At 48.5% G+C, this 72089-nt stretch overlaps 3 protein-coding genes and 1 pseudogene across 3 annotated transcripts in view; 1 reads left to right on the forward strand and 3 right to left on the reverse strand.

The window, feature by feature from the left end:
- The first annotated feature begins 33571 nt into the window (after positions 1 to 33571).
- LOC123040843 (embryogenesis-like protein) lies at positions 33572 to 34413 on the forward strand. Its single transcript, XM_044463590.1, has one exon. The coding sequence runs from the start codon at positions 33632 to 33634 to the stop codon at positions 34040 to 34042; it is 411 nt and encodes a 136-aa protein (XP_044319525.1). The 5' UTR covers positions 33572 to 33631; the 3' UTR covers positions 34043 to 34413.
- A 22957-nt stretch (positions 34414 to 57370) lies between these two features.
- Positions 57371 to 63408, reverse strand: LOC123040854 (cation/H(+) antiporter 2-like; annotated as a pseudogene).
- A 3374-nt stretch (positions 63409 to 66782) lies between these two features.
- Positions 66783 to 67798, reverse strand: LOC123107650 (uncharacterized). Its single transcript, XM_044529634.1, has one exon. It carries the CDS (start codon positions 67610 to 67612, stop codon positions 66974 to 66976), a length of 639 nt encoding a protein of 212 aa, XP_044385569.1. The 5' UTR covers positions 67613 to 67798; the 3' UTR covers positions 66783 to 66973.
- Positions 67799 to 70908: 3110 nt separating this feature from the next.
- The window catches only part of LOC123040866 (uncharacterized), a 2419-nt gene continuing 1238 nt past the window's right edge, over positions 70909 to 72089 (reverse strand). Inside the window, exons 2-4 of the mRNA XM_044463603.1 lie at positions 71599 to 71745; positions 71439 to 71519; positions 70909 to 71354 (exon numbers count right to left, since the gene is read on the reverse strand). Of these exons, the coding sequence (XP_044319538.1) occupies positions 71169 to 71354; positions 71439 to 71519; positions 71599 to 71745 (414 nt within the window). The 3' untranslated portion in view covers positions 70909 to 71168. The remainder of the gene's footprint in view (positions 71355 to 71438; positions 71520 to 71598; positions 71746 to 72089) is intronic.

Consider the following 72089-nt stretch of genomic DNA (forward strand, 5'->3'; position numbering starts at 1 on the left):
ATGATGTTTTCGATGTTGGAGGTTTTGCTGGTTCTTCTCGGTTGGAGGTTTCACTCCTATTTTTGTTAGGCATTCCTCCCCTGCCTCTTCTTACTATAACCAATCATCTTGTATCCAACAAGCTTGAGTTTGCTCAATTCGGAGCTCGTATGAAGAAGTTATGGCAGTTCTTGTTTCTTGAGAGTGGCTTTTGTCTGGTCCCAGGGGTAGTACCGCGAGCCCAAGCGGTAGTACCGCTTGGAGCTCTCAGCCGTAGTACCGCTGCAGTGCCGCTCTTCTACTGCCTCGATTTTGGGTCCTGCTCTTCTAGTGTCGGGTTCAGCGGCAGTAGGAGCGGTAGTACCGCTCTTGTGCGGTAGTACCGCTGGGCCAAGCGGCAGTACCGCTGCGACCAACAGTAGTACCGCTGGCTATAGCGGTAGTGCCGCTCATACTGCTCTGCCTCTCTGGCAGTTTTTCGGCTTGTGTTTTTCTCTCTCGTTGGGGTGTTTTGACCATGCTAAGCGGTAGTATCGCTCCTCCAGCGGTAGTACCGCTCGTGGAGCAGTAGTACCGCTCGTGTGCGGGCTGGGCACATAACGGTTGGATTCGGGAGCTCCTATAAAAGGGGGTCTTCTTCCCCAATGAATCTTATCCTTTGAGCTCGTGTTCTTCCACCATTGTTGACCTTCTTCGAGCTTGCTAACTCTCAATCCCTCCATGGATTCTTGCTAGTTTTTGAGGGAAAAGAGAGAGGAGATCTAGATCCACATTTCCACCAATCACTTTCTCCTCTATGTGAGGGGAACCCCTTGGATCTAGATCTTGGAGCTCTTGGTGTTCTCCTTCTTGTTCTTCCTCTCATTTTCCTCCCTAGCATTAGTTGCTTCGGTGGGATTTGAGAGAGAAGGACTTGGGCACTCCATGTGCCCTTGCCATTGCATTTGGTGCATCGGTTTGAGTTCTCCACGGTGATACGTGGAAGTTACAAGTTGAGAAGCTTATTACTCTTGGGTGCTTGGTACCCTTGAGCTTGTTCCGCTTGGGTGCTTGGGTGCCCTAGACGGTTGAGGTCACCTTGGAGCCATATTCCATTGTGGTGAAGCTTCGTGGTGTCGTTGGGGAGTTAACCCCAATCTTCGTGGTGTTCGGAGCTTAATCATTGTGGTGTAAAGCTCCGAGCAAGCATCGGGGTCTCCAATTAGGTTGTGGAGATCGCCCCGAGCAATTTGACGGGTACCGGTGATCGCCCCCAAGGGTTGCCAAAGTGTACGGGTTCGATGACCGCCCCCAAGGGTTGCCATTTGTACGGGTTCGGTGACCGCCCTCAAGGGTCCCTTAGTGGAATCACGACATCTTGCATTGTGCGAGGGCGTGAGGAGATTACGGTGGCCCTAATGGCTTCTTGGGGAGCATTGTGCCTCCACACCGCTCCAAACGGAGATTAGCATCCGCAAGGGTGTGAACTTCGGGATACATCATCGTCTCCGCGTGCCTCGGTTATCTCTTACCCGAGCCCTTTACTTATGCACTTTACTTTGTGATAGCCATATTGTTTCTTGTCATATATCTTGCTATCACATAGTTGCTTATCTTGCTTAGCTTAAGTTGTTGATGCACATAGGTGAGCCTAGTTGTTTTAGGTTTTGTGCTTGACAAATTAACCGCTAGGTTTATTCCGCATTTGTTCAAGCCTAAACCTTAATTATTTTAAAGCGCCTATTCACCCCCCCTCTAGGCGACATCCTCGATCTTTCAATCATGCCATCGTGCTAACGAAACTCTCCCTCGAAGCTCTACTGGATCGTGAGTTCGTGGGACGTCACCGCGCTGAACGTGTGCAGATCGCGGAGGTGCCGTATCTTCGGTACTAGATCGGTCGATCGTGAAGACGTATGACTACATCAACCGCGTTGTCATAACACTTACGCTTACGGTCTACGAGGGTACGTAGACAATACTCTCCCCTCTCGCTGTTATGCATCACCATGATCTTGCGTGTGCGTAGGATTTTTTTTTTGAAATTACTACGTTACCCAATAGTGGCATCAGAGCCAGGTTTATGCGTAGATGTTATATGCACGAGTAGAACACAAAGGAGTTGTGGGCGTGGGTATATACGTATTGCTTGCCGTCACTAGTTGATTCTTGATTCAGCGGCATTGTTGGATGAAGCGGCCCAGACCGACATTACGCATACGCTTACGCGAGACTGGTTCTACCGACGTGCTTCGCACACAGGTGGCTAGTGGGTGTCTGTTTCTCCAGCTTTAGTTAAATCTGATTCAATGAACATGGTTCTTTCTAAAGATCAAAAAGCAATCACTATACTGTGTTGTGGTTTTTGATGCGTAGGTAAGAACGGTTCTTGCTCAGCCCGTAGCAGCCACGTAAAACTTGCAACAACAAAGTAGAGGACGTCTAACTTGTTTTTGCAGGGCATGTTGTGATGTGATATGGTCAAGGCATGGTGCTAAAATTTTATTGTATGAGATGATCATGCTTTGTAACACAATTATCGGCAACTGGCAGGAGCCATATGATTGTCGCTTTATTGTATGAAATGCAATCGCCATGTAATTGCTTTACTTTATCACTAAGCGGTAGCGATAGTCGTAGAAGTAATAGTTGGCGAGACAACAACGATGCTTCGATGGAGATCAAGGTGTCAAGCCAGTGACGATGGTGATCATGACGGTGCTTTGGAGATGGAGATCAAAGGCACAAGATGATGATGGCCATATCATATCACTTATATTGATTGCATGTGATGTTTATCCTTTATGCATCTTATTTTGCTTAGTTCAGTGGTAGCATTATAAGATGATCTCTCACTAAATTTCAAGGTATAAGTGTTCTCCTAAGTATGCACCGTTGCTACAGTTCGTTGTGCCGAGACACCACATGATGATCGGGTGTGATAAGCTCTACGTTCACATACAACAGGTGCAAGCTAGTTTTGCACACGCGGAATACTCGTGTGACACCCAGTTAATCATGCTACAGCAGTCTCATGCCTAATGATGCCATGTCATCATATTTAAGTTGCTAATCCGCACTTTGTTTCAAACCAAACTCATATTCAAATTTAAAATGCAAGTCAAATATTTATTTCTTCGACCAGTAAAACTAAAATGTTCACCTTATCCTATAAATTCCCCTGATCTTTGTCAAGTTGAAACCAACCTCATTTGATTTCCCAAAATGCCCTTGGGAATTAATTTAGTGGTCCAACCACATTTAAATTGGCCTTTTCAATTTCTAAAATTGGTTAGACAACTACTTTTGACCCCAAACTTTTTGTTCCATCTCAAGGCATTGTGTTAGATTTAGGTGCCAAGTTTTGTTCAAAACAAAACTCTTTTTGTACAAAAGGAAAATGCAAAACACAGAGAAGAAAACAAAAGGAGAAGGGAAAAGGAAAAGGCCCCACTGTGCACTTGGGCCACAAGTGCACAGTAACAGGCCAAATCCACCCCAGCCCAACTTCCACCGGTTGCCTTCAACCTCTGTTCACAGAGGGCGCGCTGGCCGTCGTGCGCCCGTCCACGCCGCGGATCGGCCACGTGTCGGGCATCCACCATCTCCCTGGCGACCCACAAGTACCTCTCGAACCCCCTCGGCCGAACCCTAGCCGCTCCTCCCTCTCCCTCGCGCCGTAGCTCTTGCTCCCGCACACGCCCGACCCTGCGCCGCCCCACACGTCATCGATCTTGTGCTCCGGAGCCATCCCGCACCACGTCCAAGAGCCTCACTATTGACGTCTCCTTTGCCTGAGTACTCCGAATCGAGTAGGGACGCATCACACCATCGCCTTGTTCATCGTCTTCTCTGCCACGGTTGCCGCTGCCTCCGCGTCGATTCGCCCGACCACGACCTCCCCCGGCTTCCCCAAGACTGCCTCAACCGCCACTGTGAGATGGCGCCTCCCCCCTCTCTCCCCAAGCTTAAACTCGTTTCGTAGCCGCCGTTTCCATGAGTCCAAGCACTCTCGTCCGCCATGGATTTTGAGAACTCCAGCTTGCCTGGCTTCCTAGTTTCCTCTATTAATTCGTGCGTGCTCTAGGAGCCGTGTAGGTGACGCCTAGCCTACCGTCTTGCTCGGTCCCGAGCTATAGTGCTGCCGCGTTCAACCACTCGTCATCACCTCCACGGGAACTCGCCGCGTCCACCACTGCGCTCAGCTGCCCCGGTGAGCCACCCCGCACGCCCCCGCGTCCTCGGTCTATTGCTCCTTGCGCTACTCTGCTCCTACTGCCGTTGTGCCCCCCTGGCGCCCGCCTCGCCACGGCTCCCGACCGGGCACTTCCCCACCCCTCCACGCCGCGCCAACAGCCGTGACCCGCATCCCCCGCACACAGGCCGCGCTCGCTTGCGCCCGCCTGCGTCTCCCCTCATGCTCGCCCGCTGTTGCCGAGGCCCTTGTCCGCCTGCGCCCGTCCTTTCCTCTGCGGGCACCCGCTCCCGCTCTCGCGTGGCCTCGCCCCTACTCCCGCTGCTGCTTGCTACTTCTGCCGCCGCCGCTGTTGCCTAGCGCTGTCGCCGCTCACCTCCGGCTGTGCCATTGCGCTGCCGCGCTGCACCCGCTCGGCCGCGCCCGCGCCGGCCTAGGCTCCATCCCCGCTCACCACCCATCGCCGCCTCCCGCTGCTGCCCTCCGGCCTTGCCCGCGCCTAAGCTGCATCGCCACCGCCCCACCCATCGCTCTTGCGCCGCCCCCTGCCCGCCGTCGTCGGGGCCGCGTCCGCCGCCGCCCCTCCCGCTTCCGGCTACCGCGGCCCCGGGTCCGTCCCGACCGGTGCCCGCGCTCGCCTCTATCATTCCCCCCTCCCGCCTATCGTTCGGGCGGGCGGCCACGCCCAGGCGCCCGCAACCCTGGTCGCCCGCGCCCGCTATGACCTATGACCTATGGGTGCGTCTAGCATTTTAGCATTTATTTTCGTATTTAAAAGTAATTTCAGAATATTAATAAAACTTTGAAAATTAATAGAATTTAAACCGTAGCTCGGATGAAAAAGTTTTCTACATGAAAGTTGCTCAGAACGACGAGACGAATCCGGATATGCAGCATGTTTGTCCACCACGCATCCCTAGCATAGCAAACATGCAACTTTCCTCCTCCGGTTCATCTATCCGAAAACGTGAAACACCGGGAATACTTTCCCGGATGTTTTCCCCCTTCACCGGTACCACCTCGTACCGAGTTAGCGCACACCTAGCTTCACTCATTATCATGTCATGCATCGTCATGCATTTGTTTGCATTATATTTATTGTTTCCTCCCCCTCTTCTCTCGCTAGACACCGAGACCGACGCCGCTGCTACCCAGTACGACTACGGTGTTGACGACCCCTCTCTCTTGCCAGAGCAACCAGGCAAGCCCCCCCTTTTGATCACCAGATATCGCCTACTCTTCTCTCTATTTCTTGCATTAGAGTAGTGTAGCATGTTACTGCTTTCCCTTAATCCTATTCTGATGCATAGCCTGTCATTGTTGCTACAATTGTTGATACCTTACCTGCAATCCTACATGCTTAGTATATGATGCTAGTGTTCCATCAGTGGCCCTACACTCTTGTCCGTCTGCCATGTTATACTACTGGGCCGTGATCACTTCGGGAGGTGATCACGGGCATATACTATATACTTTACACGGTTACATTACCGGTGATACTGTTTGGAGATGGGGGCTGAAGGCGCAGGTGGCTCCATCCAGGTAGTGGTGGGCCTGAGTTCCCGACGGCCCCCGACTGTTACCTTGTGGCGGAGCGATAGGGCAGGTTGAGACCACCTAGGAGAGAGGTGGGCCTGGCCCTGGTCGGCGTTCGCGAATACTTAACATGTTTAATGAGATCTTGGTATTTGATCTGAGTCTGGCCACTGGCCTATACGCACTAACCATCTACGCGGGGACAGTTATGGGCACTCGACGTCGTGGTATCAGCCGAAGCCTTCGTGACGTGAGCGACTGAGCGGCGCGCGCCGGGTTGGACCGCGTCACGCAACTTCCTTTGTAATGGAGGTTGCTAGGTCTGCTCTCCGGTCGCGTACGCAACGTGCATGTGTGCAATGGGCGATGGGCCCAGACCCCTGCGCCATAGGATTTAGACGGGCGTGCTGACCTCTCTGTTGTGCCTAGGTAGGGCTGCGACGTGTTGATCTTCCGAGGCCGGGCATGACCCAGAAAAGTGTGTACGGACAAAGGGGATCGAGCGTGTTGGGAAATGTGGTGCACCCCTGCAGGGAAGTTGATCTATTCGAATAGCCGTGATCTTCGGTAACAGGACGACTTGGAGTTGTACCTTGACCTTATGACAACTAGAACCGGATACTTAATAAAACACACCCTTCCAAGTGCCAGATACAACCGGTGATCGCTCTCTCACAGGGCGACGAGGGGAGGTCATCGGTTAGGATTATGCTATGCGATGATACTTGGAGGATTTCAGTCTACTCTCTTCTACATGCTGCAAGACGGAGGCTGCCAGAAGCGTAGTCTTTGAAAGGACTAGCTATCCCCCATTATTCCGGCTTTCTGCAGTTCAGTCCACATATAATAGCCTTATTCCAGTTGATACCAATGCATACATATGTAGTGTAGCTCCTTGCTTGCGAGTACTTTGGATGAGTACTCACGGTTGCTTTCTCCCTCTTTTCCTCCCTTTTCTATACCCGATTGCTGCAACCAGACGTTGGAGCCCAAGAGCCAGACGCCACCGTCGATGACGACTACTACTACTCGGGAGGTGCCTACTACTACGTGCAGCCCGCTGACAACGACCAGGAGTAGTTTAGGAGGATCCCAGGCAGGAGGCCTGCGCCTCTTTCGGTCTGTATCCCAGTTTGTGCTAGCCTTCTTAAGGCAAACTTGTTTATCTTATGTCTATACTCAGATATTGTTGTTTTTGCTGACTCGTCTATGATCGAGCTCTTGTATTCGAGCCTTCGAGGCCCCTGGCTTGTAATATGAAGCTTGTATGACTTATTTTATTTGTAGAGTTGTGTTGTGATATCTTCCCGTGAGTCCCTGATCTTGATCGTACACATTTGCGTGTATGATTAGTGTACGATTGAATCGGGGGCGTCACAAGTTGGTATCAGAGCCGACTGCATGTAGGAATCCCCCTTCCACACTCCTTGGCCGAAGTCGAGTCTAGACTTTACAAAACTTTTACTAACATGGCTGTGCGGCCCATGGGCCCACGTCGCCATTGGGTGGTATTAGGATCTTTTATTCCTCGTCTATACTCTGGGATTCTAATCTCTCTTCTATTCGGGTTAAAAGATTTTCTAAAAAACTAACTTTAGGTTCTCGAAAACACTTTCTCCCGGAGAGCCCCTCACTTCAGATAATCGCCGCTGCACCAGAAGATTTTGAAGTTACTCTCCGATACTCTTTTGAGACTTTGTGCCCGTTGCTTTTGCAGTTCTTTGCCACCTGAATACCCATGCCAGTAATTCATTCCACTTATCGAGTATCCGCTTATTCCCAGTTGTTCAGGTGTTTCACATAAGCCTTTCAAATACTATTTGATCTTTCGAAAATCCTCAACAGCCTGTTGTTCTTGAAATTCTTGCTTGCTTGCATTATGGTTAATCCCATAAGCATAATAATCTTATTGGCATCCTTGGTCACTATCATTTTTGAGTCCATTGATTCAATAAGTTGTGAATGTTCACAATCATTAGTCGAATCCTAGGATTATCCTTTCGGCTCAGACGTCATTTGGATATGAGCTGGTTCTTCACCAATCAATGCCTTGATCGGTTGTGCTTCTAAGTCTATTGAACTTATTCATTTTCGATCAGAACGATTACTTCTGATCCCTTAATTTGGAAATCATAAAATTCTTTGCATTAAGATTTGAATTAGTCAGTTGTTTCTATAATCTGATGCCTTGGCATTCCTTCTTCCTCTGATTGAGTACCGATACTCATATCAACCCCGTTCTGGACCGCCATACCCACTGTCGGGTTATTATCCGACAGTGTCCTTCACGACCAAAATTCTTGTGAGTTCTTTACCTGATACATAATGCCTTTGGTAAATTGTATCCTCTACTTTTGTCAAACATGCTCTACTTTCGAGCTTGTGTTATTTACTCCTGAAGTTTGTGGTATAGGTTCCTAAGAGACCCTGATGGGTTGAACCTATGCCTTTTCCTAATCTATGTGAGCCCGAAAGATTTCACGGGTCATACTCATCTGGTATTTCACCAGGCAAAACTTTCAACACTAATGCCATTATCAAAACGAGAAGTGAATGTAAGGTTATGCTTTGGAGAAGTGGGAGTCGACCTTGAACTTTGTGTTCATGCCCATGGGCCCGAGGTGGAACTTATCATGGAAGCTTCTCGTAGTAATAATAATCCCCTTGTTATAACTTCTTCTCTTATCTATGCTTGGTCTTTTGCGACCGTGGTTTCAACCATATTATTCTTCTTTGATCCCATTTCTTGGGCAAGTTTAAGTACTTGCCTTCTGCAAATGATTTCACTTGTCCAACCTCTATCCCACTCTACCCTTGAGTATACCCTCTGGTACCACGAGAATATCATGGGACTACATAACTTCTTATGGGTTCTTCATCAACTGTTATTTCTCACCGATTTCAATTTTCCTGGGTTCTGGGTTGTCGTCAACCAAGAACACTGATAAGTAAATCAATTCTGCACTTCAATTCAATCACTCTAAGTAATCTTCATTGCTTATGAGTTTATTAATCCTTCAAGTCATTGCTAGCCTGATCGGCTATATCATTATCGTGCAACTTTTTAACTGTGCTACCTGGCCCCACTTTCCGGAGCACAGGTTTAGATGGTAAGCTAATCTTACGTGATCTTCCTCATCATATCATTTCTCCTTGAACAGCAAGCTTGATTCCGAGTTTGTGACGTACCCGTGGTTCCAATAACCTTTCGCTTCATCATTCCTTTGACTTGATGTCATCGCCGATCAATTACACGTTCATGTAAGCTCTCGATAAAATTTGTCGTGATCATCATCAGCATTCTGAGCTCTTCCAGGATATCAATTGAGTTCATGATGAGAAATACCATCTTTTCCCTCGATGATTTTTGATATCATCGACCACTTTATTGCCTTCCCTCCAACACAAACTTGTTCATGTTTTGTGTTGTACCTAGAGTTCCTTTCTATCCAACGTATATTACGATTATTTTTTTTATATCTTGGAGTATTACCATCTCTTATGTCAAGGATGTTGAGAGAATTGCTCCGCCTCTTAAGAATTCTTGGTATAGTGATACTTCTCACCATCACCGTTCTTTCTTGGTTTCCATGTTAATTTTAGCCGGGATACCAACAGGTGAACGGTGCTGCTTGGATTCTGTATTTCTAGCAACCTTATTGCTTTGAAGTTTATGGTCTACAGATCAGTCTTAGACCCCTGGTTATTGAAACACCATTCTACCCTCGATCATGCTGCCTAATCCCATATTTTGGGTGCACCTTTTAACCTATGTTAATTGTGTATGTTTACCTCGTGCATACATAATTATATCATTTGATCTGACAAGTGTTACCTCCTTGTTCACATAATTGTGGAAATCCAACTTTTTGGTAATCTCAATGAATTGTTGCTGAGTCAATCAACCACCTCCTCACCTCCTTGATTTAATGTTGAACCCTTGTTTCGGAACTCGCTTCCATAGTTCATTTCCCGAGAATCTTAAAATGTCTTTGCGTCAACTGCTGATGCACCTTTTTCTTCTCAGGCATCCTGAGTCTGAGGTATCCTGACCCCAATCAGATATGACTTCCGGTCAGATATGATGGTTGGAACATATTTCCAAGATTTATAACATTGGTCTTTAACCCGGTAAGGTGGTGTCATGCCTAGCACACTTGGCCGGAGGACCCATTGTTATAATTCTTCCTTTTTAGCAAGGTTATCCATTCTTCCCTGAGGAAATTGTAAGACTTATTCTACAAGTTATTCCTGATGGATCCTTCCTATATCCAAGTCTGACCTTTGCTTGAAGACCATGTCAATGCTATCTCGAAGCATGTCTGTGGTAATCCGATTTTCAATAAGAGCATTTGAAGCACAATGCTAATTTTTCTTTATCATTTATCCTAACACCATTGTATGGGTAATACCATGAGATTCCTCCCCCCTTACCTAAATGGTTTTCTACTTTCTATCCTTTCATGGATATCATGCTCCGCTTGTCCTTGGGAAGGACATACCCCTGAAATATGTGTTTAAACACATTTTCCTTTCCGTTGTTCTGATTAAAACTGACAACCATTTTTCCTTTTTGTTGGTTTGTTTAAACCCTTGTTGTGATCTATATGATCTAAGCGGCAATATTCTCCTGCTTATGTAAACACCTCGGTGTACCACTCTATCAGTAAGTCCCTGTTACTATTGTTGATGACATTCCGGTAACCGCCGATGGAGGAGGACTTTGCCTATTGGTCCGCCTCGTTTCAACGAGCAGGAAAACGGTTCTCTTCGCCCCTCGCCCTTGGTACCGATGTTGTTGCCGACATAACTAACAGTCTATTCTCTAACATGCCTTGCTATCATGATCGTGCATGATGAAAGCGCCCTCCCTACTTTGTATCCCATATGGTGGGCCCATAACCCATAGTTCCATAGGATCAAAACCTGACTCCCATGTATACCCCTGTTTCTAAAAGTTTTTCCTAACGCTTGGCTTCATATGAAAATCCCGAGCCGCCTTTCGAGAGGCGATCTATTTTGGTATCATACGCAATACTTATTCACATTGCTCTGAACCCCTTTCATCCTTTGTTTCAGGCAACAAACGATTGCCTACCCGCTTGAAACTTCTTATTGCACCTTCTTACCTTGCTCTCGATGACTTTCTTGAATCACAACTCAAGAGGTGCCTGTATGCCTCATTCACTGAGATAGTCCCCACGTACATATCTTGTGTTGAACTCCGTCCTTCCCGAGTCTTCCCCCTTTACTCCACACCTTAAATCTCGGGACGAGATTTCTTGTAGTGGAGGAGAATTGTGACGCCCGGTTAATCATGCTACAGCAGTCTCATGCCTAATGATGCCATGTCATCATAAGTTGCTAATCCGCACTTTGTTTCAAACCAAACTCAAATTCAAATTTAAAATGCAAGTCAAATATTTATTTCTTTGACCAGTAAAACTAAAATGTTCACCTTATCCTATAAATTCCCCTGATCTTTGTCAAGTTGAAACCAACCTCATTTGATTTCACAAAATGCCCTTGGGAATTAATTTAGTGGTCCAACCACATTTAAATTGGCCTTTTCAATTTCTAAAATTGGTTAGACAACTACTTTTGACCCCAAACTTTTTGTTCCATCTCAAGGCATTGTGTTAGATTTAGGTGCCAAGTTTTGTTCAAAACAAAACTCTTTTGGTACAAAAGGAAAATGCAAAATAGAGAGAAGAAAACAAAAGGAGAAGGGAAAAGGAAAAGGCCCCACTGTGCACTTGGGCCACAAGTGCACAGTAACAGGCCAAATCCACCCCAGCCCAACTTCCACCGGTTGCCTTCAACCTCTGTTCACAGAGGGCGTGATGGCCATCATGCGCCCGTCCACGCCGCGGATCGGCCACGTGCCGGGCATCCACCATCTCCCTGGCGACCTACAAGTACCTCTCGAACCCCCTCGGCCGAACCCTAGCCGCTCCTCCCTCTTCCTCGCGCCGTAGCTCTTGCTCCCGCACACGCCTGACCCTGCGCCGCCACACACGTCGTCGATCTTGTGCTCCGGAGCCGTCCCGCGCCACGTCCAAGAGCCTCACCGTCGACGTCTCCTTCGCCTGGGTACCCTGAATCGAGTAGGGACGCATCACATCATCGCCTTGTTCGTCGTCTTCTCTGCCACGGTCGCCGCTGCCTCCGCGTCGATTCGCCCAACCACGACCTCCCCCGGCTTCCCCAAGACTGCCTCGACCACCACTATGAGATGGCGCCTCCCCCCCTCTCTCCCCAAGCTTAAACTCGTTTCGTAGCCGTCGTTTCCATGAGTCCGAGCACTCTCGTCCGCCATGGATTTTGAGAACTCCAGCTTGCCTGGCTTCCTAGTTTCCTCTATTAATTCGTGCGTGCTCTAGGAGCCGTGTAGGTGACGCCTAGCCCACTGTCTTGCTCGGTCCCGAGCTATAGTGCTGCCGCATTCAACCACTCGTCACCACCTCCACTGGATCTCGCCGCGTCCACCACTGCGCTCGGCTGCCCCGGTGAGCCACCCTGCATGCCCCCGCGTCCTCGGTCTGTTGCTCCTTGCGCTACTCTACTGCTGCTGCCGTTGCGCCCCCCTGGCGCCCGCCTCGCCACGGCTCCCGCCCAGGCACTTCCCCACCCCTCCACGCCGCGCCAACAGCCGTGACGCGCAGCCCCCGCGCACAGGCCACGCTCGCTTGCGCCCGCCTGCGTCTCCCCTCATGCTCGCCCGCTGTTGCTGAGGCCCCTGTCCGCCTGCGCCCGTCCTTTCCTCTGCGGGCACCCGCTCCCGCTCTCGCGTGGCCTCGCCCCTACTCCCGCTGCTGCTTGCTACTTCTGCCGCCGCCGCTATTGCCAAGCGCTGCCGCCGCTCACCTCCGGCTGCGCCATTGCGCTGCCGTGCTGCACCCGCTCGGCCGCGCCCGCGCCGGCCTAAGCTGCGTCGCCGCCGCCCCACCCATCGCTCTTGCGCCGCCCCCTGCCCGCCGTCGTCAGGGCCGCGTCCGCCGCCGCCCCTCCCGCTTCCGACCACCGCGGCCCCGGGTCCGTCCCGACCGATGCCCGCGCTCGCCTCTGTTGTTCCCCCCTCCCGCCTGTTGTTCGGGCGCGCGGCCACGCCCAGGCGCCCGCAGCCCCGCTCGCCCGCGCCCGCTATGACCTATGGGCCACTGCCCAGTAGGCCCCACGTCCCATTTACAAATAATAATAATAATAAAAGGAAATAAATTAATTAATTAAATGGTTAATTAGCTTAATTAACTCAGGATTAATTAGCCTAATCACTAGTTTAGTTAACTAAACTGTTAGGCTAGGCAAATCAGTGCATGACAGGGGGCCCCACCCCCTGTTGACCAGTCAAATGTTGACTGGTCAAGACCCCCTAGCCCACCTGTCAGCAATTGGGTACACTTTGTTGTACACTGTGCTGGGTGCGCCTAGCATTTTAGCATTTATTTTCGTATTTAAAAGTAATTTCAGAATATTAATAAAACTTTGAAAATTAATAGAATTTAAACCGTAGCTCGGATGAAAAAGTTTTCTACATTAAAGTTGCTCAGAACGACGAGACGAATCCGGACACGCAGCCTGTTTGTCCACCACGCATCCCTAGCATAGCAAACATGCAACTTTCCCCCTCCGGTTCATTTGTCCGAAAACGCGAAACACAATGAATACTTTCCCGGATGTTTTCCCCTTCACCGGTACCACCTCGTACCGCGTTAGGGCACACCTAGCTTCACTCATTATCATGTCATGCATCGTCATGCATTTGTTTGCATTATATTTATTGTTTCCTCCCCCTCTTCTCTCGCTAGACACCGAGACCGACGCCGCTGCTACCCAGTACGACTACGGTGTTGACGACCCCTCTCTCTTGCCAGAGCAACTAGGCAAGCCCCCCCTTTTGATCACCAGATATCGCCTACTCTTCTCTCTACTTCTTGCATTAGAGTAGTGTAGCATGTTACTGCTTTCCGTTAATCCTATTCTGATGCATAGCCTGTCATTGTTGCTACAATTGTTGATACCTTACCTACAATCCTACATGCTTAGTATATGATGCTAGTGTTCCATCAGTGGCCCTACACTCTTGTCCGTCTGCCATGTTATACTACTGGGCCGTGATCACTTCAGGAGGTGATCACGGGCATATACTATATACTTTACACTGTTACATTACCGGTGATACTGTTTGGAGATGGGGGCTGAAGGGGCAGGTGGCTCCATCCAGGTAGTGGTGGGCCTGAGTTCCCGACGGCCCCTAACTGTTACCTTATGGCGGAGCGATAGGGCAGGTTGAGACCACCTAGGAGAGAGGGCGGCCTGGCCCTAGTCGGCGTTCGCGGATACTTAATATGTTTAACGAGATCTTGGTATTTGATCTGAGTCTGGCCACTGGCCTATACACACTAACCATCTATGCGGGGACAGTTATGGGCACTCGACGTCATGGTATCAGCCGAAGCCTTCATGACGTCAGTGACTGAGCGGCGCGCGCCGGGTTGGACCGCGTCACGCAACTTCCTTTGTAATGGAGGTTGCTAGGTCTGCTCTCTGGTCGCGTACGCAACGTGCATGTGTGCAATGGGCGATGGGCCCAGACCCCTGCGCCATAGGATTTAGACCGGCGTGCTGACCTCTCTGTTGTGCCTAGGTAGGGCTGCGACGTGTTGATCTTCCGAGGCCGGGCATGACCCAGAAAAGTGTGTCCGGACAAAGGGGATCGAGCGTGTTGGGAAATGTGGTGCACCCCTGCAGGGAAGTTGATCTATTCGAATAGCCGTGATCTTCGGTAACAGGACGACTTGGAGTTGTACCTTGACCTTATGACAACTAGAACCGGATACTTAATAAAACACACCCTTCCAAGTGCCAGATACAACCGGTGATCGCTCTCTCACAGGGCGACGAGGGGAGGGTCATCGGTTAGGATTATGCTATGCGATGATACTTGGAGGACTTCAGTCTACTCTCTTCTACATGCTGCAAGATGGAGGCTGCCAGAAGCGTAGTCTTTGAAAGGACTAGCTATCCCCCCCTTATTCCGGCTTTATGCAGTTCAGTCCACATATAATAGCCTTATTCCAGTTGATACCAATGCATACATATGTACTGTAGCTCCTTGCTTGCGAGTACTTTGGATGAGTACTCACGGTTGCTTTCTCCCTCTTTTCCTCCCTTTTCTATACCCGATTGCTGCGACCAGACGTTGGAGCCCAGGAGCCAGACGCCACCGTCGACGACGACTACTACTACTCGGGAGGTGCCTACTACTACGTGCAGTCCGCTAACGACGACCAGGAGTAGTTTAGGAGGATCCCAGGCAGGAGGCCTGCGCCTCTTTCGATCTATATCCCAGTTTGTGCTAGCCTTCTTAAGGCAAACTTGTTTATCTTATGTCTGTACTCAGATATTGTTGTTTCCGCTGACTCGTCTATGATCGAACTCTTGTATTCGAGCCTTCGAGGCCCCTTGGTTGTAATATGAAGCTTGTATGACTTATTTTATTTGTAGAGTTGTGTTGTGATATCTTCCCGTGAGTCCCTGATCTTGATCGTACACATTTGCGTGTATGATTAGTGTACGATTGAATCGGGGGCGTCACAACTCGGGTTAAACTTGACGAGCCTAGCATATGCAGATATGGCCTCGGAACACTGAGACCGAACGGTCGAGCGTGAATCGTATAGTAGATATGATCAACATAGTGATGTTCACCATTGAAAACTACTCCATCTCACGTGATGATCGGACATGGTTTAGTTGATATTGATCACGTGATCACTTAGATGATTAGAGAGATGTCTATCTAAGTGGGAGTTCTTAAGTAATTTGATTAATTGAACTTTAATTTATCATGAACTTAGCACCTGATAGTATTTTGCATGTCTATGTTGTTGTAGATAGATGGCCCGTGTTGTTGTGCCGTTGAATTTTAATGCGTTCCTAGAGAAAGCTAAGTTGAAAGATGATGGTAGCAACTACACGGACTGGGTCCGTAACTTGAGGATTATCCTCATTGCTGCACAAAAGAATTACATCCTAGAAGCACCGCTAGGTGTCAAACCCGCTGCAGGAGCAACACCAGATGTTATGAACACCTGGCAGAGCAAAGCTGATGACTACTCAATAGTTCAGTGTGCCATGCTTTACGGCTTAGAACCGGGACTTCAACGACGTTTTGAACGTCATGGAGCATATGAGATGTTCCAGGAGTTGAAGTTAATATTTCAAGCAAATGCCCGGATTGAGAGATATGAAGTCTCCAATAAGTTCTACAGCTGCAAGATGGATGAGAATAGTTCTGTTAGTGAACATATACTCAGAATGTATGGGTACCACAACCACTTGACTCAACTGGGAGTTAATCTTCCTGATGATAGTGTCATTGACAGAGTTCTTCAATCACTGCCACCAAGCTACAAGAGCTTCGTGATGAACTATAATATGCAAGGGATGGATAAGACGATTCCTGAGCTCTTCGCAATGCTAAAGGCTGCGAAGGTAGAAATCAAGAAGGAGCATCAAGTGTTGATGGTCAACAAGACCATCAGTTTCAAGAAAAAGGGTAAAGGGAAGAAGGGGAACTTCAAGAAGAACAACAAGCCAGTTGCTGCTCAAGTGAAGAAACCCAAGTCTGGACCTAAGCCTAAGACTGAGTGCTTCTACTGCAAAGGAACTGGACACTGGAAGCGGAACTGCCCCAAGTATTTGGCGGAGAAGAAGGATGGCAAAGTGAAAGGTATATTTGATATACATGTTATTGATGTGTACCTTACTAATGCTCGCAGTAGTGCCTGGGTATTTGATACTGGTTCAGTTGCTAACATTTGCAACTCGAAACAGGAGCTACGGATTAAGCGAAGATTGGCTAAGGACGAGGTGAAGATGCGCGTGGGAAATGGTTCCAAAGTCGATGTGATCGCCATCGACACACTACCTCTACATCTACCTTCGGGATTAGTATTAGACCTAAATAATTGTTATTTGGTGCCAGCGTTGAGCATGCACATTATATCCGGATCTTGTTTGATGCGAGACGATTGTTTATTTAAATCAGAGAATAACGATTGTTCTATTTATATGAGTAATATCTTTTCTGGTCATGCACCCCTGATGAGTGGTCTATTTTTACTAAATCTTGATAGTAGTGGTACACATGTTCATAGTATTGAAGCCAAAAGATGCAGAGTTGATAATGATAGTGCAACTTATTTGTGGCACTGCCGTTTAGGTCATATTGGTGTAAAGCGCATGAAGAAACTCCATTCTGATGGACTTCTGGAATCACATGATTATGAATCACTTGGTACTTGCGAACCATGCCTCATGGGCAAGATGACTAAAACTCCATTCTCTGGAACAATGGAGCGAGCAACAGAGTTATTGGAAATCATACATACTGATGTATGTGGTCCAATGAACATTGAAGCTCGCGGCGGATATTGTTATTTTCTCACCTTCACAGATGATTTGAGCAGATATCGGTATATCTACTTAATGAAACATAAGTCTGAAACATTTGAAAAGTTCAAGGAATTTCAAAGTGAAGTGGAAAATCATCGTAACAAGAAAATCAAGTTTCTACGATCTGATCGTGGAGGCGAATATTTGAGTTATGAGTTTGGACTTCATTTGAAACAATGCGGAATAGTTTCGCAGCTCATGCCACCTGGAACACCACAACGTAATGGTGTGTATGAACGTCGTGATCGTACTTTACTAGATATGGTGCGATCTATGATGTCTCTCACCGATTTACCGCTATCGTTTTGGGGTTACGCTTTAGAGACAACTGCATTCATGTTAAATAGGGCACCATCTAAATCTGTCGAGACGACACCTTATGAACTGTCGTTTGGCAAGAAACCCAAGTTGTCGTTTCTTAAAGTTTGGGGTTGCGATGCTTATGTGAAAAGGCTTCAATCTGATAAGCTCGAACCCAAATCGGAGAAATGTGTCTTCATAGGATACCCAAAGGGGACTATTGGGTACACCTTCTATCACAGATCTGATGGCAAGATATTCCTTGCTAAGAATGGATCCTTTCTAGAGAAGCAGTTTCTCTCGAAAGAAGTGAGTGGGAGGAAAGTAGAACTTGACGAGGTAATTGTACCTTCTCCCTTATTGGAAAGTAGTTCATCACTGAAATCAGTTCCAGTGATTCCTACACCAGTAAGTGAGGAAGCTAATGATGATGATCATGAAACTTCTGATCAAGTTACTACAGAACCTCGTAGGTCAACCAGAGTAAGATTCGCACCAGAGTGGTACGATAATCCTGTTCTGGAAGTCATGTTACTTGACCATGACGAACCTATGAACTATGAGGAAGCGATGATGAGCCCAAATTCGACAAAATGTATTGAAGCCATGAAATCTGAGATGGGATCCATGTATGAGAACAAAGTGTGGACTTTGGTTGACTTGCCCGATGATCGGCAGGCCATAGAGAATAAATGGATCTTCAAGAAGAAGACTGACGCTGACGGTAATGTTACTGTCTACAAAGCTCGACTTGTTGCGAAAGGTTTTCGACAAGTTCAAGGAGTTGACTATGATGAGACCTTCTCACCCGTAGCGATGCTTAAGTCCGTCCGAATCATGTTAGCAATTTCCGCATTTTATGATTATCAAATTTGGCAAATGGATTTCAAAACTGCATTCCTTAATGGATACCTTAAAGAAGAATTGTATATGATGCAACCAGAAGGTTTTGTCGATCCAAAAGGTGCTAACAAAGTGTGCAAGCTCCAGCGATCCATTTATGGACTGGTGCAAGCCTCTCGGAGTTGGAATATACGCTTTGATAGTGTGATCAAATCATATGGTTTTATACAGACTTTTGGAGAAGCCTATATTTACAAGAAAGTGAGTGGGAGCTCGGTAGCATTTCTGATATTATATGTAGATGACATATTGTTGATCGGAAATGATACTGAATTTCTGAATAGCATAGAATGATACTTGAATAAGAATTTTTCAATGAAAGACCTCGGTGAAGCTGCTTATATATTGGGCATCAAGATATATAGAGATAGATCAAGATGCTTGATTGTACTTTCACAAAGCACATACCTTGATAAAGTTTTGAAGAAGTTCAAAATGGATCAGGCAAAGAAAGGGTTCTTGCCTATATTACAAGCTGTGAAGTTGAGTCATACTCAATGCTCGACCACTTCAAAAGATAGAGAGAAAATGAAAGGTGTTCCCTATGCTTCAGCCATAGGCTCTATCATGTATGCAATGCTGTGTACCAGACCTGATGTGTGCCTTGCTATAAGTTTAGCAGGGAGGTACCAAAGTAATATAGGAGTGGATCACAGGACAGCGGTCAAGAACATCCTGAAATACCTGAAAAGGACTAAGGATATGTTTCTCGTATATGGAGGTGACAAAGAGCTCGTCATAAACGGTTATATCGATGCAAGCTTTGACACTGATCCAGATGACTCTAAGTCACAAACCGGATACGTGTTTTTATTAAATGGTGGAGCTGTCAGTTGGTGCAGTTCCAAGCAGAGCGTCGTGGCGGGATCTACGTGTGAAGCGGAATACATAGCTGCTTCAGAAGCAGCAAATGAAAGAGTATGGATGAAGGAGTTCATATCCGATCTAGGTGTCATACCTAGTGCATCAGGTGCAATGAAAATCTTTTGTGACAATACTGGTGCAATTGCCTTGGCAAAGGAATCCAGATTTCACAAGAGAACTAAGCACATCAAGAGACGCTTCAATTCCATCTGCGATCAAGTCAAGGAGGGAGACATATAGATTTGCAAGATACATACGGACCTGAAAGTTGCAGAGCCGTTGACTAAGCCTCTCTCACGAGCAAAACATTATCAGCACCAAGACTCCATGGGTGTTAGAATCATTACAATGTAATCTATATTATTAACTCTAGTGCAAGTGGGAGGCTGAAGGAAATATGCCCTAGAGGCAATAATAAAGTTGTTATTTATATTTCCTTTTATCATGACAAACATTTATTATTCATCCTAGAATTGTATTAACCGGAAACTTAGTACATGTGTGAATACATAGACAAACAGAATGTCACTAGTTTGCCTCTACTTGACTAGCTCGTTAATCAATGATGGTTATGTTTCCTAACCATAGACATGAGTTGTTATTTGATTAACGGGATCACATCATTAGAGAATGATGCGATTGACTTGACCCATCCCTTAGCTTAGCACGATGATCGTTTAGTCTGTTGCTATTGCTTTCTCCATAACTATACATGTTCCCATGGCTATGAGATCATGCAACTCCCGAATACCGGAGGAACGCTTTGTGTGCTACCAAACATCAAAACGTAACTGGGTGATTATAAAGGTGCTCTCCAGGTGTCTCCGATGGTGTTTGTTGAGTTGGCATGGATCAAGATTAGGATTTGTCACTCCGATTGTCGGAGAGGTATCTCTGGGCCCTCTCGGTAATGTACATCACAATAAGCCTTGCAAGAAATGTAGCTAATGAGTTAGTTACAGGATGTAGCATTACAGAATGAGTAAAGAGACTTGCTGGTAACGAGATTGAACTAGGTATTAAGATACCGACGATCAAATCTGGGGCAAGTAACATACCGATGACAAAGGGAATAACGTATACTATTATGCGGTTTGACCGATAAAGATCTTTGTAGAATATGTAGGAGCCAATATGAGCATCTAGGTTCCGCTATTGGTTATTGACCGGAGACATGTCTCGGTCATGTCTACATAGTTCTCGAACCCGTAGGGTCCACATGCTTAACGTGCGGTGACAATCAGTATTACGAGTTTATGTGTTTTTATGTACCAAAGGTAGTTCAGAGTCCCGGATTTGATCACCGACATGACGAGGAGTCTCCAAATGGTCAAGACATAAAGATCGATATATTGGAAGCTTATGTTTGGACATCGGAATGGTTCCAGATGAGTTCGGGCATTTTTCGGAGTACCAGGAGGTTACCGGAACCCCCGGGGAGTATATGGGCCTTATTGGGCCTTAGTGGAAAAGAGGAGAGGGAAGGAAAAGGTGGGAGGCGCGCCCCCTAGCCCAATCCGAATTGGGAGCCCCCCCTTTCCTTTCTCCTCTCCTCCTCTTCCTTCTCTCCTACTCCTACTACATGGAAGGGGGGAGTCCTACTCCCCGGGAGTAGGACTCCCCTAGGGCGCGCCATAGAGAGGGCCGACCCCTCCCCTCCTCCACTCATTTATATACGGGGGAGGGGGCACCCCATAGACACACAAGTTGATCATTGATCTTTTAGCCGTGTGCGGTGCCCCCCTCCACCATAATCCACCTCGATAATATCGTAGTGGTGCCTAGGTGAAGCCCTGTTCCGGTAGCAACATCATCACCATCATCACGCCGTCGTGCTGACAAAACTCTCCCTCGAAGCTCTACTGGATCGTGAGTTCGCGGGACGTCACCGAGCTGAACATGTGTAGATCATGGAGGTGCCGTATCTTCGGTACTAGATCAGTCGATCGTGAAGACGTACGACTACATCAACCGCATTGTCATAACGCTTCTGCTTACGGTCTATGAGGGTACGTAGACGATACTCTCCCCTCTCGTTGCTATGCATCACCATGATCTTGCGTGTGCATAGGTATTTTTTTGAAATTACTGCGTTACCCAACAGGTATACCTGAAGTTCAGGCAAAAACAATTGTCGAGGCTGTCAACTAGATTCGGGGATCTGCCGGTGGGCGCGTTCGTCGAGTGAATGTTGAAGATTCTCCAGACGCGTGCGCTCAGCCAAGGTGGCCAGGCGCGCAGCCTCCAAGGCCCGAGCCTCGGAGGTTCCCCCACGATGGGGGTCTGGAGTGCCTCCATGTTGCGGCGATGCAAGTCTTCTCTCTGATCTGAAGTGAGTGCTTGAGTTTCATACTCATCATGAATGTATGACGGGCCATCACCGTCGTCGTCGCCGCCGTTGTCACGGAAACCAGGCAGGCTGCGACGGGAGTCGGCCATAAGGACTTCTGCCGCGGGATCGCTGCTTCCGCACTCAGATAGAGTGTCTGCGGAACCAGTTGATAGGTCGAATGGTCCGTAGAGAGATACGTCGGGCTCAATTGCCGCGACTTGAGGGGTGGCCGACTGTCGAGCTGAAGGAAATATGCCCTAGAGGTAATAATAAAGTTATTATTTATTTCCTTATATCATGATAAATGTTTATTATTCATGCTAGAATTGTATTAACCAAAAACATAATACATGTGTGAATACATAGACAAACAAAGTGTCACTAGTATGCCTCTACTTGACTAGCTCGTTAATCAAAGATGGTTATGTTTCCTAACCATGAACAATGAGTTGTTATTTGATTAACGGGATCACATCATTAAGTGAATGATCTGATTGACATGACCCATTCCATTAGCTTAGCACCCGATCGTTTAGTATGTTGCTATTGCTTTCTTCATGACTTATACATGTTCCTATGACTATGAGATTATGCAACTCCCGTTTGCCGGAGGAACACTTTGTGTGCTACCAAACGTCACAACGTAACTGGGTGATTATAAAGGAGCTCTACAGGTGTCTCCAAATCTACATGTTGGGTTGGCGTATTTCGAGATTAGGATTTGTCACTCCAATTGTCGGAGAGGTATCTCTGGGCCCTCTTGGTAATGCACATCACTTAAGCCTTGCAAGCATTGCAACTAATGAGTTAGTTGCGGGATGATGTATTACAGAACGAGTAAAGAGACTTGCCGGTAACGAGATTGAACTAGGTATTGGAATACCGACGATCGAATCTCGGGCAAGTAACATACCGATGACAAAGGGAACAACGTATGTTGTTATGCGGTCTGACCGATAAAGATCTTCATAGAATATGTAGGAGCCAATATGAGCATCCAGGTTCCGCTATTGGTTATTGACCGGAGACGTGTCTCGGTCATGTCTACATTGTTCTCGAACCCGTAGGGTCCGCACGCTTAAGGTTACGATGACAGTTATATAATGAGTTTATGCATTTTGATGTATCGAAGTTTGTTCGGAGTCCCGGATGTGATCACGGACATGACGAGGAGTCTCGAAATGGTCGAGACATAAAGATTGATATATTGGAAGCCTATGTTTGGATATCGGAAGTGTTCCGGGTAAAATCGGGATTTTACCGGAGTACCGGGAGGTTACCGGAACCCCCCGGGAGCTATATGGGCCATAGTGGGCCTTAGTGGAAAAGAGAAGGGGCTGCCCAAAGTGGACCGCTCGCCCCTCCCCTCCCTTGGTCCGAATAGGACAAGGAGAGGGGGCCGGCCACCCTCTCTCTTTTCCCCCCTCCGCGAATCCTATTCTAACTAGGATTGGGGGGGGGGGGAATCCTACTCCCAGAGGGAGTAGGACTCTCCTGGCGCGCCTCTCCTAGGCCGGCCGCAACCCCCCCCCCTTGGTCCTTTATATACTGAGGCAGGGGAACCCCAGAGACACACAAGTTGATCCACGTGATCTTATTCTTAGCCGTGTGCGGCGCCCCCAGCCACCATAGTCCTCGATAATATTGTAGCGGTGCTTAGGCGAAGCCCTGCGACAGTAGTACATCAAGATCATCACCACGCCGTCGTGTTGACGGAACTCTTCCCCGACACTTTGCTGGATCGGAGTCCGGGGATCGTCATCGAGCTGAACGTGTGCTAAAACTCGGAGGTGTCGTAGTTTCGGTGCTTGATCGGTCGGGCCGTGAAGACGTACGACTACATCAACCAAACGCTTTCGTTGTCGATCTACAAGGGTACGTAGATCACACTCTCCCCTCGTTGCTATGCATCACCATGATCTTGCGTGTGCGTAGGAATTTTTTTGAAATTACTACGTTCCCCAACAGTGGCATCCGAGCCTAGGTTTTATATGTTGATGTTATATGCACGAGTAGAACACAAGTGAGTTGTGGGCGATATAAGTCATACTGCTTACCAGCATGTCATACTTTGGTTTGGCGGTATTGTTGGACGAAGCGGCCCGGACCGACATTACGCGTACGCTTACGCGAGACCGGTTCTCCCGACGTGCTTTGCACAGAGGTGGCTTGCGGGTGACAGTTTCTCCAACTTTAGTTGAATCGAGTGTGGCTACGCCCGGTCCTTGCGAAGGTTAAAACAGCACCAACTTGACAAACTATCGTTGTGGTTTTGATGCGTAGGTAAGACTGGTTCTTGCTTAAGCCCGTAGCAGCCACGTAAAACTTGCAACAACAAAGTAGAGGACGTCTAACTTGTTTTTGCAGGGCATGTTGTGATGTGGTATGGTCAAGACATGATGCTGATTTTTATTGTATGAGATGATCATGTTTTGTAACCAAGTTATCGGCAACTGGCAGGAGCCATATGGTTGTCGCTTTATTGTATGCAATGCAATCGCGATGTAATGCTTTACTTTATCACTAAGCGGTAGCGATAGTCGTGGAAGCACAAGCTTGGCGAGACGACAACGATGCTACGATGGAGATCAAGGTGTCACGCCGGTGACGATGGTGATCACGATGGTGCTTCGGAGATGGAGATCACAAGCACAAGATGATGATGGCCATATCATATCACTTTTATTGATTGCATGTGATGTTTATCTTTTATGCATCTTATCTTGCTTTGATTGACGGTAGCATTATAAGATGATCTCTCACTAATTATCAAGAAGTGTTCTCCCTGAGTATGCACCGTTGTGAAAGTTCTTCGTGCTGAGACACCACGTGATGATCGGGTGTGATAGGCTCTACGTTCAAATACAACGGGTGCAAAACAGTTGCACACGCGAAATACTCAGGTTAAACTTGACGAGCCAAGCATATACATATATGGCCTCGGAACACGGAGACCGAAAGGTCGAGCGTGAATCATATAGTAGATATGATCAACATAGTGATGTTCACGAATGAAACTACTCCATCTCACGTGATGATCGGACATGGTTTAGTTGATTTGGATCACGTAATCACTTAGAGGATTAGAGGGATGTCTATCTAAGTGGGAGTTCTTTAAGTAAATTAACTGAACTTAAATTTATCATGAAACTTAGTACCTGATAAGTATCTTGCTTGTTTATGCTTGTTTGTAGATAGATGGCTCGTGCTGTTGTTCCGTTAAATTTTAATGCGTTCCTTGAGAAAGCAAAGTTGAAAGATGATGGTAGCAATTACACGGACTGGGTCCGTAACTTGAGGATTATCCTCATTGCTGCACAAAAGAATTACATCCTGGAAGCACCGCTGGGTGCCAGGCCTGTTTCTAGAGCAACGCCGGATGTTATGAACGTCTGGCAGAGCAAAGATGATGACTACTCAATAGTTCAGTGTGCCATGCTTTACGGCTTAGAATCGGGACTTCAACGACATTTTGAACGTCATGGAGCATATGAGATGTTTCAGGAGTTGAAGTTAATATTTCAAGCAAATGCCCGAATTGAGAGATATGAAGTCTCCAATAAGTTCTATAGCTGCAAGATGGAGGATAACAGTTCTGTCAGTGAGCATATACTCAAAATGTCTGGGTATAATAATCACTTGATTCAATTGGGAGTTAATCTTCCAGATGATTGCGTCATTGACAGAATTCTCCAATCACTGCCACCAAGCTACAAGAGCTTCGTGATGAACTATAATATGCAAGGGATGAATAAGACTATTCCCGAGCTCTTCGCAATGCTGAAAGCTGCGGAGGTAGAAATCAAGAAGGAGCATCAAGTGTTGATGGTCAACAAGACCACTAGTTTCAAGAAAAAGGGCAAAGGGAAGAAGAAGGGGAACTTCAAAAAGAACTGCAAGCAAGTTGCTACTCAAGAGAAGAAACCCAAACCTGGACCTAAGCCTGAAACTGAGTGCTTCTACTGCAAGCAGACTGGTCACTGGAAGCGGAACTGCCCCAAGTATTTGGCGGATAAGAAGGATGGCAAGGTGAACAAAGGTATATGTGATATACATGTTATTGATGTGTACCTTACTAATGCTCGCAGTAGCACCTGGGTATTTGATACTGGTTCTGTTCCTAAAATTTGCAACTCGAAACAGGGACTACGGATTAAGCGAAGATTGGCTAAGGACGAGGTGACGATGCACGTGGGAAACGGTTCCAAAGTCGATGTGATCGCAGTCGGCACGCTACCTCTACATCTACCTTTGGGATTAATATTAGACCTAAATAATTGTTATTTGGTGCCAGCGTTAAGCATGAACATTATATCTGGATTTTGTTTGATGCAAGACGGTTATTCATTTAAATCTGAGAATAATGGTTGTTCTATTTATATGAGTAATATCTTTTATGGTCATGCACCCTTAAAGAGTGGTCTATTTTTATTAAATCTCGATAGTAGTGACACACATATTCATAGTGTTGAAGCCAAAAGATGCAGAGTTGATAATGATAGTGCAACTTATTTGTGGCACTGCCGTTTTGGTCATATCGGTGTAAAGCGCATGAAGAAACTCCATACTGATGGACTTTTGGAACCACTTGATTATGAATCACTTGGTACTTGCGAACCGTGCCTCATGGGCAAGATGACTAAAACACCGTTCTCCGGTACTATGGAGAGAGCAACAGATTTGTTGGAAATCATACATACAGATGTATGTGGCCCGATGAATATTGAGGCTCGTGGTGGATATCGTTATTTTCTCACCTTCACAGATGACTTAAGCAGATATGGGTATATCTACTTAATGAAACATAAGTCTGAAACGTTTGAAAAGTTCAAAGAATTTCGGAGTGAAGTTGAAAATCATCGTAACAAGAAAATAAAATTTCTACGATCTGATCGTGGAGGAGAATATTTGAGTTACAAGTTTGGTGTACATTTGAAACAATGCGGAATAGTTTCGCAACTCACACCACCCAGAATACCACAGCGCAATGGTGTGTCCGATCGTTGTAATCATACTTTACTAGATATGGTGCGATCTATGATGTCTCTTACTGATTTACCGCTATCGTTTTGGGGATACGCTCTAGAGACGGCCGCATTCACGTTAAATAGGGCACCATCAAAATCCGTTGAGACGACGCCTTATGAACTGTGGTTTGGCAAGAAACCAATGTTGTCGTTTCTGAAAGTTTGGGGCTGCGATGCTTATGTGAAAAAGCTTCAACCTGATAAGCTCGAACCCAAATCGGAGAAATGTGTCTTCATAGGATATCCAAAGGAGACTATTGGATACACCTTCTATCACAGATCCGAAGGCAAGACTTTTGTTGCTAAGTTCGGAAACTTTCTAGAGAAGGAGTTTCTCTCGAAAGAAGTGAGTGGGAGGAAAGTAGAACTTGACGAGGTAACTGTACCTGCTCCCTTATTGGAAAGTAGTGCATCACAGAAAACTGTTTCTATGACACCTGCACCAGTGAGTGAGGAAGCTAATGATGATGATCATGAAACTTCAGAACAAGATACTACTGAACCTCGTAGATCAACCAGAGTAAGATCCGCGCCAGAGTGGTACGGTAATCCTGTTCTGCAAGTCATGCTACTAGATCATGATGAACCTACGAACTATGAAGAAGCGATGGTGAGCCCAAATTCCGCAAAATGGCTTGAAGCCATGAAATCTGAGATGGGATCCATGTATGAGAACAAAGTGTGGACTTTGGTTGACTTGCCCGATGATCGGCAAGCAATTGAGAATAAATGGATCTTCAAGAAGAAGACTGACGCTGACGGTAATATTACTGTCTACAAAGCTCGACTTATCGCAAAAGGTTTTCGGCAAGTTCAAGGGATTGACTACGATGAGACCTTCTCACCCGTAGCAATGCTTAAGTCTGTCCGAATCATGTTAGCAATTGCCGCATTTTATGATTATGAAATATGGCAGATGGATGTCAAAACTGCATTCCTGAATGGATTTCTGGAAGAAGAGTTGTATATGATGCAACCAGAAGGTTTTGTCGATCCAAAGGGAGCTAACAAAGTGTGCAAGCTCCAGCGATCCATTTATGGACTGGTGCAAGCCTCTCGGAGTTGGAATAAATGTTCTGATAGTGTGATCAAAGCATTTGGTTTTTTACAGACTTTTGGAGAAGCCTGTATTTACAAGAAAGTGAGTGGGAGCTCTGTAGCATTTCTGATATTATATGTGGATGACATATTACTAATTGGAAATGATGTAGAATTTCTGGATAGCATAAAGGGATACTTGAATAAGATTTTTTCAATGAAAGACCTCGGTGAAGCTGCTTACATATTAGGCATTAAAATCTATAGAGATAGATCAAGACGCTTAATTGGACTTTCACAAACCACATACCTTGACAAAGTTTTGAAGAAGTTCAAAATGGATCAAGCAAAGAAAGGGTTCTTGCCTGTGTTACAACGTGTGAAGTTGAGTAAGACTCAATGCCCGACCACTTCAGAAGATAGAGAGAATATGAAGATGTTCCCTATGCTTCAGCCATAGGCTCTATCATGTATGCAACGCTGTGTACCAGACCTGATGTGTGCCTTGCTATAAGTCTAGCAGGGAGGTACCAAAGTAATCCAGGAGTGGATCACTAGACAGCGGTCAAGAACATCCTGAAATACCTTAAAAGGACTAAGGATATGTTTCTCGTATATGGAGGTGACAAAGAGCTCATCGTAAAAGGTTACGTTGATGCAAGCTTTGACACTGATCCGGACGATTCTAAATCGCAAACCGGATACGTGTTTACATTAAACGATGGAGCTGTCAGTTGGTGCAGTTCTAAACAAAGCGTTGTAGTGGGTTCTACATGTGAAGCGGAGTACATAGCTGCTTCAGAAGCAGCAAATGAAGGAGTCTGGATGAAGGAGTTCATATCCAATCTAGGTGTCATACCTAGTGCATCGGGTCCAATGAAAATCTCTTGTGATAATACTGGTGCAATTGCCTTGGCAAAGGAATCCAGATTTCACAAGAGAACCAAGCACATCAAGAGACGCTTCAATTCCATCCGGGATCTAGTCCAAGTGGGAGACATAGAAATTTGCAAGATACATACGGATCTAAATGTTGCAGACCCGCTGACTAAGCCTCTTCCATGAGCAAAACATAATCAGCACCAAGGCTCCATGGGTGTTAGAATCATTACTGTGTAATCTAGATTATTGACTCTAGTGCAAGTGGGAGACTAAAGGAAATATGCCCTAGAGGCAATAATAAAGTTATTATTTATTTCTGTATATCATGATAAATGTTTATTATTCATGCTAGAATTGTATTAACCGGAAACATAATACATGTGTGAATACATAGACAAACAAAGTGTCACTAGTATGCCTCTACTTGACTAGCTCGTTAATCAAAGATGGTTATGTGTCCTAACCATGAACAATGAGTTGTTATTTGATTAACGGGATCACATCATTAAGTGAATGATCTGATTGACATGACCCGTTCCATTAGTTTAGCACCCGATCGTTTAGTATGTTGCTATTGCTTTCTTCATGACTTATACATGTTCCTATGACTATGAGATTATGCAACTCCCGTTTGCCGGAGGAACACTTTGTGTGCTACCAAACGTCACAGCGTAACTGGGTGATTACAAAGGAGCTCTACAGGTGTCTCCAAAGCTACATGTTGGGTTGGCGTATTTCGAGATTAGGATTTGTCACTCCGATTGTCGGAGAGGTATCTCTGGGCCCTCTCGGTAATGCACATCACTTAAGCCTTGCAAGCATTGCAACTAATGAGTTAGTTGCGGGATGATGTATTACAGAACGAGTAAAGGGACTTGCCGGTAACGAGATTGAACTAGGTATTGGAATACCGACGATCGAATCTCGGGCAAGTAACATACCGATGACAAAGGGAACAACGTATGTTGTTATGCGGTCTGACCGATAAAGATCTTCGTAGAATATGTAGGAGCCAATATGAGCATCCAGGTTCCGCTATTGGTTATTGACCGGAGACGTGTCTCGGTCATGTCTATATTGTTCTCGAACCCGTAGGGTCCGCACGCTTAAGGTTACGATGACAGTTATATTATGAGTTTATGCATTTTGATGTACCGAAGTTTGTTCGGAGTCCCGGATGTGATCACGGACATGACGAGGAGTCTCGAAATGGTCGAGACATAAAGATTGATATATTGGAAGCCTATGTTTGGATATCGGAAGTGTTCCGGGTAAAATCAGGATTTTACCGGAGTACCGGGAGGTTACCGGAACCCCCCGGGAGCTATATGGGCCATAGTGGGCCTTAGTGGAAAAGAGAAGGGGCTGCCCAAAGTGGGCCGCGCGCCGCTCCCCTCCCTTGGTCCGAATAGGACAAGGAGAGGGGGCCGGCCACCCTCTCTCTTTTCCCCCCTCCGCGAATCCTATTCCAACTAGGATTGGGGGGGTTAGGCCGGCCGCAACCCCCCCTTGGTCCTTTATATACTGAGGCAGGGGAATCCCAGAGACACACAAGTTGATCCACGTGATCTTATTCTTAGCCGTGTGCGGCGCCCCCAGCCACCATAGTCCTCGATAATATTGTAGCGGTGCTTAGGCGAAGCCCTGCGACAGTAGTACATCAAGATCGTCACCACGCCATCGTGTTGACGGAACTCTTCCCCGACACTTTGCTGGATCGGAGTCCGGGGATCGTCATCGAGCTGAACGTGTGCTAAAACTCGGAGGTGCCGTAGTTTCGGTGCTTGATCGGTCGGGCCGTGAAGACGTACGACTACATCAACCAAAAGCTTCCGTTGTCGATCTACAAGGGTACGTAGATCACACTCTCCCCTCGTTGCTATGCATCACCATGATCTTGCCTGTGCGTAGGAATTTTTTTGAAATTACACGTTCCCCAACACGAGCCACCGCATACCTCACCCACCGCTGAAGCCACGACCGACCGAATCACTTGCGGTGGCGTACAACAGGGAGAGTGGATCACGCGGGAGCCGACCGATAATAGGTCGACGGCTGCCGCAGGAGGACGCCGCATGCACTCACGCGAAAGTGTGCCGCCCCGCGGATGGGAAGGGCCTCGACATCGAGGGGGGCCTCTTAGAGCCAGGCGGAGTCGCGAGTGACAAAAACGAGCACGCCGAGACGGATCTCGCGGCCCAAAGACAAACCACCGCCGGAAACCATGTTGATGAAGATCGGAAAAACTGCAACCTCACCGGAAGTCGCTAAGACGCCGGCCCCACGGTGGGCGCCAACTGTCGTGGGAGCAAGTCTGACAGTAAGAATAGGGGGTACGTAGGAGGAGGCAAGGCCCTAGGTACGGCAAGGTTGTGCACGCAATATTTACGAGTTCAGGCCCTTCTCGGAGGAAGTAATAGCCCTACGTCTCGGTGCCCGGAGGCTTTGTCGACTAGATTATGCGTGAGAGTTATAGGGGGTGCGAACCCTTGTGCCAGAGGAGGGCGGTGGCTTATATAGAGTGCGCCAGACCCCTCCAGCCCCCAGTTACATAAGGTTCAATGTACGTTAAGGCAGGGGCGTTATTGGTAACGCTAGCTATGAATGATTATAAATGATCTTTAAGACTACGGAGTGAACGCCTGACCGTTGCCATCCTAGGGTGACTTTAGACCTTCTGTACTCCGAGTGTTTCTTCATGTGGTCGGGTGACTCTATCTTGATCGAGTGGAATTGGGGTATCCGAGTGGGATAACTGGTTGAGTGGCTTGCACTTTAACTTGGTTTCAGTCAATATCTTCTGTTGTACTTCAAATGACTTTGACTCTAGGGAAGTGTCCTTGGGTAGGGCGTCTAGGTCAGGCCTATGACCCTACCCTAAGTACATGGCATCGTCGCCTCAAACGTCCACGAATGCGCCCGTCCGCGGACACTTATCGGTCATGTCTCAAATTAGCTATTTTGCATTCACCTCTCTCATATTTCATATCCTAGATCCACGTCGTCTCCCGACCAGTGGGTCGGGCCGAGGACCCTTATGGTGGTTCACCAATGGGCCACCTCAGGCAGACCACAGCGCATACAAGACTCCACATGACTTGGCGCACAAGACGAGGACTCTTCTAAACCCTAGGACTCCGATGCATATATAAACCGGGGCCAGGTTAGTCGATAGATCAACTCATATTCATTAGAACAATCTTGTGGTAGATATATGTACTCTGTACTATCCCCCATATGAACACAATCAAAAGAAGGACACAGGGTTTTACCTCCATCAAGAGGGCCCGAATCCTAGGTAAAATCCCGTGTCCATGTTACCATCGTTCCAACCGGTTCGAAGGAGGAGACGATCTTCGGACCACCGAGTTTGATGGCGTTTCCGACTGGGACCCCTTCGTCAGTCCGACGTGGCGGGCGTGCCCGGGCGCCCCCATATCCGCCCCTTATTTGGGCTGGATATGGGGGGTGCCGATCAGTCCGGGCATTCGAGGCCCATTTGAGGCGTCCGTCTGGGTCGAAGAAACGTGTTCGGTCAGTGACCGGGCGGCCCGCCCGGGCGTATGAGGCGGGTTTGAGTGCCCCGACTGTAGATGCTCTAATTAGACGAGAAGCGCCACTAGGCTTTCTCTCTCTAATTTTCTTACATTTTTTCTTCCTCGACGTCGAAGCTTTGTCGGACTACTACTTCGGAATGCATGGATACTTAGAGGGCTCTCGTCTTGGAGAACAATTCTCGCGCTGGGAGGTGTAATCTAGGTGTGGGAATCGACGGGATGCCCCGGCTCGTCATTTGCTTCCGCTACTCTTCCCCGTTGATGAGTTTGATCGTTACCGCCATCTTCATAGTGTTTCCGGGTGTGATCATGTAGCATAATTTTTTTGCGTAGCACGTTCCCCTACACTCCTTTCATCTTATCTCTCTCGGCACACCACCTCTTCCCTTTGACCTCCAGACCAATGGTCGAGGCTAGCTGGGGATGGTGGAAGACCCTTTCGCCGTGCCTCCGCCACGGAGTCGCAAACTTGTTGGACACATGGGGTGCCCGCTGCATGGCCCACATTATGTTGGGAGGGAGAGCCTCAGAGTTCTCCTCGACATGGAGGACACGAAGGAGGAGGAGCAGCCACCCGCGCCTGCTGCGGGGCTCGCTCTACAGTAGCCGAAAGCGCATTACAACACCGTCATGGTGGAGACGCAACCGGAGAAGCAGACGCTGCCGGTCTCCGCGTTTCAGATGCTACAGGAGAAGCAGTGGTACAACTTGCAGCTCCTAGAGCACCATCGACTCACGGATGGCTAGATCACCGGCGAGCATGCGAACGCGAAGGTCATCACGGGCATGCTCGCACAGAATCCGGGGCATCACGGATGAGCAGCGGACGATGTACGAGTCCGTGTGCAGTGCTTGCGCCATCCGTCGCGAGCGGTGACGTCTCCGCATCAATGAGGCGTAGTACGACTGCATGTTCGGGGAGATCGCGGCGGAGGTGAACACAGATGCGGTGACGGACTGAAACACTGCCAACGTCGGCAACTCCACGCCGTTCGAGTCGGGCTAACGAACATGAGGCTGGACCTTCCACGTAGATTGCTGAGCTCATCTCCATGGGCGACGTTGCCGTCGACGGGCTCCAACAGTAGGGCATGGGAGCAGACGTGCCCATGTCCGACATGGATAAAGACCCTTAACTTTTGCTATGTACAATATTAATGAATTTTTTTGTCCAATTTTATTTGATGCATCGGGGTGTATGATCGGTTCTCTTAAAACTATCCGTGGACATGTTGTACGGATATTTGCCATGTTTTTGTTTTGATGTAGGACCTGATAAGTACCGAGCGTCAAGTACGAAAACATGACAATTCCGAATATTTTGGATGACAATTTTAGTAAGCGCGATGGTGACAACCTTAAATGTCAAGCATGACAACTTTCGTGCTTTAATTTATTTTTGACAGAAACTTATGATATATCCTACCAAATTTGCTATTACGTGACTGAAAATGTCATCGAAAAACCGAATGGCACGAATTGTGGCACTTGTAATTTGGGTTGATGTATAGTGTTGAAGATGCCCTAACCACCGACAGGGAAGGAGAAGAGAAAGAGAAACCCACCCCCGCAAGCGAGGATGCACCGAAACCCTCGCGTCCTCCTCCGCGCCGCCGCCTATCTCCTCCGCCCCTCCACCGCCGCCCCGCAACCCCTAACGAACGCCAGACCTCCCCTGCCACTTTCTCCGCGGGGCCTCATCCTCCCTGCACAACGCCGCGCCTTCTCGACGGACTACGGCAAGGACGTCGACGAGGTGAACCGCAAGTTCGCCGAAGCGCGGGAGGAGATCGAGGCTGCCATGGACAGCAAGGAGACGGTGTACTTCAACGAGGAGGCCGCCTGCGCGCGCGACGCGGCCGGCGAGGCCCTCGGCGCCTTCGACGCGCTGCTTGCGCGGGTCCCGCCCGCAGACGCCGACGCGCTCCGCAGGTCCATGGGGCTCAAGATGGAGCAGCTCAAGGCCGAGCTCAAGCAGCTCGAGGAGTAGTGGTTGCTCCAGGCCGTTCTTTGATGAGCGCATCGAGGTCAGAGATTTCTTCTTTTGGGAACAAATCTTGGCGATCTTTGTTTTAGTTAGTACTTATATGTTCCTATAGTAGTTCCTGGATATTCTGATTGGGAAATAAAATTAAGGCTGCACTTCATTCCTGTTGTGGGAGATTACATTTGGAGCTAATTGTCCATGCTGATGCAAATTGGTAGCATACAATTTGTACCAGCAAAATTGGTATTTATGTTCATTCTGGATTGATGGAGCCTCAGAATTAAATTAGAAGAGCGAAGCATGTAATTTGTTCCTGTGCCAATTGTGATATTATTAATTGAGGTTAACAGTTAAAAAGGATGGTCATATTTGCATATGCCTTGCTTGATAATTTCTTCTTGAAAAAAATTGAGCAAGGAGCCAGGGAGATAGGATAGATATGTTAACTTCAGATATGTAGGTGCGTGGTGAATGAATGGAATGTGACTGGCGCAATGCTGTTATGATAGACAAGAGGGTTTTAAGCTGCAACTATCATTTGCTATCTGTAGTAATGCTTGGGAAAACTGGCAGCTTTTGATGACATCTTTTCTGACAAAAGGCAGTTTACACTGCTTTCGTTACAAATAGATAGGATAGGAACAGAGTTTTACAGCCCAGGCACTAAACCTGAGTGAAATGCTCCCAAAGAAGGAGAAAAGAAAACAAAACGAAGGGGGAAACAGGCAATCTCGCATTTAATCAGGCTCACAAGGATGGCCGGCAAGCAGTAGGACACGCATCTGGCCAGCCTCAGTCGACATCTGAGCCTCCATCTGGAGTTTCCGGAACAAAGTGGTGACTGAGCATGAGTGATGCCTGAAGACACATTCATTCCTTTCTTTCCAGATTGACCACCAAACGAGCGCCACGATCGATCTCCGGGACTTGGCTGCATCTTGAGTGAGACCCAAGGAGCTACGGTCGCACCAAGCAGTCAAGAGTACCATCAGGTTTTGCCGGAATGAGACTAGCCAGTTGCTGCAACTTGTCCAATACTAGACGCCATAGCTCTGAAGCAAAAGGACAGATCGTAAAAAGATGCAGTGAGGGTTCAGCAGCAGTTAAGCGCATCAAGCACCTGGGGTCATGGTCCCAGCCATGGCGGGCAAGGTTATCCGCAGTTCAGCATCGGCCTTGCCAAGCTAGCCAAGTGAACAATTGACATTTGGGTGGAGCATCACAATTCCAGGCCATCTTGGCAAAAGGTGGCTTGATACAACCTGAGAAGTGCAGAGCATAGGCCGAGCTAGCACTGTAGGTGCCATTAGCAGTCCAGAGCCATGTCAATGAGTTTGGCTGGCAGTGGTAAGCTGAAACTGATGGAGATTGTTCCACGTCCCCAAGAACTGGAGTAAGGAAGCTGCAGTCAGATCAGCCTTGAAGTGACGCAGCCATTTGTCCTGTGCCAAGGCATCTTTAATTGTGATCCTACGCTACGTGGAATCGTGCATTGACGAAATAGCTCTGTGTATTTTATGCTGAAACTTGTTTTATTTAACCAAGGATCCGTTCAGAATTGGGTTGCCGCACCATCGCCAATGTTGAATCTGATGGAAGCCACAAACAGGGACTTGACGACATCATTCACAGGCAAAGGCAGCCCTATCCACGGCCTCGAGCTGTCCATCCAAGACAGCCATAGCCAACGACAACAAGGTGCATCACTCTTTAGGAGAAGGTTTGGAATACCCAACCCGCCACAAGTGCACTGGAGATAGAGCTATTTCCAGTTCACCAGACACCTACCATGAGACAGAGTTGTTTCCAGTTCACCAGTCACCTACCATTAGACGTCTCGGCCTTGTTAGCCCAAAGAAAACCCCTGCAATCTTTTTCAAACTTTTTCCCCAGCCAAATTGGGTGTGTGTGTGTGGGGGGGGGGGGGGGGGGAGGGGGTCAATGGCCATTAGTTGGAAGGCAAGTTCAACTTGTTCCATGAAGTTGTTTTTACGTTGAAGCTTATAAAAAATGGCCTGATAATGGACCCTCTTCAATCTCTTGAATCCGAGAGGCATGCCCAAGTAGGTGCATGGGAACTCATTGAGCGAACATGCATACCCAAGTAGGTGCATGGGAACTCGTTGAGCGAATAGTTCAGCTCTGCAGTCAACTGTTAGCCGTCAGTGTTGTCACATCGGATAGGTCAAATGCCAAATGAAAATGTCACGGCCCGGCTGATTGTCGCGCAGGTTGTAGGTGTGGGAGGTAGGAGGTCGAGGGTGTACCCCTCGTCGGCCTATTGTTGGAGAAGGGGGTGAGGAGGGGCGCCGTAATGCAGGAGCAAGGGAGGTGAGGGTGTAGGTTATTCTCTGCTTGACGTTTATTGATCCCAAGGGCTGGCTATATATAGCCTAATTACAAGACCAGATTACAGACTCCTACTAGAATTGGGTGTTGGCAGGGTAACCTTTTTCGGGACTAAACCTTTCCAACTAATACCCAAACTCCTAATCTAAAATGACTATAATTAAACAAGGACATATTTTTATGCAGGTACAGGGCCGGCCCGCACAGGTCCTTTGCGCCTATAGGGCTGGCCCCACATGACATCTCCCCCTCCATTTTGAAACAACTCGTCCTCGAGCTAGAAGCTTGGATAACGTTCGCGGAAGGGTGTGACATCCTCCCATGATGCAGCAGACGCCGGCTGGCCCTCCCAGTGAATGAGCACCTACTAGGCACCCCGAGCAATACGAGCATGCAATGCTTGGACATGGGTTGGATGTACTCGACCCTGAAACAGAGGTGGAAGCATCGGCGGAACTTCCGGCGGCGGACCATGGTGCTTTTCAGGACCTCGACATGGAAGACATTGTGAATGCGGGCGCGTGGGGGCAGCTCCAAATGATAAGCAACCGTATCGATTTTAGCGAGGACTTTGAAAGGCCCATAATTTTTGGGAGCCAATTTCCCTTTGGCGCCTACTCCAAGGAACCGACCGATGCTGAAGACGGAGCCAAACCCATTCTCCAACATCAAAAGAAAGGGCCCGATGCTTATCATCATAGTAATGCTTGTACTGTTGTGTTGCCTGAAGGAGACGATCACAGATGTCGAGTAAGAATTGATCGCGGTTGACGATCTGCCGTTCCACCGCCTGATGGCGAATCTTGCCCGGCGTATAGTCCCGGAGTGAGGGGGGATCCCGTCCATAAATCACCCTGACAGGAGTGTCCTTCAATGCTGAGTGGTACGAAGTGTTGTAGCAGTACTTTGCCCAAGGCAACCATTGGAGCCACTGCCGTGGGCGATCCCCAGTTATGCAACGAAGGCACATGGTGATGACGCGATTGACGGCCTCAGATTGTCCATCAGACTGCGGATGGAAGGCTGAACTCATGTGCAAGCGCGCATGGCGGCAAACAAAGCCTTCCAAAATCCCGAAGTGAAAACCACATCCCTGTCCGAAACGATGGATGTTGGAAACCCATGAAGTCGGACAATGTTGGAGAAGAAGGCCTTAGCAACAGACTCTACAGTGTACGGATGCGCCAATGGGATGAAATGCGCATACTTGGAGAAACGGTCCACGACGGTCAGGATCACACTCTTGCCGCCCACCTTCGGAAGTGCCTCAGTGAAATCCATGGAGATGTCTTCCCAGACACGAGGTGGCACTGTCAAGGGCTGCAATAAGCCGACTGGATGAAGCTGCTCCGTCTTGTTGCGTTGACAAACCTGACAAGCACACCTTCGGTAGTGCCTCAGTGAAATCCATGCAGATGTCTTCCTAGACATGAGATGGCATTGTCAAGGGCTGCAATAAGCCGACTGGATGAAGCTGCTGCGTCTTATTGCGTTGACAAACCTGACAAGCATGAATATACTGCTGAAGTGATGCCCTTGCTTGCGACAGATGGAAATCCTGGCGAAGACGATGAAGTGACTTCTGGATACCTTCATGGCCCGCATCGTGGGCTGCAGCCAGGACCTTCCCGAGCAGTGGCGACGCGGGTGGCACATAAGCCCGTTGCTGGAAGGTAACAACACCATCAATGAGAGCCCAAGGCTGGCCTAACTCATCAGATTCTAGTTGTTCCTGGAAAGTGACGAGCGCCGGGTCCGTGTGTGCAGCCTGACGGAGAGCTTCAAACAGATCAAAGGAAGACCCGGATATGGCGAGTGCCTGGCCGGCAGGAGCATCACGGCGAGAAAGAGTGTCAGCGACGATGTTTTGGTGGCCTGGTTTATATTCCACCGTGAGGTTGAACCCCAACAGCTTGCCCACCCAATGATGCTATGGAATGGTAGCGAGGTGTTGGTCCAACAAAAACTTCATGCTGTAGTGGTCAGTTTTGATGACAAACGCACGTCCCCAAAGATAGGGCCGCCAGTGGCGCATGGCGTGCACCAGACCAATGAGCTCCCGCTCATAAGCGGCGAGAGAAGCATGGCACGGAGCGATGGTTTTGCTGAAATAGGCAATGGGGCCGCCACCTTGATGTAGGACTGCCCTGAAACCAGATCCAAATGCATCACATTCCACAATGAATGACACTGCAAAATCCGGCAGCCGAAGCACAGGGGCGGTGGTAAGAGCTGTCTTGAGAGCTTCAAAGGCGGTAGTCGCCGCAGGCGTCCAAAGAAATCCGTCTTTCTTGTGGAGCGCCGTGAGGGGAGCTGCAATGGTGCCAAAATCCCGGATGAACTTGCGGCAGTATCTTGCCAGTCCTAAGAAACCACGCACAGCACGGACGGTGCGCGAAACTGGCCAGTCTACCACGGCTAGAACCTTGTCGCTGTCCGTGGCAACTCCTATAGTGGAGATGACGTGTCCCAGATAAGCCATGGTTTCTTCCCCAAAGGAACACCTGGAGCGCTTGAGAAACAGCTGATGTGTGCGCATAGCCTCCAAGACGAGCACATGATGTAGGTGATCCGACCAGGACGAGCTGTAGATCAAGATATCATCGAAGAACACAAGCACAAACCGACGAAGGTAGGGATGTAGGCGTAGTTCATGAGTGCTTGGAACGTCGCTGGGGCATTGGTCAAACCAAAGGCCATCACCACAAACTCAAAGAGGCCCTCATGTGTGCGGAATGTCGTCTTGTGGATATCCTCAGGGGCCATCCGAACCTGGTGGTAACCCGACCGGAGATCCAGTTTGGTGAAAAAGTGGCGCTGTTTAGTTCATCCAGAAGTTCATCGACGACGGGAATTGGAAACCTGTCCTTGATGGTGACAAGGTTGAGACCACGATAGTAGATACAGAAACGCCAAGTCCCGTTGGCCTTTCTGACGAGTAGAACGGGGGATGAAAATGCGGAAGAACTAGGACGGATCAGACCACGAGCCAGCATCTCTGAACATTGGCGCTCCAGTTCATCTTTTTGAATCGTTGGGTAGCAGTAGGGTCAGACAGCAACCGGTGGTGTCCCAGGAATAAGATGAATATGATGGTCATGTGCGCGCTGCGGCGGCAGGCCTTGAGGGTCGGCGAAAGTGGCCAGAAGGTTGTCCAGGAGGTCCTTGCCTTCGCACGCATGTAGGTGGGTAGGCCGTCCGAGAGAGCTGAGGCCCGACCACTCCACACGGTGATCCAAGTGCCAAAACGACATCCACTGCGTAGTGAAGTCCCAGAGAATTGGCCCAAGAGTTTTGAGGAATCGTGTACCAAGGACGATGTCGAACCCGCCCAATGCAATGGCATGCAGATCAACAACGAAACACTCCTTGTCAATGGTGATCGCAACCTGCTAAAGGAGTCCCCGACATGTCACCTTATCGCCATTGGCGACCGTGACTCCCAAGCGACGATTGGAGGAGAAAGGTAGCCCGACGATGGTGGCCAGCTCTTCGTGGATGAAGTTATGAGTGCTGCCCGAATCAAGCAAGGCGACCAAGTCACGGTCCCCGATGCGAATAGTGACCTGCATTGTGTCGCTGGTGGGAATTCTGGTGACAGCCAAGAACGAGATTTGTGCCTCCTGGAAATCCTCAAACCGCTCTTCGGTGTCAGTGGACTGAATGCAGAACGGCCGTTTGCAGTGATGGCCCCACGCGAACTTCTCATCACAATTGAAGCAGAGACCCTTAGCGCGTCGTTCATCTATCTTGGCCGGCGTGAGTCTTTTGAAGACGAGCGCGGGCGTGGGGTTGGAGGAGTCTGGTAAGGCCAGACTAGATGCGGCCATGGGGTGGAGTGGATGGCTGGGCCGGTCCGGGGTGGCTGCGGTGCTGGTGACAGTATTGAGGTGCTCAAAGGAGATTGCTAAGTCCATAGCCGCGTCCAAAGTCGCCGGTTTCATCATCTCGACCTGAGTTTTCATGGGCTCACCCAAGTTGTTGGTGAAGATATCCCGCTCATCGTCGTCGGCAATGGGCGCACCCGAGAGAGATTCTTTAGAAATCGCTTGGAGTACTTCGCTACGGTGCCGAAGCGGCGGGTGGAGATCAGCTCGCCAAAGGGGTTGGCGCGGGTCGGCGGTCCGAAGTGGTTGGTGATTAGTTTTTGAAACTCGGTCCAGGACGGCCGCTGGCCTAGCTTTGTCTCGAGGTGGCCATACCATAATGCGGCAACATCGGTGAGGTGGTAGGAGGCGAGCCACGTTTTATCCGACTTCGGCGTTCGCTGCCCGAGGAAGAAGAGATTGCAGCGTGTCAGCCACGGCCGCAGATCGCTGGCCCCTTCAAAGAGGGGAAAATCAATCTTGTAGAGGCGCGGAGCCCGATCCACCTGATCGGCCGTGGCACCTGTGTGGGACGCCGCCTCTGAGGGCCGCATGAGCCCGAGCCACCCAATTGAGGCGTGCCCTTGCCTTCCAGCCGAAGGAGGGCCAGGTTCTGCGGGCGCTGCTGCTGCGACGTGTCCGCCAGTTGGCCTTGGAGGGTTTTGAGCGTCTTGGCGATGGACTGGAGGGTGGCGCGGTCCTCAATGCGTTCTGTCCGAGCAATGTGGTTTTCCTCAGAGAGGCTGTTCAACGTGGCGATCATGGCCTCATGATCCTCATGCTGTTTGGTCGTGAGGTCTTTTAGTGTTCGCGGCAGGGGCGGCGACGGCAGCGGAGACATGGCCGTTGGGATCGACGACGAATCTAATACCAAGTTGTCACGGCCCGGCTGTTTGCCGCGCAGGTTGTAGGTGTGGGAGGTAGGAGGACGAGGGCATACCCCTTGCCGGCCTATTGTTGGAGAAGGGGGTGAGGAGGGGCGCCGTAACGCAAGAGCAAGGGAGGTGAGGGTGTAGGTTATTCTCTTCTTGATGTTTATTGACCCCAAGGGGTATTGGCAGGTAACCTTCTTTGCGACTCCTACTACAATTGGGTGTTGGCAGGGTAACCTTCTTTGGGACTAAACCTTTCCAACTAATACCCAGACTCCTAATCTAAAAAGACTATAATTAAACTAGGACATATTTTTAGGCAGGTGCAGGGCCGGCCCGCGCAGGTCCCTTGCGCCTATAGGGCTGGCCCCACATGACAGAAAAGGATCACATCATCGGCATTGAAAGAGACCCTAATCCTGGCGATATTGGGACTTTGGGACCAAGAGAGGTAAGCACCGCAGCTTCTTCGGCAGTCTTGAGCATTACCAGCACAAACATGAGAGGGGACAACAGATCTCCTTGGCGGAGCCTGTAACGCCTTCGATGCGGCTATATCTCCCACGTGTCAAAGCACGACTTAGAGGCATAACTGCATTGAAAGCAATGTCGCAAGTGAGGTAATCTTCACACAACCCATGTAATACATAAGGGAAAGAGATACATAGTTGGCTTACAATCGTCATTTCACACAATACATAAATAAAGCATTACAACATCCAAATACAATCAGGGCCCGACTACGGAGCCAAAATAAAAGAAGAACCCCAAATGCGACACAGTCCCCGATCGACCCCAACTGGGCTTCACTATTGATCAACTAGAACGAAACAACACAAAGGACAAGATCTTCATCGAGCTCCTCCTTGAGCTTGGTTGCGTCGTCTGCACGAACTCATCGGCACCTGCAAGCTGGTTTTGGAAGTATCTGTGAGCCACGGGGACTCAGCAATCTCACACCCTCGCGATCAAGACTATTTAAGCTTATGCATAAGGTAAAGGTATGAGATGGAGCTGCAGCAAGCGACTAGTATATATGGTGGCTAAACATACGCAAATGAGAGCGAGAAGAGAAGGCAAGGCACGGTCGTTAAAAAACTATGATCAAGAAGTGATCCTAGAACAACCTACGTCAAGCATAACTCCAACAACCGTGTTCACTTCCCGGACTCCGCTGGAAAGAGACCATCACGGTTACACACGCGGTTGATGCATTTTAATTAAGGTTAACTTCAGGTTTTCTACAACCGGACATTAACAAATTCCCATCTGCCCATAATCGCGGGCACGGCTTTCGAAAGTCCATAACCCTGCAGGGGTGTCCCAACTTAGCCCATGACAAGCTCTCACGGTCAACGAAGGAATAGACCTCACGAAGGAATAGACCTCCTCCCGAGACATTCCGATCAGATTCGGTATCCCGGTTCTTCAAGACATCCTCGACAATGGTAAAACAAGTCCAGCAAGACCACCCGCTGTGCCGATAATCCCGATAGGAGCTGCACATATCTCGTTCTCAGGGCACACCGGATAAGCTAAGCGTACAGGAGCCTACGTAACCCAAGTTGCCAAGGGATGGCCCTGCATGGTGCTCTGGGTTGGACCAACACTTAGAGAAGCACTGGCCCCCCGGGGGGGGGGTAAAATAAGATGACCCTTGGGCTGGCCTAACCCAAGGGAAAAAGAGGCTAGGTGGCAAATGGTAAAACCAATGTTGGGCCATGCTGGAGGAGTTTTATTCAAGGCGAACTGTCAAGGGGTTCCCATTATAACCCAACCGCGTAAGGAACGCAAAATCCGGGAACATAACACCGATATGACGGAAACTAGGGCGGCAAGAGTGGAACAAAACACCCGGCATAAGGTCGAGCCTTCCACCCTTTACCAAGTATTTAGATGCATTAATTAAATAAGATATATTGTGATATCCCAACAATTAAACATGTTCCAACAAGGAACAACATCTCCATGTTCCAACAAGGAACAATCTTCAATCTTCACCTGCAACTAACAACGCTATAAGAGGGGCTGAGCAAAGCGGTAACATAGTCAAACAACGGTTTGCTAGGACAAGGTGGGTTAGAGGCTTGGTTCAACAATATGGGAGGCATGATAAGCAAGTGGTAGGTATCGCAGCATAGGCATAGCAAAAGAGCGAGCAACTAGCAAAGCAAAGATAGTAGTGATTTTGAGGGTATGATCATCTTGCCTGAAATCTCGCAACGAAGAACGAGTCCATGAAGAAGACAAATGGACGTTGTCGAACGAATCCTCACAACACGACGTTACCGGATCCAACCCGAAGAAGCAACACCGGAAAGAAGCAAACAATCATAGTAAACAAACAACACATCAACATGACATGATGCACAACCAAGTATGATGCATGTCCGGTTTAATGAGGCATGGCATGGCAACATGCACAAATAATAGTACAAGTTAAATGGAGCTCAATATGCATCGGGATACATATTGACAAAACATCACATGACGTATTTAGTTCGATCTCGTTTATGTACCCAACAATATTAAATGTTGTTAAACATGGCAAGAGGGTGAAGCAAAGTAAAACTATCTATCTAGTCAAGGTTAAATGAGGCCGGAAGTAACGAACAACAATTCCGGTAATCCACATATGCATATATTAGGTTCGGTACTGTTCTGCCCTAAACCATATTTTATAATTGTTAAACATGCAAAGTGATGCCACCATGTTAAACTATGCAAAATTCTACCCCATTTACATATAAAGATTATTAAATTCTGAGTTACGGTTATTTAGTTATGAATTAAATCATTTTAGCAAGTTATTTAAGCAAATTTAAACAAACATCATTTTAAGCATTTTAAACATGGATGAAAATGACATATTATGAAACTACACAAAATTCTAAGCAACTTTCATATATAAAACATTTTAATCCGATGCACCATTTGTGAGTTATTAAATGCATGAACTCTAGGGACTATTCTGCAAAACGGGTAGTACTCAGGAAATTAGCTAAAACGTTTTGCGGAAAAAAAATACAGCTTGGACCGGATCTGGTTGACCCAACAGAGCACAGGAGGGGCTGGGGGTCTCTCACCATGGGCCTCAGCCCAGCTGGATGGAGTAGTGGCCGACTGGTGCGCTGGGCCTTGGCGCCAAATGCGGCCCAGGCATGCAGGAGGCAGGCGGTCTGGAGATGGGCTGGATCTACGGCAGGCGAGGCCGGCCCGTGCGAGCGAAGCATGGGAGAGATGCGGTCAACGGATGCGGGCGAGGCGCTCGTCTCCCTCGCGACAGAGGCGGCGCCATCCTCGTCTTCTCGACAGGAAGAAGAGCAGCGGCAGCGTGGGACTTGGCGAGGCGGAGGGAGACGGACGACGCGGATCCGGCGGGGTGAGGCTGGACGGCGTTGAAGGCCGGCAGAGGGGAGTCCAGGCGGGGGTCAACGGGGCGCAGAGGAGGTTCCTGGTGGCGGGGCTTGGCGAGCTCGGCGTCGAGGAAGGAGCTCCGGAGCGGAGGAAAACTCCATGGCGTTCATGGCGGGGCTGACGCAGGTTGCGGCGACGGCACCAGGAACTTGGCGACTCCGGCGACGCAGAGGTGGGGGACGCCTAGACCCGTGCGACAGCGCCATGGGGAGGATTCGGTGTTGCGTTCCTGGTTCACAGAGAGGGAGAGGGAGAGCTGAGAGCTTCACCGAAGAAAAGAGAAAGGAAGGGAGCAGGAGTGGCGAGGACAGCCTGCTGGTTTCGGCGACTAGCGATGGCGGGGACGAGGTGCTCGGGGAGCCCCTCGGGCACGAGAGGAGGCTGGAGTCTCGGCGTTCGCGGCACACGGGTGCACGAAGGAGGAGGTCGAGGTGGCTGGTTGGATTGGATCGGGCAAGATCCCGAGGAAAGAGGAACCTGGTCGCGGAAGGATCCCGAGGGAGTGGGTGGCGGCGCAAGGAGGGGAACAGGAGGCTAGGGTTGGACTTATTTATATAGCAACGAGAATTTTTGGTTAGGGGTATTTGGTTCCTCCGATTTTAATCGGACGGTCGAGAAATAAAAGATAGGAAGACCAAATAGGAAAAAGGAGATGTTTTGTAGATGTTTGGGGATGATCCGGATACGACGGTGACGACTGCTCGGGTCGGGTCCGGGACAATTTTCGGACGCGCGAGGGGTGGGCCGCGGGCTGACGAGAGAGGTTAGGTAGGGCCTGACATTAGGTAGTGAGCTGTGTAGACGGTCTCGAGCTGAGAGAAAGGAAGAGAGAGACCCGGCGACTGTTTCCGGAGACCGAAAACGTCCGATGTTAGACCGACTATATTGTCGCTATAGTTTAACGGTTGGGCTATCAAACGAACTCCGAATGCGATGAAAACTTGACAGACGGTCTATCTACACTATAATAAGACCACACGTCAACTCTCATCCCATTTCGAGAACATTTTCCGGCCACTTATAGAATACTATTTCGGACATGCCGCGGGCGCGTGCAAGTGTGGTTGGGCTCAGAACGAACAACAGAGAGAACTCGGAGAACCCGGACGAATGCAAGTTTTGAAAACGTGATGATGCAATGCACATGATGACATAACAAGATGCAACACGCAAGCAAATGACATGGCAACGACGACGAATAACTGGACGACACCTGGCACATCAGTCTCGGGGCGTCACAACACTCCACCACTACAAGAGGATCTCGTCCCGAGATCTAGAATGGCACCGGAGAGAAAACGGAAGAGACAGAGAAGGGGTAAAACTAAGTTGCTTCTTTGATAAACGAGTGAAACCAAAGAACCTTGAGAGGTTGAACAAATTCGAGAAAAGAATACAACGAAGGTGAACAAGGTCGAAAACACTCCGTTAGAAAAGAGGGACAAAGAACATTGCGATAAACCTTGAGGTTGGAGGGCAAGATATATATTGAAACCACTCCGGTTAAGTCAAGATAGAGAAGGATTAAGAATGATATAATTTGGACAGCACTCCGTCTGAGAAGGGACGCAAAACTTGATAAGATGAAAGAACTTGAAAAGAGGGCACGACACTCCGGTAAAATGGATAACACGAAAAGAACATGATCCTGACAAGAACAAGAAGAAGGTTTGAAGAGGGTAACATCACAATGCCTCCAGAAGAAGTGAGAGAATGGAACTGAATGAACGGGGGAGAAAAACAAGGTCTTGAGAGAGCACGCTTACACCAAAAGCTAGAACGAAGTTGTTGGGTTATCAACAACGAAAAGGATAAACTTGATATGGACTTATAGAATACATCTTAAAATTATGAGGTGACAACCTGCCATTCACGGGAAAAAGAATTGGATTGATAAGAACAAGGAGACAAGAAGCTATCTCACCGGGAGGATAAATGAAGAACATGGAGCATTTATGAGAACCATAAATAGCAACGATCCTTAGGGAAGGCTTTAGGTGAAACATGACACAAGATAGCTCCAACTAGTTGGTTGGTGGATTTAAAATACCTCATTCTTAATAACATGTGAATCATGAACTTAAGTTATCAAGAATGACATAATACCACCTCCAATGATAAGGTAGAAAGAATTGCACTCCGGATGCAAGATGAAGAATATTTGAGCTCCTTAGAAAAGAATCTCGATGAACACTTCGAGAAAGAATATAAATCCTTGATGAACCATCATGTAGAACCTTCGTGAAGAACTCCGGTAAACAAAAGAATTACGAAGATAAAGAGAAGTTGGGAACACAAGGTGAAACCTTGTAATGATTTAGATGGATCTCCGTGATAATTAGAGCTTGAAACTCCGGAAAAGAAAAGATAACGCATCTCGAACTGAGAATGTGATACGATGAACCACTCCGGAAAAAGAAATTGAGTAAACTCGATGAAACAAGAATAAGAATTACATTATACTTATCCTTCACCAATTTAATTGATGGCAAACAATGGATTTGGCACACTACTTATTCTCGTGGAAAAGATTAAAAAAGATATCGATAACTTGATAAAGTCTTCAACGAACCATCGGTAGGATTGGAACAACGAATAAATTGATATGATAACGAAGGACAAGAAATTTTTGAATGAACCATCGGTAAGAATTGAAAAAGAATGATTACAAGATGAAGAAACACCGGAAAGAATTAGCAATTAAACGAAGATGCTTGAGAGAATTTAGATCTATGAGAACGAAGAGATTACGAGCTGATTAGAGAATCCTTGATTTAGACACCAGTATGATTTAGAGTATGAAAGCTGAAAGTTGGAATGAATAAATCTTAGATGATGAGCTCCGGATAATCAAACTGAAAAGAATCTTGAATTGCTCCAGATGGGTGAAAAAAATTCTCACAATCAAACAATTATGAGAGGATGGTATGAAGCTAGCACCATTAATCTTGAAGAGAATGGAGCAAGATTAAAGAGAAACTCTTCTTCGGTCTTCAATATCTGAGAATGACGACCAGAACACCAATTGTTGAGGCACTCCGGAATGAAAATGGAAAAGTTGAGCCAATGATGAAAATAATTTGAAAGATCTTGGAGAAACACATCTGACTAATGATAATTCATTCTTGCGACAATCTTTAGAAGATTTGAGGAAAAACTCTGGTAAAATAAGAAGAGTCAGGTAAGATCCTAGAGAAAGACCTGTGGGTTAGGGCCCACTCAAAAGATACACCGTTGAACGATTTAAAAGAGAAGATGCACCGGTTGAAATGAATTGCTAGAATGAGATAACAACCCCGAAATAGGTTGGACGGATCTCAAATGACAAGACGAGCCTTTTGAGAAAGCTTGAGCACGCCGGAACAAATGAATAGTGAGAAGCGAATTATTATGAGGTGTACCGGTATGAGAAGGCATTGAAATGAGGAAAGGGTAAGATCAACAAAGCTTGACTTGAAACCACCGGATAAGAAGAAAAAAACACACGAAAAATGATGAACTTGAAACTCCGTTAGACTCTTCATTAGAATCACCGGATAATAATATTGATGAAAAAGGAAGAGGAAGACTTCACAAGAATAAAAGTATGCTTGATTAAGAAAACCGAGTCTTTGAGGAAAAAGGGTGGGTGGGCGGGAAAAACAAAGGCAACTTGAAGACGGATGACACAAACACCGTTCAGAAGAAATTGATACTTGATCTTGCGTATGTAGAGATGATCGGATCCACCTGACGAGAAGCACACCGGTGAAAAAGATTGACATGACAAACTCGATGATCGAGAAGGATTAGTATTCACATAGAAATATGAGAACACCATTTAGAGAAGGTATGGAATCAACAATTGACTTCGAAGCAACTCGACTACCACAACTCAAAATAAAACAAAGGATTGGCTTGCAAAATAAGCCGGAGCAAACATATGATAGAGATTTCGTCCGAAGTTTTCGTGGTGGGGCCTACACGGGCTCGATCGTACAACATCATCATGTACAAGGCAGTGCACATGACATACGAAGCGTCCCCTAGTCGGCATAGCCAAGGACTCTTTAAGACACAACGAGACCACTGTAAAACCAACCGTGAATAGGCAGACCACTAGACGTCGAACCCCAATTGCAAATCATACATCTGTCGGAAAGATATCCTAAGAGCTACTTGAATTCCCACCTATGAAACTCCCGAACCTTTCCGGTTATGCAATCAGGTGTTGGGGATACAGGGGAAGCGTAATATCTCACCCAAATCTAGCAAATCCTACATCCAGCTGTATCCATCCTTCAACACATAACCAAGAAACCTTCGGAAATCGTCTACCTCAACCTTCGAAAAGCATCCGTTATACGAGTTACGACAATACTCCCGAACTCCCGCCCCAGTACTGGGTGGCGTCGAGGTTATCTCACCAACGAACTGCATAAAAGAGATTTTCGATGTTGGCGTACTAAACTCAGGTATTCCAGAACTGCAACGATAAAATTGTGACGACAACACCTCGGAGCTCAACTCCCCGGGACACTTCCACAAAACCCCTGACAGGAGGCACCAAGACAATGTTCTCGTCACAAAACCATCGAAACGATTTCAAGATACCCGCGTGATCCTAATTTTTTTTAGTGAAATTTGAGAAGAGAAGAGTCAAAACTCTACGTCAGGAAGCCTTACCAGAGCGATGAGGAGACTGGGAAGTAAAAAGAATTCCTAACTCTTCGATATATATAATCCTAAAGGACTCAAAACATTTTTCTAGACTTAACAACGGCTGCTAATAACGATCAAGCAGTGGGGGCTCCTAAGGTCGGGGAAGGCTCTGATACCAACTTGTAACGCCCTCGATGCGGCTATATCTCCCACGTGTCGAAGCACGACTTAAAGGCATAACCGCATTGAAAGCAATGTCGCAAGTGAGGTAATCTTCACACAACCCATGTAATACATAAGGGAAAGAGATACATAGTTAGCTTACAATCGCCACTTCACACAATACATGAATAAAGCATTACAACATCTAAATGCAATCAGGGCCCGACTATGGAGCCAAAATAAAAGAAGAACCCCAAATGCGACACGGTCCCCGATCGACCCCAACTGGGCTCCACTACTGATCAACTAGAACGAAACAACACAAAGGACAAGATCTTCATCGAGCTCCTCCTTGAGCTTGGTTGCGTCGTCTGCACGAACTCAAGGGCACCTGCAAGCTGGTTTTGGAAGTATCTGTGAGCCACGGGGACTCAGCAATCTCACACCCTCGCGATCAAGACTATTTAAGCTTATGGGTAAGGTAAAGTTATGAGGTGGAGCTGTAGCAAGCGACTAGCATATATGGTGGCTAAACATACGCAAATGAGAGCGAGAAGAGAAGGCAAGGCACGGTCGTTAAAAAATTATGATCAAGAAGTGATCCTAAAACAACCTACGTCAAGCATAACTCCAACAACCGTGTTCACTTTCCGGACTCCGCCGGAAAGAGACCATCATGGTTACACATGCGGTTGATGCATTTTAATTAAGGTTAACTTCAGGTTTTCTACAATCAGACATTAACAAATTCCCATCTGCCCATAACCGTGGGCACGGCTTTCGAAAGTTCATAACCCTGCAGGGGTGTCCCAACTTAGCCCATGACAAGCTCTCATGGTCAACGAAGGAATAGACCTCCTCCCGAGACGTTCCGATCAGACTCGGTATCCCGGTTCTTCAAGACATCCTTGACAATGGTAAAACAAGTCCAGCAAGACCACCCACTGTGCCGACAATCCCGATAGGAGCTGCACATATCTTGTTCTCAGGGCACACCGGATAAGCTAAGCGTACAGGAGCCGACGTAACCCAAGTTGCCAAGGGATGGCCCTGCACGGTGCTCTGGGTTGGACCAACACTTAGAGAAGCACTGGCCCGGGGGGGGGGGGGTTAAAATAAGATGACCCTTGGGCTGGCCTAATCCAATGGAAAAAGAGGCTAGGTGGCAAATGGTAAAACCAATGTTGGGCCATGCTGGAGGAGTTTTATTCAAGGCGAACTGTCAAGGGGTTCCCATTATAACTCAACCGCGTAAGGAACGCAAAATTCGGGAACATAACACCGATATGACGGAAACTAGGGCGGCAAGAGTGGAACAAAACACCCGGCATAAGGTCGAGCCTTCCACCCTTTACCAAGTATTTAGATGCATTAATTAAATAAGATATATTGTGATATCCCAACAATTAAACATGTTCCAACAAGGAACAATCTTCAATCTTCACCTGCAACTAACAACGCTATAAGAGGGGTTGAGCAAAGCGGTAACATAGTCAAACAACGGTTTGCTAGGACAAGGTGGGTTAGAGGCTTGGTTCAACAATATGGGAGGCATGATAAGCAAGTGGTAGGTATCGCAGCATAGGCATAGCAAAAGAGCGAGCAACTAGCAAAGCAAAGATGGTAGTGATTTTGAGGGTATGATCATCTTGCCTGAAATCCCGCAAGGAAGAAGAACGAGTCCATGAAGAAGACAAATGGACGTTGTCGAACGAATCCTCACAACACGACGTTACCGGATCCAACCCGAAGAAGCAACACCGGAAAGAAGCAAACAATCATAGTAAACAAACAACACATCAACATGACATGATGCACAACCAAGTATGATGCATGTCTGGTTTAATGAGGCATGGCATGGCAACATGCACAAATAATAGTACAAGTTAAATGGAGCTCAATATGCATCGGGATACATATTGACAAAACACCACATGATGTATTTAGTTCGATCTCGTTTATGTACCCAACAATACTAAATGTTGTTAAACATGGCAAGAGGGTGAAGCAAAGTAAAACTACCTATCTAGTCAAGGTTAAATGAGGCCGGAAGCAACGAACAACAATTCCGGTAATCCACATATGCATATATTAGGTTCGGTACTGTTCTGCCCTAAACCATATTTTATAATTGTTAAACATGCAAAGTGATGCCACCATGTTAAACTATGCAAAATTCTACCCCATTTACATATAAAGATTATTAAATTCTGAGTTACAGTTATTTAGTTATGAATTAAATCATTTTAGCAAGTTATTTAAGCAAATTTAAACAAACATCATTTTAAGCATTTTAAACATGGATGAAAATGACATATTATGAAACTACACAAAATTCTAAGCAATTTTCATATATAAAATATTTTAATTAGATGCACCATTTGTGAGTTATTAAATGCATGAACTCTAGGGACTATTCTGCAAAACGGGTAGTACTCAGGAAATTAGCTAAAACGTTTTGCGGAAAAAAAATACAGCTCGGGTCGGATCTGGTTGGCCCAACAGAGCACAGGAGGGGCTGGGGGTCTCTCACCATGGGCCTCAGCCCAGCTGGATGGAGTAGTGGCCGACTGGTGCGCTGGGCCTTGGCGCCAAATGTGGCCCAGGCACGCAGGAGGCAGGCGGTCTGGAGATGGGCTGGATCTACGGCAGGCGAGGCCGGCCCGTGCGAGCGAAGCAGGGGAGCGATGCGGTCAACGGATGCGGGCGAGGCGCTCGTCTCCCTCGCGACAGAGGCGGCGCCATCCTCGTCTTCTCGACAGGAAGAAGAGCAGCGGCAGCGTGGGACTTGGCGAGGCGGAGGGAGACGGACGACGCGGATTCGGCAGGGTGAGGCTGGACGGCGTTGAAAGCCGGCAGAGGGGAGTCCAGGCGGGGGTCAACGGGGCGCAGAGGAGGTCCCTGGTGGCGGGGCTTGGCGAGCTCGGCGTCGAGGAAGGAGCTCCGGAGCGGAGGAAAACTCCACGGCGTTCATGGGGGGGCTGACGCAGGTTGCGGCGACGGCACCAGGAACTTGGCGACTCCGGCGACGCAGAGGTGGGGGACGCCTAGACCCGTGCGACAGCGCCATGGGGAGGATTCGGTGTTGCGTTCCTGGTTCACAGAGAGGGAGAGGGAGAGCTGAGAGCTTCACCGAAGAAAAGAGAAAGGAAGGGAGTAGGGGTGGCGAGGACAGCCTGCTGGTTCCGGCGACTAGCGACGGCGGGGACGAGGTGCTCGGGGAGCCCCTCGGGCACGAGAGGAGGCTGGAGTCTCGGCTTTCGCGGCACACGGGGCACGAAGGAGGAGGTTGAGGTGGCTGGATGGATTGGATCGGGCAAGATCGCGATGAAAGAGGAACCTGGTCGGGGAAGGATCCCGAGGGAGTGGGTGGCGGCGCAAGGAGGGGAACAGGAGGCTAGGGTTGGACTTATTTATATAGCAACGAGAATTTTTGGTTAGGGGTATTTGGTTCCTCCGATTTTAATCGGACGGTCGAGAAATAAAAGATAGGAAGACCAAATAGGAAAAAGGAGATGTTTTGTAGATGTTTGGGGATGATCGGGACATGAGGGTGACGACTGCTCGGGTCGGGTCCGGGACAATTTTCGGACGCGCGAGGGGTGGGCCGCGGGCTAACGAGAGAGGTTAGTTAGGGCCTGACAGTAGGTAGTGAGCTGTGCAGACGGTCTCGAGCTGAGGGAAAGGAAGAGAGAGACCCGGCGACTGTTTCCGGAGACCGAAAACGTCCGACGTTAGACCGACTATATTGTCGCTATAGTTTAACGGTTGGGCTATCAAACGAACTCCGAATGCGATGAAAACTTGACAGACGGTCTATCTACACTACAATAAGACCACACGTCAACACTCATCTCATTCCGAGAACATTTTCCGGCCATTTATAAAATACTATTTCGGACATGCCGCGGGCGCGTGCAAGTGTGGTTGGGCTCAGAACGGACAACAAAGAGAACTCGGAGAACCCGGACGAATGCAAGTTTTAAAAACGTGATGATGCAATGCACATGATGACATAACAAGATGCAACACACAAGCAAATAACATGACAACGACAGCAAATAACTGGACGACACCTGGCACATCAGTCTCAGGACGTCACAGAGCCCTCGCTGGTGATTAATCTTTTCAGAGAGCTCACCGTTTACCAGGATCCTAATCAACGACGAGGCTAGCAGCACAACAATCCAATCTCTCCATCTCCTGTCAAACCTTTTGGTTAACAGTACTGCTAGGAGGAATTCCCACGAGACTTTATCAAAAGCCTTTTTCACATCAAGCTTGAGCATCAAAGCAAGGGTCTTCTTGATACTAAGCAATCTTCAAACTATTCTATCCACACACATGCCGACCCTCGATTGCTGTTTTGGTACCATAATACTGATCTGAGCTACACTTGTGAGCTTTTGCTCCATGGAAATGATTTGATTTATTCCTTCCGTTTAAAAAAGCTTGTCCCAACCTTGTTCTTTAAATGAATGTGTCTGACACTAACTTCATGCTAGATACATCCATTTGAGGGACAAGCTTAAATGAATGTATCTGGCACTAACTTCATGATAGATACATCCATTTGAGGGACAAGCTTTTTCGGACGGAGAGAGTACTACACTTTGATATGTCCACTGTGATAAAATTTTAGTGTCGCAAGTAATCTGGGCGTGTATGCTGCAACTTTGGGTCACTTGAATCTTACGCTATTCTTGGCCTTAATAATTCCTTTGATGTGGATGATGATTTGAGGGCAGTCCATTCCTCATAAGGTTCATTTTCAGATGACGGTAGCTGAGGACCTGCACTGAATGTTTTAGACAGCTTAGTTTTCCCACTTAAATCTATGCTAGTATTCCTTTGGCCGCTGTCTCTCTCGCCTTGCCTTCCTCGTGGAAGCCAGCCTGGTATTCCTGCGCCATGATCCAGCCAGCGAGCTTTATGTCGTCACTCTGGAAGCCAGCCTTACATCAACTCTAGTAGACCGCCATGTATGTAGTCGGCATATGAGCACGTCGTCATATTTGCAGATCATATTGCATATGGAGCGCAACTCCAGCAGAGTGACATATCTGTAGTCGTCGTATTGCATATGGAGTGTGTAAAGTCAAGATATCTACAGCCTGGCATATCGCATAGAGAGCGTGCTCCAGATGCATATGCATATGCATTTGGAGGTTGGTCCGGCGACGTGCAAACTTATGCATATGCATTTGGAGGTTGGTCAGGCGACGTGCAAACTCAGAGTCGCCATATCTCAGCTTTCATTTTATTTTTCCTTACCAAACACTTTAACTGCCTCCAAAATCAAACTTTCTATCACACCATTTTAAAAGCAATCATATATGTACGTAACCTTTTTAGGTGTAAAAGCACTCATTACAAACTCAACACCATGCCATCCTGGTGGAGCTGGGCTGGGACTTTTTCCAACATGATCTGACCCCAACAGTTCTACTCCCTCCGTCCCAAAATATAAGAACGTTTTTGACACTACTAGCCTATTGCAATCGCGGAGCCGGATCCCCTGACGTATGCCCCCCCCCCCCCCCTGCCGTTGGGCCGCTGACGTGTGTGTCTGGGCCACATGTCAGTGTGTGAGCCGTATGTCAGACGAGCCGAGTCCTGCAATCCCTTCTGATAGCCCTGACGTACCAGGAAGAGAAATTTTCCGCCATTTCTTTGATCTCGACAGGCTTGCCCAGTTGGTTTTTATCATGAATGGACCTTCATATATTACCGCGAGCTCTGTCAGCCAGTCAGGAGCTCTATTGCCTCCGCTTCCTACACGCTCCTGCAGATGCCAACATACATAATGATTAACAAGATGCAAGAAAAATATTTTTTCCGTAAAGAAATATAAGAGCATTTAAATCACTAAGAGAGGGAGTAACATTTAATGATAACATGTACAAATCACATGTTGTCGGTGTGTGCGTCATCCCGTTTCACTTCAGCGGGTGCACCGTGCCCTCCTCTGCCACGTGCACCTTCCCTTGCTCCGGCAGCACTGGAACGTATGATTGCCATTCGTGTCTCCTCCCGAAATGCTCACGCCACTAGATCCATGGCGTTCGATCTAGCATGATGAACCGTTCTCCTCGGCTATCTGTTCATTTGTCGCCCGATGCTCCTCCTCAATTTTGAGCCTATGCGTCCCCATCTCTTTCTGACGCCTCAAAGAGATGGGATATTTGCTCTCTAGGAAGCTATTTTGCTCTCTTCCAAGCTTAGATGGAATAAACTCCCGATGCAACATAAGCCTCTTAATTTTGCAACGAGGCGGCCATAAGCAGAACGACTCAGAGTCATTGGATAATGCAGCAAGTGCCATGGAAGAATCTAAAGGCATCTCCAACGCGGGTCCCCGAAACAAACATTGTATTTGTCCGCAGATGAGTCCCCATACAATGATATGAGAACCGGCCATCCAATCATTACAGTGATATGTCTGCGGTATACCTTTTAAACTGGATATGAATAAATCGTATGAATTTCATGCAAATCGAATAATTTTCATTTAAACCGGACCACATTCATTACATTATAGACATATTTCATTAAACAAAAGTATCCGGACCCTAACATAGTTTAAATCTTTGCTGACGCCCATCCTCCAAGTCCTTGTTGTTCCCTTCCGTGTCCATGTTCGAAGGCCGTGAATCCCGCGAAGTAAAGGTTCGGTCATCGACAAGGAAGAGTAGGATATGAACACGAGGCGTTGCCGTCTCCCATGCGCTACTCCTCGTTAAAGTTCGCGACCTAGCCGTCACCGATGAAGGAGGTGAGGTTGACGATGGACGTGGACGGACCGGCCTCATCACCGCAGCAACGCCAATGGCGTGCAGTTGCATGCATTCTCGTCTTGGACCGCCACGCGGGTGCTGCGCACACCTCGTAGAATTCTCGCTGCTCCTCGACGAAGTTTGGGTTGTCCATGACCATGACCTCTCGCGAACTCGATGTAGATTTGGCCCTTCGCTAGACGGTGATGTGCGAAGAGGGCGAGGTTGTACCGCTGCTCCTCCTGCGCTTGCTGGAACGCCAACACGGTTTGCTCCTTTGCCATAACAGCATTGAAGTGCGCATGTGCCTTCGGCTCGTCATCGTAGGCTTCCTCCATCACCGGGTCATCGTCTCTCACCTCCGACGAGCTGGTCGGCAAGCCCGCCTCTTCGTTGCGCATGATGGCCTAGCCAATCGGCCGCAAGGCCGGTCACCTCGTGCTTCTGCTTCGTCGAGTAGCTCTTTCACATTGCCCTAGAGCTTTCGGTCTTTGCGAAGGTGGTGCAAGGAGGAGGATTGGAAGCTGACTTGTTTGTGGTGTGAATGGTGCCGGGCGAGGCCACCTTTAAATTACAGGTGTGAGCAAGGCCAAGCGGCAAGTTGTGTCAATGCGAGCGCAAGAGCGGGTTTCTTGATGCCACGCCTGTTTAATGCCGGTAGGCGGACGGGCGGGCAACCGGTGGAATGCGGCAGGTAGCCGACGTCTCGTCCAGTCACACCGCTTCGACATTGAACATGCACGGAGATCGGGATGCGGCGCAGGCGGGCAGCACGCCGCTGCAATGTTGGCTCCAGTTTGAGGCCGCGTATGCTCTGGCTTGGCCATGAATACGACACTAGCGTTCTAGATCGACATGAATGCGCGGCAATCACTTTGCGCGGGAGAGGGGGCGAGCGTGGGAGAGATTTTTGTGTGGGTCCGGTATGGCTGGACGCCTACAAAGTCCCCCTGATCTTCTGTCCCAGCCTACGAACCTATGAAAGTGGAATGGCAAACTACATCCAAACAGCTACGCGTGAACGTACGTGGGCGTTTAGAGTGTGTGTGGTGGAGATGCCCTAATTGCACCAATACGATGAGTTGCATACAGTGTTCCTTGGAAGAGAGTAAATAACAACAATCAGTTAATTTTCTATCTATATTGTCCACGAATACAATGTACAATTTACTCTACAGTACTAGTATTGCCGTATATTCCATTCTCTGATTCTAATGTCATGACGTCGTTCCTGGTTGGACACCGCTAGCGTGACGATCATTGGGTCGTTCCTCTCGTCTTCTTTCGCACGTTGTGGCGCCGGAGCACTAGCACGGAGGCGCCATAGCCGAGCAAGTCGTCCGACGACAGGAAGTCGCCGATAGGCCCCAGCTCCGGGCATTCCTCGTTTAAGCCTCCCATGCCTTTCGTCATCTCCGCCGCCGTGCCGCCGCCACCGCCACCCTTGCCCACCATGAACAACGAGTACATCCCGACCATGGACCACAGCGATTCCACCATCCCCACCCCGTTTCTCACGTGCCTCTCCGTGTAAGAGACATGCCCAGGCTCCACGAACCTCACGTAAAACTCCGCCATGAACTCGTCCGCCATGCCTTCCTCGTCCGCCTCGCCCACCACCATCACCGTGATGTGGTCATCATCGTCGCCCGAGTCGTCGGTGCATGTCGACATCGTCGATCGCACCTCGGTGGTGGCGTCCATGCTCGCTCCTGGAAGGAACCTCGACACCGTCACGCTCACCGACGGGTGGGCCGCCAGCCGCGTCGCGTACGCCACAGCCTCCCGGTCGTCTGGTCCGCCGAGGAACAGAGCCACCACGTTGTGCGCTGGGCTGAGTCTTCGGCTTTGGGGTCTACCGCCCCGCTCCGAATGCCCTCGGCCGTTGACTGCCTCTCCGCTATGGTAATGGTACCGAGGCGGCGCTCGACGAGGATCCCGATGGTGCACGACGCTCTCTGCAGGATCCTTTGGTTGAGCTCCCGCCGGCCCTCGCGGCGGCACACCATCCGCCTGTCGTAGCGCTGCTCCTTGTGGAACAGCACGATGACCAGGGACGCGCGTGTGTCCTCGACGCCATTGCACACGTTGGCGTCCATGGAGACAAGGCTGGAGATGGCCGTCATCTGACGCACTGCGACAATGGTATCGTTTGTGAAGCGGTCGACCGCGGCGACCACCTGGTCGATCTTCCGGGTGTGGCTCCACCGGCCGTTGTCGTCATCGGCGCCGCCCTTGGGGTGGTAGAAATGTGTGATGGCGTACTTGCGCGCGGTCATGAGCTCGATGAGGTGAAGGAGGTATATGACCACCGGCGTGTTGCCCTTGGAGATCTCGGCCAGCGTGAGCATGGCATGGACGCTCCCGGCGCCGTGGACGCACAAGAGGACCCGAAGCTCCTGGTCCAACTTGAGGTCTTGGAGGCAGTGCGAGCAGTACTGGAAGGCGCGGCGCTGCTGGCGGACGATGGCGGCGGACGCTGGCCCGGCCATTAAGGTGTTGACGATGGAGGACACGAGAAGCACACTCTGCGCCTCGTCGCCCCAAATCCCGGCCTTGTCGCTAAGGTTGATCGCGAGGATGTCCACGTAGCCTTTGACGTTGAGCAGTAAGCCGAGCACGAGCGTCTCCCGCGCATGGACGCCGATCATCCGCCCCGCTGCCACCGTGCCGGCCACCCTCCCGGTGGTGCCGAGCAGTGTGGTGAAGGCGACGACGAGAATGAGTTGGGTGGCGGTGAAGCGGCTGATCTTGGCGAAGTCGAGCTTGGCGCCGGTGACCCCAAAGCAGAGGGGCATGATAATCGAGAGGCGTGATTCTGGACCATGGTTCAGCCGAACCTATGGTCGACGCCGTACGATTCAACATCCTGCTACATGTGGATCCGCGTCATGCATTGTTTAACATGCAAACAGCTCCCATCATGCATTTTTTAATCAATCATACACGGATCCTTATGAAAAGTGTTCAGAGATCAATGGTGTCGAGCATAGATTCGGCTGAACCATGGTTCCGTATAACATTTTCGCATGATAATCTGGTGTACGGGGTACGTGAGGTGATCAGACGAGGCTGCGCGCCGTAGGGCCTTCCCGCGGCGTGGCGAGACCGATGAGGAAGGCGGTCATGGAGGGGCTGTAGCCGAATAGGTAGAGGCGCTGCGCAGTGTTGACCATGAAGAGGAGCATGACGCATAGCACGGACATACTGATGTATTGCCGCCCCTTCTTGGCCCTGTTGAGCAGCCTGACTAGCCACACCACCTGTCAGAGTTGTGTCGAATATTATTGTACAAGGTAGGTTATAATTGGACTTGGTTTTGGACTGTGTGTATACAGGGTAGGAGTTGTGTCCTAATAGGACACCTGTATCCTAGGCCTCTCATATATATCGGGGGTAGACACACGATGTAACCTATGCCAACATAATAGCACGGGCACGCGGGGGAGCCGGCGGCGTGTGCCGGCGCCCGGGCGGCCGGGTGCAGTATTGTGACGGTGTCATGGGGAGGAGCGCCCGTAGTTAGGCCCTGAAGATGTAGCCATGATGATGAACCTCGATAATAAATCTCGGTGTCATGCTTGTATGATTGCTTGAATCTTGGTAGATCGACAATGCGCCTCGGATTTATTCTAACAAGTGATATCATGAGTAAGGTTCGAAGAGGTTGCAGAGGTTCATCTAGAGGTGATCGCGAGAATACGAGATCAGTTTGTTTCGTGCTGCGTTCGATCTGGGGGAGTAAAGCATCGAAGGCTCGGGAAGAAAAAAAGGACAAAAGCCATGAGAACAATGGGATCGGAACGATTTGGCGTGATTGGAAGCTCTCGGAAAGCAGCGGCAGGTCAGATCGGTTTGCAGCAGCAATTCAGCGAGAGAGGTCACGGGCGTGGAGACTGGCTGGCGCGTGCGACTACAGCGGTGCTGTATCGCGTGTGCAGCCAACGTCGGGGTAGAGCGGATCAGGTTGATCTGGTCAGGAGCGACCTGGCGGCGGCACCATGAGCCAGCTATGCTCGGTGGAGCAGATGTCGTAGGCGCTGGCAACGTAGCAGCGGCGGCGACTCGGATTGGTTCCGCGTGGAGCGGGGCTGGTGGGCTGCTAGAGGCCCATGTACGGCAGGGCTCTGGATGCGCGCGGATCAGTCGAGGGCTCCAGGCCTGTGCGGGCATGTGCGACGGCAAAGGTTGGTAGGTCCTGGCGCTAGACGACAAATTACTCGTGGGAAGGGCTTATGCATGGATGATCTGTATTGCTGGTTGGGATTGAGGCACGTGAGATTTGTTGTGGAAAAAGGAATTGGAGCATGTCCCCAAGAACGAGGTGTAGAGAGACGTACGCACATGGCTCTGTGATGTTTCGGAAACAAGATGGCATGCAATGCAAGGGCGTGGTGGGTGCATGCTGGTACGTGTACATGCGGAAAACTATGCATGCTATGTATATGCATGGTGTGGCTGTGTGAAGCAAGCTGGAGCGGACGTGGGCGTGGTCGAATTTGCACATTGACTGGATACTCTTACCATTGCAAGACCAATGAGTAATCTTAGAGTTGTCAAGGAATCTGGGACAAAGTTTCAAGGATGGCGGCGTGCGTATAAGGCTTGGAGGAGTCTGGAGTGCGTAATGATAAGATCATGCATGCACAGAACGTCAAGCAATGCACGGATGTGCGGGTGAAGACGATGGAGGATGGAGCATGGTTGCAGTCGGACATACACGGCTGGGTCGGACTGGATTGTCTGATGGACTGACGTGGATGTTGGTCAAAGCAGAAGATGACGGTGATTTCAGCGACGACGACATAGGAGCGTGATGCTGATGGTGGCCGACTTCTGGGGCGTGAAAACATGTGGTGCAGGCCTGAGGGCTTGTGCGGCTTCGACAGACTATGGCGCGGGGTTGATTCAAGACGGTGCACATGAGAGTTTGGAGTCGACAGAGCGCGGGAGGGTGGCACGTACAACCACCATGGAGTCATGTTGAAGGTGGAGCTGGAGTCTGATGGACGACTTCACTCTGTGCTGATGGAGGGGCTACGACGTAAGGATCCGGAGAATTGTAGCCTATTTCAGCGGGAAGGTGAGAGACACGTGGTTCAGACTGGGTACCAGTGATCTGATGAAGACGTGATACTCGGCATCGGTCGGTGATAATCGGTGGTTCTCTGCAGTGGGGTTTAAGGCAGTGGGGGCTAGCTATCCGGGAGACTCGACCAGGATAGCAGAGGCTCGACGCGGTAATAGCGGCGAGGCGTGCGGTAAGCACGGGACACAGTGACAGACCAAGGCACTAATAGTAGACATGTAGTCAGACAAAATTGTGCAAAGGGTGCTGAAGCAGTGTTGACGAGTACCAGATTCAAGTTGGTGACTGAGTCTATCGGTACCGGAAGATGGACAGGAGTTGACCATGGAGAATCTGAGAAAGTGACAGAGAGTTTGGAATTGTCAAAAGCTGAGAGAGTACATGGCCGTATATTTTGTGGTGTTCGGTGCACATGCAAAGTGCGGGTGATAAGTACAGAAGGAGGTTGAGTGCTATAGCTGTGGGACATGTCAGAGACTATCCGGGAAAAAAAGGATGAGACAACTGTGAATTTGACTCAGGGTGACACAGGGCGACGGTGAAATTCTTTCAAGTTTCAGACATGCGGTCAAGAAAGAGCAGTGATGTTGAGTTCAGATAACTCTTATAAGTGGCGTCTAATATGTGAGTTGTTCATTTTCACGCAGACAATGTTCGGTGTGTAATGACGTTGAACGGATTCTCCGGAAATTGGGAGCACAAAGTAGAGTAATGAGGAACTTAATTTTTGCTCGAGCGTTGACTGTGAAGAAGACGAGAAGGGACTACAGTTGCAGGTGGAGTCACATGGAGTCTGGAAGTAGCAGAGGTATCCATGGCGTATCTCAAGTCCAATGTACATGGAGGTTCGACGCATGGATGAATTCAAGATGGTGGAGAATATTCGCCAAAGTGGAGTTTGTTAGAGTTGTGTCGAATATTATTGTACAAGATAGGTTACAATTGGACTTGGTTTTAGACTGTGCATATAGGGTAGGAGTTGTGTTCTAATAGGACACCTGTATCTTAGGCCACTCATATATATCGGGGGTAGACACATGATGTAACCTATGCCAACATAATAGCACAGGCATGCGAGGAAGCCGGCGGCGTGTGCCGGTGCCCGGGCGGCCAAGGTGCGGTATTGTGACGGTGTCACAGGGAGGAGCGCCCGTAATCAGGCCCCGGGGATGTAGCCATGATGGTGAACCTTGATAATAAATCTCGGTGTCATGCTTGTATGATTGCTTGGACCTCCTGATGTATTGCCGCCCCTTCTTAGCCCTGTTGAGCAGCCTGACCAGCCACACCACCAAACGAATGGCGATCCAGATGTTGAGCGACAGGAAGAGGAAGATGATCGGCTTTGCGATCGGCTGCACTTGAAGGCCGCCAGGCGGTGGCTTGGCCTTGCCATCCTTGTCATAGGTGGTCCAGTCGACGTCCATGATACTGACGACGGTGAGGCTGACTATGTCATTGGCGAAGGCGGTGCCCATGGCGAGCTGGCCGGTCTCGGAGCCGGTGAGCTTGAGCTCCGTGACGATGTGGATGAGGACGGGCGAGGCGGTGCTGGTGAGGACGAGCATGAAGAGAGCGGTGGAAGCGTAGATGCCCTCTGGGTAGAAGGTCTCCTTCCATGGGTGCAGAAGGCCATAGAAGAATAGCCCGCCGACGGCAGCGAGCAGGAGGCACAGCGCGGAGCCGCCGCAGGCGAGGACGAGGGAGGCACGCAAGTAGCGCCGCATGTAACACAAGTCCATCTCCAGCCCGGTGAAGAACATGAACACGACGCGGAGGAAGTAGATGGCGTCGTCCAGCGCCATGCCGGCGTCCTCCATGCCTAGCGGACGGAGGTTGACCACGCGGCCAAGCACCGTCGGGCCGACCACCACGCCAGCCTGCATCCATTACTCCATTAGCACGACAAATCAAGTGCTAATAGGGTGATCGATGGATGGATCGGAGCTGCCAAGATATATACTATACGAACGTACCAGGATGTGCGAGATGATGCTTGGCTGGCCCAGGCGTCGAAGGCCGGAATGGAAAAGGCCGGGGAGGGCGAGGACGCTGGCCATGAGGCCGATGACGACCATCAACCTGGCCATGAAGTAGGACCCCTGGAGAACGTCGCCGGGCACTTGCCGCCATCGCCCTCTGTCATATCTTGCAGGGTCTCTTCGTCTTGGGTCGCCGACCGGCCAGACAGGCCTCCGCCGATGAGCTACTTTGCTCTATACTCCCTCTGTTTAGAATCATTTGTCGCAGAAATGGATGTATCTTGTTTTAGATATATTCATTTTTGCGATAAGTAATTCCAAACGAAGAGAGTATGTTGTTCATGAGCTAGCTAGGTGGGTAGGTTGGGTGCTTCTTCTTGATTTGTCCGGTGACGTACGTGATCGGTGAACAAATCTAACTAGTTTAATGATCAATTAACAAGAGCCTCTCCCCACAAGTATTTGTTTGGCTTTCTACCAGAGTGCGTAGCCCCACAAGACAAATATGTCCATTCTAAAAATATATAGACCAATTATGGGCAGCCAATCCGTAGTTAGTTCCATCTTGCATCCTCAATGGACGATCAATGGTTGTCTACAAGTGGGTGCTGCTAAATATCGGTGCTACTTTCCTCGTAATTAAGTGGAAAAGTCAGCGAGTGAACGCCGAAGTGCTATTCTAAGCCAAGCTCATGTGACCTCGGGTGAACAGTAAAATAAATAAATAACAAAAAAGAATTCAAAAAAATTTGAATTTTTTATGTGAAACGTTGGCAAATGTTTTCATAACTTGCAAAATTTCATCATGAAATGACATTTGTGGAAAACGTGGCCAAAAAATATCGATGCTCCAAAATGCATATGACATTTTGGAGCATCAATTTTTTTTGCCACGATTTCCACGAATGTCATATGATGATGCAATTCTGCAAGCCAACAATTTTTTTTGTCAATGTTTCACATAAAAGAAATTCAGAATTTTTTAATTGTTATTTCTACTATTTTTTATTTACTATTCATCCGAGCTTCCGGATTAGAACAGCCGCGTCTCGAGTGAACGTTCTAACTTTAACCTTAGCGCACCACACATTTCTATATATGGCAGGCTACATCATTTCAACTGAGCGCGGCTGAGATCATCTACAACAAGAGGCGGCGTAGACAGGGGCACCCGTTATCCCCGCTGCTATTTGCTTGAGGCAGCAACAAACAAGGGCATGCTATTGCCACTGGCGGCAAGAGTGGTTCATGACCGAATGTCCATTTATTCGAATCACGTGATGGCCTTTTTAGGCTGGACCCTCATAGCTTGCGTTCTTTCATCAAAGATGGTGAGGGACTTTCAGGTGGCCTCGACGCTATGCGCAAATCTTTCCCAAATGCTCCGTCCAGCTCATCAAATGTAGTCCAGAGGAGAGCAAGGTTGCCAGGTAGGAGCTCAATTGTCCAATCCTCCCCTTCCCATGCAAGTATTTCGGGGTTACCTTGTGGCTAAGGAAAACTACGACGACACAACTACAACCTCTAGTGCACAATGTGGTTAATCAGCGACGGCGTGCTTCCATTCTATTCCATGGTGGTGAGATTCTGCTCGTCAAAACCATGTTCACAACGATGTTGGTGCACATGATTCTAGCGTTAGATCTCCCTGTCAAGTCGGAAGAAAGGACGTAAAGGGCAACCATTGCTTTGTGTCTTGGGACAAGGTATGTTTGCCGAAGAGGATAGGTAGCCTAGGTCTGCCGAACTTGCAATTACTAAACTTGGCTCTCCGGGATAGATGGCCGTGGATGGAGAGGGTAGTCGACGAGAAACCATGGAAGGAATTTAACATGTAGGTCCTCAAGGAGGCCATAGCCTTTTTCTTTGGGGCTATGAAACCCACGGTCGGGGAAAGGACGAACACCCTCTTTTGGGAGGATTGTTGGCACGAAGATGGTTGCATAAGAGACTTTGGCTGCATCTCTTTGCCTGTGTGGACAAGCGAGCCGTTTGATCTTGCTTGGTTAGGGATGGACTCATTGACAATGGATGGTGGACTGATGTGTGCCCAAACATGGTAGGGAAAGTGACTGTAGAGTTTCTTGAGCTTGAAGCTTTGCTTGGGGGCTTTTAGTTCTATGCTGATGTGAAGGATAACTTGGAATTGGCGTGGGAGAAGGACGGTAGATTCTCGGCCGAATTTGTCTGTGATGCTTTATTTATTGGGAGAATGCAACCCGACGCTATGTCCCTTCTGTGACCAAGGGCCGGAGGACTTCAACATGTTCTCCTTGGTTGTGTGCTTGCTCAGGAGGTTTGGACGGTGATCCTTACTCGTTGGGGTAAGGCACACTGAATCCCTGAGATTGGTGCAGATTTGGTGGATTGGTGGGTCGACAAGGAGCCACAAAGGCAGCTCCCAGCAGATGCACATTTAGCCATCATGTTGATTTATTGGTGCTTGTGCGGTATCGCAATGATCCCGTCTTGGGCAATGCCCATGGCAGCAACAGTGCTTGGCAGCGTGCGGGAGGAAGGGCTTGAGTTGGCGAGCGGCGAGGCTTATTCCTAGGGAAGGACTAATAGAAGGGTAAAGATGTAGTGAGTAATCCGTATAAAGTTATGTGGCCCTATGGCGTTTTAGCCGGCCCACGATGATGTGTTAGCCATTTTGGCTCCTCATAATCTATGTTTATGATGTGCTCAATCTTGGACGTATACTTGATTTTATTTAACAACTAGATGATGTCTCACACGTTGTGTCAGTATATTATGAAGAATTTTAAGTGATTCAACTTCTGGGTGTGTTGATCCATATCGATGAGCTTGACATGAAAAAAAGAGCGACGACATACATCAACAAACAACAATGGCATATGGAATAAGGTACTATAAATGATAAAGCAACCACCTGACAGCACATTGAAATGTACATTGAAAGTTTTCGTTATCATATCTAGACAACTTGAAAGTGAAGCGTTCCCTATTTAGTTGTCGTGTATTGATGTGTAACAAAGTAAATGGAATCATAATTGGATTTTCTTATAACATTTGAAAATATACAATTTCAATTTATGTAAAGGAGAAGATTCTACTCTAAGAAAACTTGACAAAAACGTAATAACTAAATCTCAAAATTAGTTCTCAAATGCATAGACATAAAAGGTGGATCCATAGGGAAAATATTCATTTGACGTGAAATTATTGACAAATAGGATATGGGATTAATAATTTGTGAATTATTCATTCGTTTATGTTCGTGTGTCTTCAAGTTGGATCATTCAGATCTACACTTCTCTTCATCTCGATGATTGTTGTTCTGGTGCGCTTGTTATATGATGCCTTAGCACGACGACTTCCCGGCTGTTTACTACAACAATTTTTGCCTGACTCCATTGAGGGAGGGGCGATGACGACGGCGTGCATTTGGCTCAATTTAGTGCTCGTAGCTGTCGTTAGGTGGACTACAAATCTCGATGTAGATTTTATTGGTTATTGCACATCTAAGTGACTCAATGAAGGGTAAAAAAAAAGAAAAATAAAAAAATACCCACACGAATCTTCGTGTAAGATCAATGATATAGGATTTAGATAGCACATCTAGATGTGGTTTAGCAAAATTGTATAATCTTTTATCGAGATGATAATTAGGAAATCCACATTAGAAAACTGAATGCACAAGTACTAGTGCCTAAAAAAATCAACTCCAAAAAAAGAAGCAAACATTTAACGAAGCATGCATTGCATGTGTGAACGCTTTGCTGGACAGGGCTCTGTTCACGCAATCCCAGCCCTTAATTAGGGAAGTCCTGCGACGGCTGCGATGTCTTTCTTGATGGTCTCTTTCTTGTCGGGAGTGGCCAAAGCGAAGGCAACGCTCACGGCTCTGCCACGGCAACCGTCCTCGCAAATGGTGGCGCACGCAGGGTCTTTCTTGCCCTCAGCGCAGAACTTGCCGCAGTCGCCGATGCAGGTGGCAGCGATCGCGTTGATCTTGTCGCTTGGCTGGCGGGCCTGCTTGTCGATGGCTTGAATCACGGCCGTCTTCTCCGACGCCGAGCTCTTGGCGTACACGTCGGCGGCGAAGGAGAGGCTCTCGACTTCGACGCGGCAGATGGTCTCGCACCTTGCGCTGCACGCGAGGTCTTTCTTGCCTGCGCCGCAGAGCTTGTTGCAGTCGTCTAGGCAGTGGCTGGCCAGCCCAGCAGCCTGGTTAGCGGACTCGGCGGAGGAGACGGCACCTTCAGTCTTGTTGCTCAAGATCTCGACCGCGGCGGCCTTCTCGGTGGGCGGGGCGGCAGTGAAAGCCTCCGCCGCCGCCTTGAGACGGCAAGCGCTGTCGCATGGGGCTTGAGCGGTAGCCGCCGGCACCGATGCGGCTGCCACCACGACGGCGACGAGGAAAGACACGCTCATCGCGGTTCTGCTCAGAGCCATTGCTGACTAACTTCTTGATTGGTTTGGAGAGGGACGAGGCGATCGAATAGATGTTGCAGCTGCTGCTGAGGTCGATGCTTTGTGTGTCATGGAGTGTGAGGCAGGAGCTTTCTTTATTTAGGAATGGCGTGAGGCCAGGAGATTTTTGCGTACCACCAGTGGTGGATGCCAAGTAGTAGTAGATAGCATGTTAACGCCTTTTTTTTTTGCATGTTAACGCCTTTTATCTGTACTTTATTTTACTTTTGCACTTAATAAGAAACTTAAGATCTTCGTTTCAACTTTCCTTCGTCCAATCTCTGTAGACGTCTCCCTTTCCTTATTTCTTTTCCTTCCATCTTTGATTTCTTTTCTCATTCATAAAGTTTGACCATCTTATATGAATAAATATCAATGCCTACAATACTAAAGTTATACAATATAAAAAATAAATTCATTATGCATCTAATGATATTGATTTAGTATTGTGAATGTTGATATTTGTTCTACAAAGTTGGTCAAACTTAACAAAGCTTACTTCGGTCAAATCTTACACGCATAGTAAAAAGTACCAGAGAAATACATAATATTTTATTGGTAACTCAATAAATTTTTACCAAAAATAATAATAATAAATTGGCATGTAAATTATGATGACTGCGTACAAAATTTTGCTAAGATTTTACAGACCAATGTAATAGGACCTTAATATCTGGCGATTGGATGCCATGGAGGAGGGTGGATCGAACAAATTCGATCGTCAGGAGGTTGTTCCCAGCGAACGAATTACCCCTCCTTGATCATTCGTGGGGGGGGGGGGGGGGGGGGGGGGGGGGTAGGAGGGCCAGGGTGAACCCCATTGACCCAAAGGCCTGTTTCACTGTTTTTTTTAAATGCCATCAACAAAAATACACATATTTAGCCCACCAAGCTTCGACGGAGGGGAGGAGCGGTGGCCTTTCTGGGACCATAGCGGCGGTGACCTACCATGCACTATTCTTACTCGCTGCTGGTGGCGCCCGTGCACACGTGCCGGCTTCGTGGTCATGGCGACGGAGAGCGGCCGAGGGGGGAGCCGGCGATGTCCTTCGTCTGCTCCTGCGACAATACGTCCAAGAAAGCTTTGGAGCGCGCCTGGAGAGGAGCCAGCAATGTCCTTCGTCTGCTCTGGTGACAGTACATCCCAGAGAGCTTTGGAGCGCGAGGAGGCTATGATTGGAGTGGTGCTGACAGAAGAAAGGGGCTGGAGGAGAATGACTATGGGTCTGTGCTATGACCGGGACTGAAGTTAATATAGTGGGTGAATGACAATGAGCCGTGGTATAGTGGTCTTGCCACTTGTTATCGACCTGGATGAGCCATTTGACATAGCAATCCAGAAGATCTGTTGTGCCGTATCAAATGGTTTATGCCTTGCTCCATATCAGATGTTTTGCCACGACACGTCCTGCCTCGGACCGTGGTGATGCCCGAACATGTTTGTGGCGGACCGTGTGATGCTTGAACATGTTTGTGACGGTACTGAATACGCATACACAAACGCGCGTCGTCTTTCGTGAACGAGCCGAGCCAAGTTCAAACTGTCCGTGCCAGGCTTTTTGATACGGCGGTAGTTCCGACAAAATGACTCGGGGCTGCCCCTCGGGGTCCCGACGTGGACGTGGGCTGCCATGGCGTGGTGGTGGCCCATGACGGTGATCTGGGTCGTTTCACGACGACGGCTGGACTTCTTCGGCGTCTGTCTGTCGATGAGCGTCCTTGTCGACCTTCGATTCCTTTCTACCTCGTTCGGGCACTACCTTCATCGGAGGGTTGGCCCTCTCCTAGCTGCGGCCCATCGCCCGTCTCGTGCACGGCAGCGGGTCCGAGCTTGTCCCGCACCCGGCAGCAGGACTGGACTCGTCCCGCGCCCGGCAGCAGAACCGAACTCGTCTCGCGCCTGGCAGCATGACCTGGCTTGTCTCGCGTCTGGCGGCAGGACCGAGCTCGTCTCGCGCCCGGCGGCAGGATGGATCGATGGTGGCCAGTTTTGGCCGGCCTATTGGGTATCGACGTTGGGGATAGCTTAGGGGTGTGAAAGGCGGTTCCTTTCCACTCCCATCTTTGGTTGGGGTAGCGGTGAGTGACGGGTGAGGTGGCGTCATGGTCCTGGATGTCGGGGCGATGGCCCTGGTGATGGTGTCGCGGTGCTCATGGGCAAAGCCCGTGGCTTGGTGCTGCCTGGTGGCCATGGCCGTGTGGGCGGCGTGGTAGCCAAGGTGTGACATTCAGTGGCGGTGAATATTAGCCGGGGTGAAAACATGTTCTATCTTCGGACGGACCGGCGGCGGCGAAGCTCGTTCCTTTTTTAAAGGCGTCGTCGCGGCTCTTACTGCATGTCGTGTTGCTCCGAGGGAAACTCTAATTCTTGGGTCGGGCGGTGGCGGCGCTTCGGTGTCGTAACCTTCCTATAGGCATCGGCTTGGAGCCCACGGTGCGTCGTATGTAGCTTCTTCTCTTCACGGTGGCGTGTTCACGGTTGAGGGCCCCCGGTGGCTCATATAGTGCTAGGGGTGGTATTGATGCGCTTAGTGCCTATGTATCCTGTCTTGGGTGTGTGCGTGTGTTCTGATGGCATGCATTGTACCGGGTTATTGGTGATCTTTGATTTATATATAAGGGAGTACCTAGAACTCATCTAGATGAGACGTAATTTGGTCTCATTCACCTGGAAAACAAGAACGGATACAACCCACGTCAGCACACACGCATCTTATAGCACCACATCCAATGGCTATAAAAGGTGAATGAGACCAAATTAAATCTCATCTAGATGAGTTCTAGCAAAAATGTATATATAAAGTAGGGGCAAAGCCTTTTTCGATAAATGGAGTAGTTTTTTTCTCTTTTCATACAACATCTCGGTAAGCAAAACCAAAAGGCACTGTGTGGCATACTGTCAAAAAAATGCTCCATTAGGCATTGCGGTGATGTATGACGTATCTCATCTGCTTAATTAGTTGTTGCTAATTTACTGTTCGATCAACTGTTTCCATTTTTCTAAACACGATTTCCCTTTTTGTTCCCATGCCTATTCTTACAGCAAAAATGCATAAGTTCCATATAGCACAAAGTTGAGCCAAATTTACCAGCCGAATGACTTTAACTAGTATTCCCGCGCAAAAGGAAGACATTTACAAGCATTACGGTTCTCGTACCCATCAGTGCTTCAGCTCTCATCATCGAGACGAGGGAGCGGCGGCGCTCGTTCCAGAATTAGCCTCCATTTAAGACGAAGAGAGGTCAACGAAACGGTGCATCTCTGTCAGAAATTAGAAGGTCTTAAGCATTTCGTGCACATCCATATGCAATTCATGGTTGTGTGGCAACCGTTTGAGGATTAACACATGAGCTAAAAGTTGTAGGAACCTGGTTAGGTTACAGGAGATCCACATCTCCTTCACTTATCTTCATTATACTGCATTCTCACTTATAGCAATATTGCACTTTGTGTCATTGTATGCGCATAAATACGCAACTATCTGGAGCTACCTCACTAAGTATGAAGAGCCGTTCAGGTATAGGAAAACCTGAAGTGTCACTTTTTAGATAGGTACTCTGATCTAAAGTCCTTCTGTAGCCGATCTTTTGACTCCACTTTGGCCAATAGTATAACATCATTGATAAAACTCTTGTCCGGGAACTCGTCCGGCACAAGGCTTCTGTACACATCAAATTGCTCGTCTGCTTCTTCCTTTTTGTCCAAAAGTGCATATACAATGCCCTGCAACAAAGAAACACAGCGGACACGGAGACTTCAGAAGGAGAGCCCGAGAACATATCAAACCTGCAAATGTTCATGGAATACCTGGCAAAGATGAGGCCGAAAGTCCCTTGGATCCTCATTAATAAGAGTTCTCAATTTCTCTGATGCAACATCCAGGTCACCCTGCCGTGCCAGGAAGGCGGGAATTCCATTAGAAATCAGAAACATGCTGTGTTCTCAGGACTTTGGTATGATCTGTTACCTTGACAACATGCATCTGTGCAATCAGAAGCTTTATGTTGCGCTCTTCTGGGACCCTTTCCTCGGATACTACGAGTTGCAAAGCTTTCTCCAGCATCTCAAAAACAGTTGGTCCTTCGAGTCTTTTATGCATGCACAATGCGAGTCCCTGCAGAAATGGGAAATGTTGAGAGGAAATATCAGCTAGGTTTGTAAATACCACGCCAGGAAGGACTAGAGTAAAAAGCAAGTTTCACTAATGGATGATAGAATTGCAAATTTGCAATCTGTCCTTGTTATAAAATCAGAATGGCAAATTGCAGTACGACCCGGTGCATGCTTCAAAGGCCTGAAATACAAATTCGTATCAAACATTTCTCACATAAGAATTCTACCACAGCTCTATTTCCCTCGTGGATTTATGTGTACATCAGCTGTCATCCAATACATAAACAAGAAGAGCCTCCTTATAGTGTATAGACAAACAAAATCATTTGACCTTTGACAAAATGC

This window comes from Triticum aestivum, chromosome 1A (assembly GCF_018294505.1).
Source record: "Triticum aestivum cultivar Chinese Spring chromosome 1A, IWGSC CS RefSeq v2.1, whole genome shotgun sequence".
In the NCBI taxonomy this organism is placed as follows: Eukaryota; Viridiplantae; Streptophyta; class Magnoliopsida; order Poales; family Poaceae; genus Triticum; species Triticum aestivum.

Coding starts and splice junctions, on each gene's coding strand:
- LOC123040843 (XM_044463590.1), top strand. CDS start 33,632: ATGCACCGAAACCCTCGCGTCCTCCTCCGCGCCGCCGCCTATCTCCTC.
- LOC123107650 (XM_044529634.1), bottom strand. CDS start 67,612: ATGGCTCTGAGCAGAACCGCGATGAGCGTGTCTTTCCTCGTCGCCGTC.